The sequence below is a fragment of the Rutidosis leptorrhynchoides genome, chromosome 9 (assembly GCF_046630445.1).
Source record: "Rutidosis leptorrhynchoides isolate AG116_Rl617_1_P2 chromosome 9, CSIRO_AGI_Rlap_v1, whole genome shotgun sequence".
NCBI classification, from domain to species: Eukaryota; Viridiplantae; Streptophyta; class Magnoliopsida; order Asterales; family Asteraceae; genus Rutidosis; species Rutidosis leptorrhynchoides.
In genome coordinates, this window is record NC_092341.1 from 203,923,384 (window position 1) to 203,995,472 (window position 72,089).

At 35.2% G+C, this 72,089-nt stretch overlaps 3 protein-coding genes across 7 annotated transcripts; 2 read left to right on the forward strand and 1 right to left on the reverse strand.

The window, feature by feature from the left end:
• Positions 1 to 13,753: 13,753 nt before the first annotated feature.
• On the reverse strand, positions 13,754 to 16,347 carry LOC139867526 (F-box/FBD/LRR-repeat protein At1g13570-like). 4 transcript variants are annotated; one of them, XR_011765868.1, is made up of 4 exons: positions 16,258 to 16,347; positions 14,591 to 15,407; positions 14,296 to 14,448; positions 13,754 to 14,162 (listed from the first exon to the last, which is right to left on the reverse strand). XR_011765868.1 is itself a non-coding variant. In XM_071855890.1 (4 exons), the coding sequence occupies exons 2-4, from the start codon at positions 15,266 to 15,268 to the stop codon at positions 13,869 to 13,871; spliced, it is 471 nt and encodes a 156-aa protein (XP_071711991.1). In that variant the 5' UTR covers positions 15,269 to 15,407; positions 16,258 to 16,347; the 3' UTR covers positions 13,754 to 13,868. The 4 variants fall into 4 exon arrangements, 2 of the variants coding, with proteins under 2 accessions (XP_071711991.1, XP_071711990.1); XR_011765867.1 differs by having other exon boundaries at positions 14,278 to 14,448; XM_071855890.1 differs by having other exon boundaries at positions 14,278 to 14,448; positions 15,263 to 15,407.
• Positions 16,348 to 17,328: 981 nt separating this feature from the next.
• On the forward strand, positions 17,329 to 32,350 carry LOC139866499 (actin-related protein 2/3 complex subunit 2A-like). 2 transcript variants are annotated; one of them, XM_071854754.1, is made up of 11 exons: positions 17,329 to 17,416; positions 17,604 to 17,711; positions 18,242 to 18,308; positions 18,510 to 18,717; positions 20,689 to 20,858; positions 22,064 to 22,141; positions 23,651 to 23,783; positions 23,865 to 23,956; positions 29,856 to 29,912; positions 31,923 to 31,991; positions 32,084 to 32,350. In XM_071854754.1, exons 2-11 carry the CDS (start codon positions 17,650 to 17,652, stop codon positions 32,108 to 32,110), a joined length of 963 nt encoding a protein of 320 aa, XP_071710855.1. In that variant the 5' UTR covers positions 17,329 to 17,416; positions 17,604 to 17,649; the 3' UTR covers positions 32,111 to 32,350. The 2 variants fall into 2 exon arrangements, with proteins under 2 accessions (XP_071710855.1, XP_071710854.1); XM_071854753.1 differs by having other exon boundaries at positions 31,923 to 32,350.
• A 1,918-nt stretch (positions 32,351 to 34,268) lies between these two features.
• LOC139867482 (ycf3-interacting protein 1, chloroplastic) lies at positions 34,269 to 36,725 on the forward strand. Its single transcript, XM_071855847.1, has 6 exons — positions 34,269 to 34,602; positions 34,682 to 34,726; positions 34,811 to 34,924; positions 35,743 to 35,823; positions 35,931 to 36,095; positions 36,501 to 36,725. The coding sequence occupies exons 1-6, from the start codon at positions 34,279 to 34,281 to the stop codon at positions 36,588 to 36,590; spliced, it is 819 nt and encodes a 272-aa protein (XP_071711948.1). The 5' UTR covers positions 34,269 to 34,278; the 3' UTR covers positions 36,591 to 36,725.
• The last annotated feature ends 35,364 nt before the right edge of the window (positions 36,726 to 72,089 follow it).

Here is a 72,089-nt window from a genome sequence, read left to right on the forward strand (position 1 = left end):
GTTCGCTTCTCACCAAAGTGAGAACAAGAACATCGGGCTACAACTATTAAACAAAACGTTTCCACAAGTGACGGAGTCGGTAATTGGGGTAAGAAATGAGGTTTTTAGATTGTTACGGGACTGTTGGACATTACGTAACCCTCGTCCCTTTGACGACGTTACAACATGCTGTCTTATCAACGGCCATAACGGTTATGTTCCACAAGACCAAGGATGGGAAGTAATCCTAGTAAAACCAGAATGCATGACTTTTTTCTGGACGTATGAATTACGTGTCTTTATTGCCTTTGTTGAACGACTTGTGTACTAGCTAGAATTATCTTCAAAACCAACTTGTATCAAATTTATTGTGTGCTATATTTCATGCTATATGTAAAATAAGCGGTATTGTAAGTTTGTAAAATATTGTGTAAAAGTTTGAACACGAAATATTATTATAATCAGTTTTTCATATAGAATTGTAGTAGTTGAATTGTATGTTAGCTACTAAGTATGAACTTAACGGGTAGGAACTACCCGAATTTAAACTTATAAAACGCTAATATGAAGAAAAAGCATTTATAAATGAATTCATATTATGCTACGAAATACTATTAACTACTCTTAATATTCTGTATGATTAACTTGTTCCATTTGACTATTTTGAAGGAAATGGCACCGACTACTCGACACACCGTGAATATGAATGAAGAGGAATTTCGTACTTTTCTAGCTTCAAACATAGCCGCAGTACAGGCTGCGCTACATACCAACAATAACCTTGGATCTAGTAGTACAGGAAATCGTGTAGGATGCACCTACAAAGAATTCACTGCCTGCAAACCTTTGGAATTTGATGGAACCGAAGGACCGATCGGATTGAAACGGTGGACCGAGAAGGTCGAATCGGTGTTTGCCATAAGTAAGTGTACTGAAGAGGACAAAGTGAAGTACGCTACACATACCTTCATAGGTTCTGCGTTAACATGGTGCAATACCTATCTAGAGCAAGTGGGACAAGACGATGCATACGCACTACCGTGGTCAGCATTCAAGCACTTGATGAACGAGAAGTACCGTCTCAGAACCGAGGTCAATAAGCTCAAGACAGAACTTAGAGGGTTACGAACCTAAGGATTTGATATTACCACGTACGAAAGACGATTCACATAATTGTGCCTATTGTGTCCGGGAGCATTCGAAGATGAGGAAGAGAAGATCGACGCGTTTGTGAAAGGATTACCGGAAAGAATCCAAGAAGATATAAGTTCACATGAGCCCGCCTCCATACAACAGGCATGTAGAATGGCTCACAAACTAGTGAACCAGATTGAAGAAAGAATTAAAGAACAGACTGCTGAAGAGGCCAATGTGAAGCAAGGCAAAAGAAAGTGGGAGGAAAACGGTGATAAGAATCACCAATACAACAACAACAGCAATTACAACAATAATCGCAATAATTATCCCAACAATCGCAACATCAATCGCAACTACAACAAACGGCCCAACAACAACAACAACAACAACAACAACAACAACAGCAACAGCAACTACAACAATCATCTCAACAACAATAATAACCGCAACAACAACAACAATCAGAAGCAGCTATGCCAAAGGTGTGAAAAGTATCACTCGGGGTTCTGCACCAAATTTTGCAACAAGTGTAAAAGAAATGGTCATAGCGCGGCGAAGTGTGAGGTCTACGGACCAGGGGTTAATAGAACGAAAGGAACAAATGGTGTCGGAACGAGTAATGGCGGAACAAGTAGTGTCGGAGCAAGCTATGCCAATGTAGTTTGTTATAAATGTGGAAAACCTGGCCACATTATTAGAAATTGCCCGAACCAGGAGAACACGAATGGACAAGGTCGTGGAAGAGTTTTCAATATTAATGCGGAAGAGGCACAGGAAGACCCGGAGCTTGTTACGGGTACGTTTCTTATTGACAATAAATCTGCTTACGTTTTATTTGATTCGGGTGCGGATAGAAGCTATATGAGTAGAGATTTTTTTGCTAAATTAAGTTGTCCATTGACGTCTTTGGATAGTAAATTTTTACTCGAATTAGCAAATGGTAAATTAATTTCAGCAGATAATATATGTCGGAATCGAGAAATTAAACTGGTTAGCGAAACATTTAAATTGATTTGATACCAGTAGAGTTAGGGAGTTTTGATGTGATAATCGGTATGGACTGGTTGAAAGAAGTGAAAGAAGAGATCGTTTGTTACAAAAATGCAATTCGCATTATACGAGAAAAAGGAAAACCCTTAATGGTGTACAGAGAAAAGGGCAACACGAAGCTACATCTTATTAGTAATTTGAAGGCACAAAAACTAATAAGAAAAGGTTGCTATGCTGTTCTAGCACACGTCGAGAAAGTACAAACTGAAGAAAAGAGCATCAATGATGTTCCCATTGCAAAAGAATTTCCCGATGTATTTCCGAAAGAATTACCGGGATTACCCCCACATCGATCCGTTGAATTTCAAATAGATCTTGTACCAGGAGCTGCACCAATAGCTCGTGCTCCTTACAGACTCGCACCCAGCGAGATGAAAGAACGGCAAAGCCAATTACAAGAACTTTTAGAGCGTGGTTTCATTCGACCAAGCACATCACCGTGGGGAGCTCCTGTTTTGTTTGTCAAGAAGAAAGATGGTACATTCAGGTTGTGTATCGACTACCGAGAGTTGAACAAACTTACCATCAAGAACCGCTACCCACTACCGAGAATCGACGACTTATTTGATCAACTACAAGGCTCGTCTGTTTATTCAAAGATTGACTTACGTTCCGGGTATCATCAAATGCGGGTGAAAGAAGATGATATTCCAAAGACTGCTTTCAGAACACGTTACGGTCATTACGAGTTTATGGTCATGCCGTTTGGTTTAACTAATGCACCAGCTGTGTTCATGGACCTTATGAACCGAGTGTGTGGACCATACCTTGACAAGTTTGTCATTGTTTTCATTGATGACATACTTATTTACTCAAAGAATGACCAAGAACACGGTGAACATTTGAGAAAGGTGTTAGAAGTATTGAGGAAGGAAGAATTGTACGCTAAGTTTTCAAAGTGTGCATTTTGGTTGGAAGAAGTTCAATTCCTCGGTCACATAGTGAACAAAGAAGGTATTAAGGTGGATCCAGCAAAGATAGAAACTGTTGAAAAGTGGGAAACCCCGAAAACTCCGAAACACATACGCCAGTTTTTAGGACTAGCTGGTTACTACAGAAGGTTCATCTAAGATTTCTCCAAAATAGCAAAACCCTTGACTGCATTAACGAATAAAGGGAAGAAATTTGAATGGAAGGATGAACAAGAGAAGGCATTTCAGTTATTGAAGAAAAAGCTAACTACGGCACCTATATTGTCATTGCCTGAAGGGAATGATGATTTTGTGATATATTGTGACGCCTCAAAGCAAGGTCTCGGTTGTGTATTAATGCAACGAACGAAGGTAATTGCTTATGCGTCTAGACAATTGAAGATTCATGAGCAAAATTATATGACGCATGATTTGGAATTAGGCGCGGTTGTTTTTGCATTAAAGACTTGGAGGCACTACTTATATGGGGTCAAAAGTATTATATATACCGACCACAAAAGTCTTCAACACATATTTAATCAGAAACAACTGAATATGAGGCAGCGTAGGTGGATTGAATTATTGAATGATTACGACTTTGAGATTCGTTACCACCCGGGGAAGGAAAATGTGGTAGCCGATGCCTTGAGCAGGAAGGACAGAGAACCCATTCGAGTAAAATCTATGAATATAATGATTCATAATAACCTTACTACTCAAATAAAGGAGGCGCAACAAGGAGTTTTAAAAGAGGGAAATTTAAAGGATGAAATACCCAAAGGATCGGAGAAGCATCTTAATATTCGGGAAGACGGAACCCGGTATAGGGCTGAAAGGATTTGGGTACCAAAATTTGGAGATATGAGAGAAATGGTACTTAGAGAAGCTCATAAAACCAGATACTCAATACATCCTGGAACGGGGAAGATGTACAAGGATCTCAAGAAACATTTTTGGTGGCCGGGTATGAAAGCTGATGTTGCTAAATACGTAGGAGAATGTTTGATGTGTTCTAAGGTCAAAGCTGAGCATCAGAAACTATCAGGTCTACTTCAACAACCCGAAATCCCGGAATGGAAATGGGAAAATATTACCATGGATTTCATCACTAAATTGCCATGGACTTCAAGTGGTTTTGATATTATTTGGGTAATAGTTGATCGTCTCACCAAATCAGCACACTTCCTGCCAATAAGAGAAGATGACAAGATGGAGAAGTTAGCACGACTGTATTTGAAAGAAGTCGTCTCCAGACATGGAATACCAATCTCTATTATCTCTGATAGGGATGGCAGATTTATTTCAAGATTCTGGCAGACATTACAGCAAGCATTAGGAACTCGTCTAGACATGAGTACTGCCTATCATCCACAAACTGATGGGCAGAGTGAAAGGACGATACAAACGCTTGAAGACATGCTACGAGCATGTGTTATTGATTTCGGAAACAGTTGGGATCGACATCTACCGTTAGCAGAATTTTCCTACAACAACAGCTACCATTCAAGCATTGAGATGGCGCCATTTGAAGCACTTTATGGTAGAAAGTACAGGTCTCCGATTTGTTGGAGTGAAGTGGGGGATAGACAGATTACTGGTCCGGAGATTATACAAGAAACTACCGAGAAGATCATCCAAATTCAACAACGGTTGAAAACCGCCCAAAGTCGACAAAAGAGCTACGCTGACATTAAAAGAAAAGATATAGAATTTGAAATTGGAGAGATGGTCATGCTTAAAGTTGCACCTTGGAAAGGCGTTGTTCGATTTGGTAAACGAGGGAAATTAAATCCAAGGTATATTGGACCATTCAAGATTATTGATTGTGTCGGACCAGTAGCTTACCGACTTGAGTTACCTCAACAACTCGCGGCTGTACATAACACTTTCCACGTCTCGAATTTGAAGAAATGTTTTGCTAAAGAAGATCTCACTATTCCGTTAGATGAAATCCAAATCAACGAAAAACTCCAATTCATCGAAGAACCCGTCAAAATAATGGATCGTGAGGTTAAAAGACTTAAGAAAAACAAGATACCAATTGTTAAGGTTCGATGGAATGCTCGTAGAGGACCCGAGTTCACCTGGGAGCGTGAAATTCAGATGAAGAAGAAATACCCGCATCTATTTCCAGAAGATTCGTCAACACCTTCAACAGCTTAAAATTTCGGGACGAAATTTATTTAACGGGTAGGAACTGTAGTGACCCGAACTTTTCCATGTTTATATATATTAATTGAGATTGATATTTACATGATTAAATGTTTCCAACATGTTAAGCAATCAAACTTGTTAAGACTTGATTAATTGAAATATGTTTCATATAGACAATTGACCACCCAAGTTGACCGGTGATTCACGAACGTTAAAACTTGTAAAAACTATATGATGACATATATATGGATATATATATATAGTTAACATGATACTATGATAAGTAAACATATCATTAAGTATATTAACAATGAACTACATATGTATAAACAAGACTACTAACTTAATGATTTTTAAACGAGACATATATGTAACGATTATCGTTGTAAAGACATTTAATGTATATATATCATATTAAGAGATATTCATACATGATAATATCATGATAATATAATAATTTAAAATCTCATTTGATATTATAAACATTGAGTTAACAACATTTAACAAGATCGTTAACCTAAAGGTTTCAAAACAACACTTACATGTAACGACTAACGATGACTTAACGACTCAGTTAAAATGTATATACATGTAGTGTTTTAATATGTATTTATACACTTTTGAAAGACTTCAATACACTTATCAAAATACTTCTACTTAACAAAAATGCTTACAATTACATCCTCGTTCAGTTTCATCAACAATTCTACTCGTATGCACCCGTATTCGTACTCGTACAATACACAGCTTTTAGATGTATGTACTATTGGTATATACACTCCAATGATCAGCTCTTAGCAGCCCATGTGAGTCACCTAACACATGTGGGAACCATCATTTGGCAACTAGCATGAAATATCTCATAAAATTACAAAAATATGAGTAATCATTCATGACTTATTTACATGAAAACAAAATTACATATCCTTTATATCTAATCCATACACCAACGACCAAAAACACCTACACACACTTTCATTCTTCAATTTTCTTCATCTAATTGATCTCTCTCAAGTTCTATCTTCAAGTTCTAAGTGTTCTTCATAAATTCCAAAAGTTCTAGTTTCATAAAATCAAGAATACTTTCAAGTTTGCTAGCTCACTTCCAATCTTGTAAGGTGTTCATCCAACCTCAAGAAATCTTTGTTTCTTACAGTAGGTTATCATTCTAATACAAGGTAATAATCATATTCAAACTTTGGTTCAATTTCTATAACTATAACAATCTTATTTCAAGTGATGATCTTACTTGAACTTGTTTTTGTGTCATGATCCTACTTCAAGAACTTTCAAGCCATCCAAGATCCTTTGAAGCTAGATCATTTCTTGTCACTTCCAGTAGGTTTACCTACTAAACTTGAGGTAGTAATGATGTTCATAACATCATTCGATTCATATATATAAAACTATCATATTCGAAGGTTTAAACTCGTAATCACTAGAACATAGTTTAGTTAATTCTAAACTTGTTCGCAAACAAAAGTTAATCCTTCTAACTTGACTTTTAAAATTAATTATACACATGTTCTATATCTATATGATATGCTAACTTAATGATTTAAAACCTGGAAACACGAAAAATACCGTAAAACCGGATTTACGCCGTCGTAGTAACACCGCGGGCTGTTTTGGGTTAGTTAATTAAAAACTATGATAAACTTTGATTTAAAAGTTGTTATTCTGAGAAAATGATTTTTATTATGAACATGAAACTATATCCAAAAATTATGGTTAAACTCAAAGTGGAAGTATGTTTTCTAAAATGGTCATCTAGACGTCGTTCTTTCGACTGAAATGACTACCTTTACAAAAACGACTTGTAACTTATTTTTCCGATTATAAACCTATACTTTTTCTGTTTAGATTCATAAAATAGAGTTCAATATGAAACCATAGCAATTTGATTCACTCAAAACGGATTTAAAATGAAGAAGTTATGGGTAAAACAAGATTGGATAATTTTTCTCATTTTAGCTACGTGAAAATTGGTAACAAATCTATTTCAACCATAACTTAATCAACTTGTATTGTATATTATGTAATCTTGAGATACCATAGACACGTATACAATGTTTCGACCTATCATGTCGACACATCTATATATATTTCGGAACAACCATAGACACTCTATATGTGAATGTTGGAGTTAGCTATACAGGGTTGAGGTTGATTCCAAAATATATATAGTTTGAGTTGTGATCAATACTGAGATACGTATACACTGGGTCGTGGATTGATTCAAGATAATATTTATCGATTTATTTCTGTACATCTAACTGTGGACAACTAGTTGTAGGTTACTAACGAGGACAGCTGACTTAATAAACTTAAAACATAAAAATATATTAAAAGTGTTGTAAATATATTTTGAACACACTTTGATATATATGTATATATTGTTATAGGTTTGTGAATCAACCAGTGGCCAAGTCTTACTTCCCGACGAAGTAAAAATCTGTGAAAGTGAGTTATAGTCCCACTTTTAAAATCTAATATTTTTGAGATGAGAATACATGCAGGTTTTATAAATGATTTACAAAATAGACACAAGTACGTGAAACTACATTCTATGGTTGAATTATTAGAAATCGAATATGCCCCTTTTTATTAAGTCTGGTAATCTAAGAATTAGGGAACAGACACCCTAATTGACGCGAATCCTAAAGATAGATCTATTGGGCCTAACAAACCCCATCCAAAGTACCGGATGCTTTAGTACTTCGAAATTTATATCATATCCGAAGGGTGTCCCGGAATGATGGGGATATTCTTATATATGCATCTTGTTAATGTCGGTTACCAGGTGTTCACCATATGAATGACTTTTATCTCTATGTATGAGATGTGTATTGAAATATGAAATCTTGTGGTCTATTATTATGATTTGATATATATAGGTTAAACCTATAACTCACCAACATTTTTGTTGACGTTTTAAGCATGTTTATTCTCAGGTGATTATTAAGAGCTTCCTCTGTCGCATACTTAAATAAGGACGAGATTTGGAGTCCATGCTTGTATGATATTGTGTAAAAACTGCATTCAAGAAACTTATTTTGTTGTAACATATTTGTATTGTAAACCATTATGTAATGGTCGTGTGTAAACAGGATATTTTAGATTATCATTATTTGATAATCTACGTAAAGCTTTTTAAACCTTTATTGATGAAATAAAGGTTATGGTTTGTTTTAAAATGAATGCAGTCTTTGAAAAACGTCTCATATAGAGGTCAAAACCTCGCAACGAAATCAATTAATATGGAACGTTTTTAATCAATAAGAACGGGACATTTCAACCGGAACCCCGTGATACAATTAGTTTAAAAGTATATCATGGTGCTAAGGTTTTAAAGAAAAAACATAACGCTGCAGCACCATATGAGGGCTCGCACCCACAGGTCGAAAGAGATCAGCAGCAAGGTAACGCGAGAGGGGGGGAATGAGATGACAGAAATGCAACTTTTTATGGCTCATCATGAGTATGAAATGGCTAGACAACGAGCATTTCAAGATTGGCAGTATCATCAAAACCAAATCATGAGTCATCGTGCACACATAAATGCAACTTACATTGCGACTCCAATGCCCGTATTTCCTCCTTGGACTATACAGACCCGACCACCGTACCCTACATATGACCCAGCTCAAGCATTCTACAGTACATACGGCTATGAATGGGATCCATACTGGCACCAACCTTATCAACCCTGATTTCTTTTATTTTTATTTTTATTTATTTGATAACTTGTAATTTTATACTTTTAATATTTCTTTTGATATTTTAATAGTTTTTATTTTCTAACTTTTATTATTAGATTTTTAATAATTTTTGAATGTAGGGTGATATACCCAACTTCAAAAATATGTATATATATGTTTGTAGTTTTTCTCATGTATAAAACAGAGTAAAATAGCGCATTTTCAAAGACTGGTATTAAGTTCAGCAAAAGCTAGTACTTTTGACGACAAAATGAAAAACAAATGTGATGTAACAACAAGACGGAATGAAAAAATGATGTGCACCATTTATCATTCAGCAAACAAACGCAAATATGTTTGGAAACTTTGGTAAAATTTAATCATTTTTCTACGCTAATCACCCTCAATAATTTAAATTGTTACTGATTTCTTGCAAATGAGGGCATTGCAAGATCTTAAGTGTGGGAAGGGGTTAAATTCTTTCGGATTTTTAAAATTTTTAGCTTAAACACTTGGTTACCATTAAAAATACTAGTAACGCAGTAGTTGTATTAGAATCTAGTGCTCTCTGATAATAAAGAACAGCCCTAGTCTTATATACTGACTACCCAATTCTAGTAAAAATTTTCAATTAAATGAACTCAAAATCATGTTTATACATATTCAATAACGATAAAACTAGGTGTTAATACCGAAATTATTGTTACCTCGAAAAGGACATAAATTGAGAAACAACCCAAAATGTTAGAATTCATTTAAAATGAAATAGAGGACAATAAAAAGGAAAATAAAAGCCAAGTGTGGGAAAAATTACCAAGTTATTTTGAACATATGTCACATATTTTTGTAACAAATGATTGAAAATACTTTTGCTTTAGACTAATCTAAACAGTTTTACCCAATTTACTGTAATTTATTTGAAAGAAAGATGGATCTACACGATGAATCAATTCCATCATTAAAAGAAAGTAAAGTCTTCCGAAAAAAGAAACGCGCTTCTTGACTTAGGTCAGGAAGTTGTCGTCCAGACCAGCTGTAGGTTGACGAAAAATCTAGAAAAGTCATCTCTAAAATCAGCAGGAAATCCACGGACCTCAGCATCAAACAGGGTCGCCAAGTGGTCAGACTTATCCTAACCATGAGAGGATCTGTCTTGTAAAATGGGGAGGACGCCGTGCAAATTAGCTGGATAAGACTAATGAATCAGATCTCCAAAAAGGATAATCTCCTTAAAAGATAAAAAATCAGCTTTTAAGACTGATATTACTCAGTCCTTGAGATTGACCTTAAAGATTGAGAATTACAAACTCATGGAATTCAATGATATCTAAACTCGAGCTTGAACGAGAAAATATTTTGATCAAAATTACAAACCGATTTGTTTTCTGAAAACCCTATTTTTAATGCGTTCATTACCATTGAACGTAAAATCCTAGGAATTCACCTGGAATTCATTAGGTCACCTGAACCAAATCAGGTGTCAACCGTAAGAACGGTGGTTGCATAGCATGGTCAAAGACAGGACCTTGTGCCAGACCGAAGAAAAATTATAAGGGTGAGCTTTACTATTGCTCCTACCAAGGATAGTAATTGCATCCGACACGTTATAGACCATAATTAAAAGCATGTCAGGGGACATTGCCTTAACAGTTGCTTGTTCAACGCTTTCCTTTACAACCGGACGGTAGTTTACCGAAAGGTAATGTACGGAGCAAGTATACTGTACGTGTTGCTTTCCCAATACAAGGTTAGCAAGTGGGTGACACAAAACCACAAGTTTTGAGCTAAAATTTTCAAATCTGAAACCCACCAAACCCACAAAAACAATTTGCAAACACCAGTAAAGGGTTATTCTGGAAAACTTATCTAGGGTAAAAGCTAGATTTAATTTTCAAAAGATTAAATGTTTTCATAAAGATCCAATTTCCTTAATGGATCTAAATTTTCATAGTCATGTGAGACTGTAAACCACAATGTTACTACCATTGTTTATACCGCCGTATAGAAATCACTGATGTACAAAGTGTGAAGAATAAAGAAGTGATTCTAGTATTTTTATTTCAAGACTATATTGCTTGAGGACAAGCAACGCTCAAGTGTGAGAATATTTGATAATGCTAAAAACGAACATATATTTCATAGCATTATCCCTCAAGAAAGACAAGCTTTTAGTTGCAATTGTTCTATTTACAAGTGATATTCGTTTAAATAATAAAAGGTGAAGACAAAAGACAGATTCGACGAATTGAAGACGCAAACGACCAAAAAGCTCAAAAGTACAAAATACAATCAAAGTGGTTCAAATTATTGATGAGAAACGTCTCAAAATTACAAGAGTACAAGACACAAAACGCAAAGTACACGATATTAAATCGTACGAAAGGACGTTCGAAAATCCGGAACCTGAGTCAACTTTCAACGCTCGACGCAACAGATAAAAAATTACAAGGCAACGAATTCTGCACCAAAAACATATCTTTTTCCTTCATCTATCTCAACGTATTTATATATATATTTATATTTTAATTTTAATTTTAATTTTAAATTCTAATAATAAGGGTATGTTAGCGATTGTTGTAAGGGTGTAAGTCGAAATTATGTCCGTGTAACGCTACGCTATTTTTAATCACTGTAAGTTATGGTTAATGTTATTTTTAAATTAATGTCTCATAGCTAAGTTATTATTATGCTTATTTAAAACGAAGTAATCATGATGTTGGGCTAAAATACTAAAATTGAGTAATTGGGCTTTGTACCATAATTGGGGTTTGGACAAAAGAACGACACTTGTGGAAATTAGACTATGGGCTATTAATGGGCTTTATATTTGTTTAACTAAATGATAGTTTTTTAATTTAATGTAAAGATTTACAATTGGACGTACCTAGAAATAACTATATACACTCGATCGGACACGATGGGCGGGATATTTATATGTACGAATAATCGTTCATTTAACCGGACACGGGAATGGATTAATAGTCTATGGAATTATTAAAATAAGGGTGAAATTATGTACAAGGACACTTGGCATAATTGATAAACAAAGTATTAAAACATTGGGTTACACGCAGTGGTGTAATTATTAAACAAAGTATTAAGACCTTGTTACAGTTTAAGTCCCCAATTAGTTGGAATATTTGACTTCGAATATAAGGATAATTTGACGAGGACACTCGCACTTTATATTTATGACTGATGGACTGTTATGAACAAAAACCAGACGGGCATATTAAATAATCCAGGACAAAGGACAATTAACCCATGGGAATAAAATCAACACGTCAAACATCATGATTACGGAAGTTTAAATAAGCATAATTCCTTTATTTTCATATTTAATTGCACTTCTAATTATCGCACTTTTATTTATTGTCATTGTATTTAATTGCACTTTTAATTATGGTACTCTTTAATTATCGCAATTTTATTTTATCGCACTTTCATTTTATCGCACTTTCGTTATCGTTATTTACTTTACGTTTTAAATTAAGTCTTTTATATAATTAATATTTTACATTAGGTTTTAACTGCGACTAAAGTTTTAAAATCGACAAACCGGTCATTAAACGGTAAAAATCCCATTTTATAATAATAATATTACTTATATATATATTTGTATTTTTATAAGTTAAAACTAATATAGCATTAAGCTTGTTTAAAAGATTCCCTGTGGAACGAACCGGACTTACTAAAAACTACACTACTGTACGATTAGGTACACTGCCTATAAGTGTTGTAGCAAGGTTTAGGTATATACACTCTATAAATAAATAAATAACTTGTGTAAAATTGTATCGTATTTAATAGTATTTTGTTGTAAAAATATAGCTATTTCGTATACACCTCTACGCACATCAACTTCGTATTTAATACAAAAACTATTACATAAAATTTACCAAAATTTAACGGGATTTATCTTTTCTTCGCTCCGAATTACGTTTCCCCGTCATCACCGTTAAACTCAAAATAATTTTATGAACGAAACGCGACGAATTACATTCAAAACGGAGCTTCCAAACATTACAAACTAACCTTTGTTTTTGAGCAATAAACATGAGAGATTTAAATTTAAGGTTTAGGTCCCTAGACTATTTTTTACATACAAATATAATTATCATAACGTTAAATGTACATGATCATCCCCCGAAGTACCATTATCTTGCTGAAATAAGTATAAAACACGGTTTAGTAATTTTTCGCGTAATCGAATTAACAAAGCGATGCACGGCGCAATGCGCACCTGGTGAACTTTTTGCATATGTATACAGAGTTAATGCAACGTACCTTCATTAGAATCATAACAAAAAAACAAACGCAACGCGTGGCCCGATACATCTCTAATTGATAACCAAAAATAACAAAATAAAAATAACTCTTTCAAGCATGTTGCACCATTTTGCTAGTGATCGGGTGCCTTAAAGGTTACATACCTCTGTGTTTGAAGATTTATTCAAAGACCATCACTTCCATGGATTATGTTCCTACAGATCCAAGATTACAGATCCAAGATTTGCTTCCATTGCTATTTTATATTATAGATGTGGTGTGTATATTTTAATCAAACAAATCAACATATCAACCATTTATTTCAAACGTTCTTGTTGCTTAACTATCATGTACGGAGCGTTTGATCTCATTTTGTATTTAACCAACCTGACTAGCTAGCCGTTCTAACACTTGAACAGAAATCAGTCAGTCTACTGGTTTCACAAGTACGACCCAACAAGTTACTGAACCAAAATCTCATTCCTTGCCAATACTCGATTCTATCAAGCAATATATAAAGAGGACTAGAAAATCGAAAACGAAAGACGATCATCTATTTTTATGTATTAATTGTACATCATACAAAACAAGGAAAATGATAACTAGTACGCATATAATTAGGAAACAAATTAAATGCAATGTAACTAAAGTTATTATTGGATTATGGTTACGGATCCAAGTAGTGAAGCTCTGCTTTCGAGGAAGCTCGTGGGAACAGCATAACATCCTTAGCGAAGTTGTATTTTTCATTAGCATCAGCAGTTAGACTCGGTGTAATTGATATCTTTTCAAGAGTGGGAGATCGATCAAGTAAAAGCTTTATAAAAAGTAACAACGGTCTTGATATTTCTACACGGAAGATATTAATAGTTTTTAATCGATCCAATGTCTGGTCCAAACAGTTAGTAGCTTCCAAATAACTTAATGTGGGTTGCACATCCAAATGCATGTTCTCAAGAGCCTAAAAATACATCAAAAGTGAGAGTCCATTAAATTAAAAAAATACCTACCTTAAATTACTATATAAGCACAAACAATTGAGAAACGCACAAAAACAAAAGTTTAGCACACTTTACCGGGTTCATATTAATCACCTCTAGTTGTTCTAAGTTAGGTGAATTCTGAAGTATATATAAAGCACCTTGAAGTTGATCCAGATTAGCAAATTGCAAGTTCATCAAACATAGAATCCTTGAACTATTAGCTTGGTGTGGAAGCCACTTGGGAATCATTTCCGCAATAGAAAACTGTGAGGATGAAAATAACATTTTACGATGTGAGAACTAACTCTACATTGACAGGTAAAGTTTTCTTGCTCAAACGAAATAAGATGAAGAACAAACATTAAAAATTAGAATTTAAAATTCAAATGATACGTCGAGAAAATACCCGTCAATAATTAAAGTTATAAGACGAGGCATATTACTTAACAAGTTGACCAAATTGATTCTTTCAGCTCCTTGAATGGGTTGGCATAAAGTTATAGTAAGCATAGTAACATATTTATTGTGCAATAACCAGAGCAAAGTTGCATCAGGGCAATTTAAGACCATTAAACCCCACAACTTTGCAGACTTGATATTGAAATTGAGAACATTGGTGCATTCACAAAATTGCAACATCTGAAGTTGTGGTAGGTCGATGACAGTTCCATGTAAGTTAGCCCTAAATTCAATATTCTTGAGAATGAGAGTTTCGAGATGCAAAAATCCTTGAAACTCAAGTGGTGGCTTAAAGATACAATTTTCAAGGTTTAGAGTTCTCAGTTCTAGACAATGAAAAAAATAAAATGGAAGTTGATAAGGTTGGTTTGAATTAGTAAGGAAGAGTTCTTTGACACCGTCTCTTGACAAAGATAAAATCCACTGATCGACTTCTTGAAAGCTATCAAGAGCCATGTTTGGTATGTGGAGATGTAACTTTAAGAGAGGATCCTTGAGAAAGTTAAAGATTTGGTTTGTGATTCTAATAAATCCATTACGACCAAAAGCTCCATTTTTGGAAAACTTTTCCGAGAAACGTTTATCAAGAACAAGGGACCTCATTAAAGTCCATTTGTACCTCCATTTTTTTGATAAAACGTGTGTTCTCACAGCATCTTGAATAGGGAGCCGCTCTAAAATCGAATATAGCAGATTTTCTGGCAAGTTAGTAACTCTATCCACTTCAAGAGTAGTTACAAACCTCCTCTTGTTGTTATTATTATCTGCCATTGAATTCAAGAAAAACAAGACTGCGTTATTTAATAGAAAAACAAAATCATCAACATACATACATACATAGAAGAAGTTAACATTGCTAATAAAATGCACATGCCTATATCTAGAAACATTTACCATCAATCATCATCAAGAAATCAACATTCTCCTTACAACAAAAAAAATGGGAGAGGGGGTCTCATGCATATACTAGAAAACTTATTTCTAGGGAAAAGTAGACATGCTAAGTTGAAGAACTTAGTACTTAACATTGCTAATGCTCTTGATTTGTGTTTTTATTATAAAGGGACTTGTCACTAACATGACATGTGATAAAATGAATAATTTTTCTGCATCACTTATTTATAGATGGTGGAAATCATTTTTCTTAACTTTCTTAAACATTGCAACATCTTAAGTTGTGGTAGGTCGAGGACAGTTCCACATGAGTTAGCCCCAAAATTCAATATTCTTGAGCAAGAGTGTTTCGAGATGCATAAACCCATGAAACAAGTGTACTTAATACAGTGATGCAACAGATCCATATTGGAATGATGCCGAATGACATACTAAGTGCTTCTTACTTGCCGCTTTATTTTTAGGGCTTTTAACAAATATCTAGGTTAAATTAGGGTCACTTGAATATGTTTGAAATAAACAGCTAACTGACTTATAACAATGATAATCAATCGAACTGTTAAAGCAGAATCTACGAGCTCAACTGGTAAAAAGAATGTAGGTATTTTATTTTATAGAATTAGATTAGAGAAGGTAGAAAAGTCGAAAAAAAATTACAAATTTTTTTTCTACATTTATATGAATGAATCGAACCAAATAATGAGGTAGAAATTAACTTACCGATTACAGACGAATCCATCGGACTATCGGAGTACAGGTTAGAGTTTAGCGCTCAAATTGCAGTCCCCTTTTCGTCGCAAGTTTTCCAGAGTTTATCAAGTTTTTTAAGGGTTTATTTAGGTTACTGTATTTAATAAGTCAAAATAATTATCCCTCAAATTTTATTCATTTAAAATTACTCTTTACTTCAATTTTATTTGATTAGTTTTTTTTATCAGAAAACTTTTATAATAAACTACTCCTAGAAAGAAAGTATAGGAGAAATACAAAGACTTAAAGGGCTTTTGGAGTCTATCATTTCAATAATATTGTTTGATTCTTTACTACATTGAGAGATATTGTAGAAACCCTTTCTATTGATGAGATAATAGATGATTTCGTTACCAAAAAAATGTAGACGTGTTCGACTTCAAATGCTAAAGGTACAATGTTAAATAACTAACTTTTTGGTATATGTTTTATACACATTTAACTTATACAATTATTATAACTATTTTATAAGTTATTCAATGAGATAACGGATGACGCATGGTCGGTAGATACTAATATATTTTTTTGATGATTTCTTTTGAAAAACTTGTTCTTTTATTTTAAAATGGTTGTTGTTTTCATTCGTTCGTAATGATACATTGTCATTGTATCTGAATGGATTTGTTATCATTGATCGTTAATTACGTACATAGAATGTTTATTATTGATTAAGTGATTATGTTGAAAAAAAATTTATTGCGTAAGCATCTCCTATCCTGAAATTCTGGCTTCGCCTCTGCGCACCATGCGTGTTTATGGTTGGTTAGTGCATGATGTGTTACTAATAGCTTGTCTTGCTTTAGTACTCGGTGACCACGCATTACACACCAATGTATATGCATCATGTGTAGTGCGCGGTGCGTGATGCATGATAAGGAGGCATAAATACAATTTTAATTTTTTTTTGGGAAAATAAAGGTTATTTTGATTTTGATTAATTTTTCAAAAAAAAAAATCAGTAGTTTACATGAAAGCGACTTAACCACCCGGATTTGGGATTTGGAAGCAAATTTTTTTTGGAAGCCATACAATTTCATTCTCCATTTTCTTTTCATTTCAATTCCAAATTCCAAATTCCATTTCCAATTCCAATTCCAATTCCAATTTGATCGCCCCCAAAAGATTTTCGGTATTTTTTGATTCTCCATCTCCGCCTAAAGTCAAAACGAAAACGAAACAAACATCTTATCTTATATCTTATATTTCATAAATATTACATACATTCGTACATTACATATATATATATATATATATATATATATATATATATATATATATATATATATATATATATATATATATATATATAGATATAGATGTTGCGGAGATGTGCCTAAGTGCTCAAAGCTATACAGTTAGACGATGATATTACTTCAGTCTCAGTCAAGATACCTCTTACAGATCTTAACAAACCGCGTTCAAAAGTAAGTTACAATCCAAAATTATCAAAATTATGTGATATCTGAATCTGAATGTAATATATGTATAATTAGGTTAATGTTTAGTTCTCAACACTCTTTCATATCGATTTCTCAATTGATTTAATAATTTATGCACACTGCACGGTTTGAAACCCTAGCTTGAATATTGATTTGGATTTATTTTAAGCTTGCATGTGTTGAGATGAATTCTAATGAAAGCTCAAAAGTAAATTGAAATCTCCAACTTAACATCAAAACATACAATTGAACAGAAAAGAGACAAATATGACATTACCAGCTTTACAGTCCGTGGTTGAATAGTATTAATCTTTCCAGATATGATATTTATGGCTTCTTAGTTCAGTTTCAATTATACACTCTTAAGTTCATTAGTCTTGGTGTTGCCTATACATGCATATGAGTATATCATATCATACCATATCATAGTATTGTTTTTTCAGTGACATAATGTTCTTACTTCTTACGAATACTAATTTCAGTAATTGGTAATCTTCATTGTCTTGGTCCTTCAGTATTGCTAAAGGAGTCGAGTTGGATTGCCATTGGGTTGAATTTGATGATGTTCGTTACCATATTCAGGTTAGCTATGTTTATTCAACACACTTGTATGCTTTGCTGGTATAATAATGTAAAGCAAGCAGGGCCGTATTAGAGATATAGTTGGTATTTAATTTTTGATGATAAATTATAATTATATGATGATTATTAGAACATTTTCTTTTCCCAGTATGGATATTAAGAACGAATTATGTCTATCACTGACTATAGTAATCTATGCAGGCATCAATAAAGAACCCACATCTCCTACACCTATCAGTATCACTCCCAACTCCACCTCCAGAGACGGTTTTCTCAAATGGCCTTCCGATTGGAGCCATTGAGGCTATTAAAGCGACATTTGGCACGGTTGTTCAGATTCTTGACCCTCCAAGAGATGGGTTTAATCTCACAGTTAAACTTAACTTGTCCAAACTTCCTCCAAACGAAGGTTTGACGACTTCCTGTTTTTAACTTCTGATGAAGTTTGCATCAACACAAAAGCATTTTTTACCAATTACCTGGAATGTGTATGTTATGTTTCAGCATTTTTAATGGCTTAGATCAGCTTATTCTTTCTTTCTTTCTTCTAAAAACTCACTGTTTTAGACTTTTAGCTACGCTTCATTGTTACGTTTTGGGTAGGATTCTCTGAGTAATCATGTTAGCAGGTTAGCAGCATTAGAGATGCCTTATATATACATAAATGTTAAAGTTAAAGGACTTGTGAGATTAACATCACAGAAACAAGGACTACATATTTGCTTTTGCAAACAAGTCAATGATAGATTCTTAGCCAGGAGATGCGATAGCTAATTTAGTTGACTACTTGGGTAGGACTAATTTGATTGATGATATATCATTGGGCCGTATACAAAGACACATGTTAAAAGGGTTTGACAACAAAGGGCTCTAAAGCATAGACTAATCTAGTGTTACCAGTCCAATTACTAGTAATATCTAAGAATGGAAATTTGCGTTTTGCTCATGTAATGTGGCCCTTGGCCTTCATTGTGCATGTACTGATGTTAACTTCTCTTTTTTAATAAAAGAACAATATGGAGCTGATCATGTGTGTGACTTAAGAGGTCCCATCACTTTTGATAATTTACAAGTAGGTAGCCCACTTTACCATTTAGCACGAAGTCTTTCTGTTCTGTACTGAGCACTTTGAGGATGATTTCCATTTGGTGTTGTACGGTGATATGTGGATTTTGTTCACATAAGATCCAGTACTAGCTTACTAACATATTGATGAGAAGTTTCAGTAGGTCCGTGATGACTCTGTACGTTTTAAGTTTGGCACGTGTGTTATCTTACTCTAACTTGTTGACTAGACACATATTCATTGGCTTCTTAGCATCACCCTTTTACAAATTTACAAAACAAATGAATTCAAGATAATTACATTATAGATCCATGATTTATTTACACTCATGTCTTGATCAATTGAAGCATGTACATTTGTCATCTTGTAAAACTAATTGTGTAAGATTTTTTTGTACCTCAAGTGTACTAAAGATCCTCTAGTATTATGATTTCTAGTAGGACACATACCTATTTGAATGGTGTATTCACGTTGTATAACGTAAACATATACATATGAATTGAAGAAAATGTGTGCCAATTAAAGGTTTGTTTTATTAGATTAAGTGTTCTATTTATTGATGCTTTAATTCCGGGATGATGCAAAAGATGAGTAATGGACGGGACACCTGTTATGTTTTTTAAACCACTAATGTCATTTTATTTGGCACATTAATAGATTGTGATAAGATAATATATTGTTGTGTTATGTCACATGTGTCAAATTATAGGAATATGCTGTACTGCACATATATGCAAGGTTGTAAAACTCGCGACTCGGGGAGAACTCGTCAGGAGGTTTTTGAGGAGTTCTAGGCGACTCGGGGAGAACTCGGGGAGAACTCGGATGTTGACTTTCGTTGACTTTTTTTTTTTTGGGTATATTTTATAAATTTTTAAGTTTATAATATTATTTATTAACTTATACAGCTCATATATATTATTCTCATCCCATTTATTTATATTTTTAACTCTTTCTTCCTTAACTCAAATTCTAACAAATAACTTCAAATTATGAAAAAGGTGAGGAAAAAAAAAATTGAAAATGTTGCAGGTTTGACCGGCGTTGACCGAGTTTTGACCGAGTTTGTGGCCGATTTCTCGTTTCCTCCGATCTGCCGATTTCTCCCCGAGTACTCGGCCGAGTCGGCCGAGTTTTGCAACACTGATATATGTATTATCACGAATCAGTATGATCGTTATTGGATAGTAATGCTCATATTGTGTATTCCATATAATATTATCACATATATGTATTATCACGAATCAGTATGATCGTTTTCGTTGATTACATCTGCTAGTTGTAATATGACATTGTTACTTGTTGATGGTGCAGAAAATAAACAAGCTGTCTTGGTAAAGATTGCATGTATTAGAGAGGTAGTAATGGGTGCCCCTTTACGAGTAATTTTGAAGCGCCTTGCGTCCAGGTCTACGCTTTCCAATGCTGGAATGATTGTTCCTCTTGTACATCGACCATATGAATCATTCTTTCTTGTTCCTCAGGTGCATATCTCTTTCTCAATATTCAATATTTAATATATTGATTAAACAAACATACTTAGTCTGTTGTTCATGTGCATGATAACAACTTGTTTCTAGATAGTTTGTATGATTATTATGCCACTCCAAGGGCGTGTTTGGTTCGGGGGTATAGGAATGAGTGTCATAGGTAGTCAGGTAGTGCCTGGGTATCGAACCTCTACAAATAGAGGCTGTTAAACCCAACAAATATGGTGAGTTTTGAGTTGAATTTTCATTCCCGTTAGGTTAATCTATCAATCCTCTACCCATTGTAAAACCCAAATACAAACCAAGAACCATCTAAATATTGTCGTGTGTAAGTAGATGCAATTTTAAGTCACTAAAGTGGAGAGAATTTTGGTGCCACAAGGTGGATTTCAATCATTATCATGTTGTAAGTATCAAGTTGAAATGCTCTCTAGGAATTTCAAGCAAAAATAAAAATCCTGATTGTTAAATTTGGAAGATCGTAAAGCCAACCATTTGTAATGCATGCTAAGATATCACAATTAGAAACAGGAAATAAACTTCCTGGTAATGTATAATCTGATGTAAGGCTTGAATGAACATGCAACTGCTGTATTTTAGTATTTATAGGCAATGCCTTCTGGATAGGTGACTTATGAAGTCCCAAATTTATTTTGGTTCCACCTTCGTATGTCTAATGAAGGTTATTTATAGGAGGGTCATGACAATTAAATATACCAATGATTTTTTGATGGTTCCTCTTATATTTTTTCGTGAACGTTTACTGTTTCTCCTGAATTTTTGCTACTAAAATGGTTATTTCCTGAAAGTTAAGGAGCATGGTTACAAATGTAAATCAATCAATATCATCTAATATCTGAAAATTTCATTTCTATTGATGGAATTCCCATTGTGGGAGTCAGATAACTTACATGAAGATGAAGATGTGCACGTCTATTGATATTTTTTGCACTTGTGTAGTTGTTAGGTTTTGAATATGTTTTATTAAGGGAAAGCGTGATGTATAGAAGTATTATAAAATGTTGTATCATGTTTCCACTTTTGTTCCCAAGACTTTGGTATCTAAAAGTAAAAACTAGAAGAACCAGGTTTTGCTAATACGTGTTTTTGATCTTGAAATCTAGTTTTCTGGATTTTATTTGTAATATACTGTACATAAAATTCAACTGACTACTTATGCTTGTTAATTATTGTGGCAGGTAGAAAAGGTGACTGTGGTATTTCCTATGAGATTTAATGATTCTATCGACACTGTTCTTGCAGCATCATTTTTACAGGTAATACTAATACAGTGCTCTAATTTTCCACTGCTACTTAGAAGAAACTAAATGGGTAATATAATGTTTCTGTGTATAGAGGAGTTCAGGAGGATGATATGCAACATCTAAATCACACGATTGGGGCAATTTTCTGGGAATATTACTTGAATAAAACTAAGATTACAATAGGAATTGAAAGCAACTAACTTGTTATTTATAACAGAAAAAAATTAACTTCGTTGCATACTCAAACATGAAAACAGAAAAGTTACTAAACTCGGTCAACATACGACAAAGTCAGTATTACTCCAATACTATGATCGCTTGAACTTGGGCCTTCCTAATCGGTTAACCCAACAATCACCCCCTTGATCGTTTTGTCCTCTGACTTCTTGGTTTCTTTTATGCGCTCTTGGTATGACTTCAATCTACCAACAGCCAAACGATTTGTTAAATGGACATAGGGCATCGAATCAAGTAACCTTTTCACCAAATTAACTTCTTTAACCTTATATCTAGGGCTTGTTGCCCTTGAGGCTAAACCGGTCGTTTTTGTTGCAAAGTCATCAACTGTTTCGCCCTCTTTCATGCGCAAACCCTCGAGTTCACTCGTTAAGGTTGCAAGCTGAGTCAATCTTACCCGATCGACTCTCAAATATCGTGTTTTGAGACCTTCATACATTTAATATGGGTCAATGTAATTCACTATTTGTAGTACAATGTCTTCGGGCATCACTTGAAACAAAACACCAAGAGCTTGTTATGAGTTCCTTGGATCCGATTCTGCACCTGACGCTCTAGGTTTGACTGTCTCTCATATAAAACTACGTATGATCAAAACACACACAGAGAATGCAAGATAGAACTCACACAATTTGGGCAATTTTTCTGGTATATTACTTGAAAAAATTGAGATTACAGTTGGAATCGAAAGCAACTAGTTTGCTATTTATAAGCAGACAAAATATATTACTAACATACTAAACTTAAAAACTGAATAGTTACTCTAAACTTAAAAACTGAATAGTTACTAACTTAATCCACGTGCTCCTGATTTTTGGTAACCATTTACCCATTTTCTTCACTAAACTCGGTCAACATTAGACCAAGTCATTATTACTCCAATACTACACGTGAACTTGTCACTATTGAACCCATTAACCCAACATCCATAACTCCTAGAGTGGTCAGAGTGTCCTGTACAATTAGTAATGAGAAATAAGGAAATCACAAAAACGTGAACTCTAGTAATAACGAAATTTCGTTTCGTTTCCAAATATTTCTGTTTCTTATCGTAAATCCACATATAATCTCTTCTGGTGTCTTATTTCCTTCTGATTCAACTCAAGGCCCTCCTTTAACCCTTCTTTTATGAAAGTAATAATATTAATATTATTTCTCATATAAAAACATAAATGACTACTAGTCTTTATTATCTTATTTCTTCTCCAACCATATGGACGATGGTAGTTGTTCTTGGGCCAGTATAGTTGTTGATACTAATTTAACAAGTGTACGTGTTTGCAGGAGTTTGTGGAAGCAAGACGTACAGCTGGACTTAATAATGCTCCATCATGTTTGTGGTCTTCTTTACCTCCTAATGAACTCAAGGAAGCTCCTGAACACGCTTTGTCAGCTAATGCTGGTTTTGTTTCATTTGGTAATCAAGGAAGCTTTGAGTGATTTTTTTTCCATCAGCTGTGTATAAAACTTTTTGTAACTGATGTTTCAACAAATGCAGTTATCTACCCACGCCATGTAGACGGAAAGAAACTTGACAAAACTGTTTGGAGTTTATCAACATTCCATGCATATGTGAACTATCATGTGAAGGTCAGACCTCCATTTTCTTTGTTTTTTTTTTTTTATATAAAAAAAAACTTTATAAAATCTTCATATCTATATATTCCTTAAACAAAAATAAATCATTAGAGTGATAGCTTATAGTATTAAACATTATATCTTCTGATAGCTCATTTATTATTGAAGCTAAGCTAGAAAACATTATATAAAATTGTGTTAAGAAAAAAGAATTCTTTCTACTATTAGGTTCATTGATGAGGGTGACCCAAAATACTTTTTTCAGTTCCTACTAATTGTTGGGTTTTATATGGGTTTCCAAATATGAGGAATGCTAGCCCAAGCCCAAAGCCCAACAAATTAGGCCCATATGCTTGTTGACTTGGTCAAGCATTTTAGGGCATTAAAACCTTCAAGTGTGCAGCCATTTTTGATCTATCAAGAGAGTTGAGAGATTAAGAAAAAGAGAGAAACCCCAATTCCCGTTTTTGAAGACTGCAGCTCACAAATCGGACGATCCCCGGAGATCCGACCGTTGAATATTCACCATTTTTGGACAGCGTGTTCCTTACATCTGGGCCAAGGTAGTGGTCTCTAACTCGAGTTACAGCCGGTCAAACAGTAGCAGTTTTTGGGTGACGAATTTCCTCTTTTGTCTATAGATTTTTTCATATACTTGTTGATTGTTGTAGTTCAAGAGTATGATGATGTTGTATGCCTCTAGTTGATCTAGAGAAGACCTATTGTATTGCTCTCCTTGTTGGTGATAGTGGAATTTAAGTGGCCTACGGGTCCCGTGGTTTTTTACTCTCGATTTTGAGAGGTTTTTCCACGTAAAAAGCTCGTGTCTTTGTGTTTGCTCAATTATCCTTTAATTTGTTGATTTGGGGCTGGTTTGAATTGCATTTGGTATAATTTATTTGTTAGCATCCTCACGGTTTCATACGGGTCGGGAAAGTATTTGTCAAACGGATGTTTGTTTCCGTTTTGTAGATTGCCCGTTGTGATTATTTTCCCTTCAAATTGGTATCAAGAGCCAGGTTATTTGATTTGACTTGTGTGAAAGATGGAAGCTAATACAAGTAAAATGATTAGTTTAAATGGTTTAAATTATCATGTTTGGAAAGGTAAAATGGAGGATCTTCTTTATGTGAAAGATTATTATTTACCTGTTTTTACTGAGGGTATGCCTGATGGTAAGTCTGAAGCTCAATGGAAAATTTTGCATAGACAGGTATGTGGGTATATTCGGCAGTGGGTTGATGATAATGTTGTGAACCATATTAGCGGGGAGAATGATGCTAAAGCCTTATGGAAAAAGCTTGAGCAGTTATATGAACGAAAGACTGGGAATAACAAGTTTCCCTTAATTAAGCAGATGATGGCTTTGAAGTATCATGATGGGACTCCTATTACAGATCACCTAAATGCATATCAGGGTATTATAAATCAGCTTGCAGGTATGGGTATCAAGTTTGAGGATGAGATTCAGGGTCTCTGGTTACTTGGTACATTACCGGACTCTTGGGAGACTTTTAGGACATCTTTGTCCAACTCTGCACCGAATGATACTATCACCATGGAATTGGCTAAGGGTAGTATTTTGAATGAAGAGATGAGAAGAAAGTCACAAGGTTCCTCTTCACAGTCAGATATCTTGGTCACAGAAATGCGGGGGAGAAGTCATAGTAGAGGTCAGGGTAAAAGAGGCAATCATCGTAGCAGCTCACGCAAAGGCAAATTTGCTAATGTTGAGTGTTATAATTGTCATGAAAAGGGGCACACAAAGTGGTATTGTCCAAAGTTGAAGAATAAGAAGAAAAGGGCATATGACAAGAATAAACAAAAGAAAAGTGATGGTGGTGATGATGATAAGGTTGAAGTTAACGCTATCACAGATGAGTTCTTTGTTTGTATTGATTATGATATGATCAATCTTACTCATGATGACACGAGTTGGATTGTTGATAGTTGTGCTACATGTCATGTTGCAATTTGTAGAGATCACTTCTCATCTTACACTCCAGGTGACTATGGATTTGCTAGGATGGGTAATGCCGGGTTATCAAAGATCGTTGGTATTGGAGATGTTTGTTTGAAATTTGACACGGGAATGAAGTTAGTTTTGCATAATGTAAAACATGTTCTGGATATGAGACTTAATGTTATTTCAACAGGCATTCTTGATGATGATGGTTATTATAACGGTTTTGGTAATGGTATTTGGAAACTAACTCTTGGTTCTATGATAGTGGGAAGAGGCAAGAAAGACTCAAGATTATACATCACGCGTCCGAAGATCATCCAGAACATTGTTAACGCAGTGGACAATGTTGATTCTACTGAGTTGTGGCATAAAAGACTTGGCCACATGAGTGAAAAGGGGATGTCTATCTTGTTCAAGAAGAATGTGTTGTCGGGTGTTAGTGGTATTGATTTGAGTAAGTGTTCTCACTGTTTGGCAGGGAAACAGACCAGAGTTGCGTTTAAGAGTCATTCTCCTTTTCGAATGGAGAACATACTTGATCTAGTTCATTCGGATGTTTGTGGGCCTATGAAGACTAGGACACTTGGTGGATGTTCCTACTTTGTTACATTCATCGATGATCATTCCAGGAAGGTGTGTGTTTATACCTTAAAGTCAAAGGATCAAGTATTTGAAAAGTTTAAGGAATTTCATACACTAGTTGAAAGGCAAACGGGGAAGAAACTCAAGTGTATTCGGACTGATAATGGCGGTGAATACATTGGCAGATTTGATGCTTATTGTAAGGAGAATGGTATTCGGCATCAAAAGACTCCACCAAAGACACCTCGGTTGAATGGCTTAGCAGAGAGGATGAACGGAACTTTGGTTGAGAGAGTTAGATGTTTGCTTTCACATGCAGGGTTGTCCGATTCCTTTTGGGGTGAGGCTTTAAATACGGCAGTTCATATTATTAATCTAACCCCTTGTGTTCCTTTGCATTTTGATGTTCCTAACAGGGTTTGGAGCGGCAAAGATGTTTCTTACCGTCATTTACGAGTTTTTGGATGTAAAGCTTTTGTTCATGTTCCCAAAGATGAGAGGTCAAAGCTTGATATGAAGACTAAGCCATGTGTATTCCTCGGCTATGGTGAAGATGATTTTGGGTACAGGTTATATGATCCAGTTCAGAAGAATCTTGTACGAAGCCGAGATGTTGTTTTTACAGAAGATCAGATGTTAAAAGATGTTGAGAAGACAGATTCAGTTCCTCAACCTAGTACTGATCTTGTTGATTTGGATCCAGTTACTACACAACATGTTGGAGATGATGTTCAGAATGATGAACATGGTACTGATGTTGGTGATGCTCCGGAGCATGTAGAGATTCCAGTACCAGATGTGCCCCCATTTGTCCCACTTAGGCGGTCTACCCGAGATCGTCATCCTTCTGTTAAATATTCTGCTGATGAGTATGTATTAGTTACTGATGGGGGAGAGCCAGAATGTTATTCAGAAGCAATGAAAGATGAGCATAAGAAAGAGTGGGGTGAAGCTATGCAAGATGAGATGAATTCTTTGTATGAGAACAATACTTATGACCTGGTGAAGTTACCTAAAGGCAAAAGAGCTTTGAGAAACAAATGGGTATTCAAAGTGAAGACAGATAAGCTTACTTCACAACCAAGGTACAAAGTTAGGTTAGTCGTTAAAGGATTCAGCCAGAAAAAGGGTATTGATTTTGATGGGATTCTCTCTCCGGTCGTGAAGATGGGATCTATTCGAGTGGTTCTTGGGTTAGCTGCTAGTCTTGATCTTGAGGTTGAACAGATGGATGTCAAGACTGCTTTTCTTCACGGTGATTTGGATAAGGAAATCTACATGATGCAACCTGAAGGTTTTCGGGTTAAGGGTAAAGAAAATTATGTTTGTAGACTTCAGAAAAGTCTATATGGGTTGAAGCAAGTACCGAGACAGTGGTATAAGAAGTTTGAGTCGGTTATAGGAAAGCAAGGCTACCGAAAGACAACTTCAGATCATTGTGTTTTCTTTCAGAGGTTTGGTGATGATGATTTCATCATATTGTTGTTATACGTTGATGATATGTTGATTGTTGGTAAAAATATTAAAAGAATTGCGCAGTTGAAGCGAGAATTGAGCAAGTCTTTTGCTATGAAAGACTTGGGACCAGCAAAACATATTCTTGGCATTCGGATTTCTAGAAATAGAGATGCTAAGACGTTACATATATCATAAGAGCAATACATTGAAAAGGTGCTTAGTAGGTTCAACATGAAGAATGCTAAAGTGGTTAGTTCCCCTCTTACTACCAACTTTAAGCTAACAGATAGAGATTGCCCTACTTCAAAGGAGGATGTTGAGGAGATGGACAAAGTTCCATATGCTTCAGCGGTTGGTAGCTTGATTTATGCTATGGTGTGTACTAGGCCTGATATAGCTCATGCGGTAGGTGTTAGTCGGTTTATGTCAAATCCGGGTAAGAAGCATTGGGAAGCTGTTAAATGGATTTTGAGATACTTAAGAGGTACTTCTAATTTGGGTATCACGTTTGGAAAAGGAGAGCCGATGCTCGTTGGTTATACAGACTCGGATATGGCAGGAAACAAAGATAACATGAGGTCCACTTCTGGATATTTGATGACCTTCGCAGGGGGAGCGGTTTCATGGCAATCAAGGTTGCAAAAGTGTGTTGCATTGTCTACAACCGAGGCTGAGTATATGGCAGCAACAGAAGCGTGCAAAGAACTTTTGTGGATGAAAAGATTTCTACAAGACCTTGGGTTTAAGCAATCAAAATATGTGGTTCTTTGTGATAATGAGAGTGCGATTCATTTGGCTAGAAATTCTATGTATCATAAGCGGACAAAACATATTGATGTGCGGTATCATTGGATTAGAGAACGTCTTGAAGATGGTTTGTTTGAACTTGATAAAGTTCATACCGATGATAATGGTTCCGACATGTTTACGAAGGCTTTATCAAGTGAGAAGCTCAAGGTATGTTGCTCGATCGCCGGGATGGCGATCCCTTCCTCATAATTGGAAAGGGGGAGATTTGTTGGGTTTTATATGGGTTTCCAAATATGAGGAATGCTAGCTCAAGCCCAAAGCCCAACAAATTAGGCCCATATGCTTGTTGACTTGGTCAAGCATTTTAGGGCATTAAAACCTCCAAGTGTGCAGCCATTTTTGATCTATCAGGAGAGTTGAGAGATTAAGAAAAAGAGAGAAACCCCAATTCCCGTTTTTGAAGACTGCAGCTCACAAATCGGACGATCTCCGGAGATCCGACCGTTGAATATTCACCATTTTTGGACAGCGTGTTCCTTACATCTGGGCCAAGGTTTTCAACCGTTGAATTCGTCTCAAGTGGTCTCTAACTCGAGTTACAGCCGGTCAAACAGTAGCAGTTTTTGGATGACGAATTTCCTCTTTTGTCTTTAGATTTTTTCATATACTTGTTGATTGTTGTAGTTCAAGAGTATGATGATGTTGTATGCCTCTAGTTGATCTAGAGAAGACCTATTGTATTGCTCTCCTTGTTGGTGATAGTGGAATTTAAGTGGCCTACGGGTCCCGTGATTTTTTACTCTTGAGAGGTTTTCCCACGTAAAAAGCTCGTGTCTTTGTGTTTGCTCAATTATCCTTTAATTTGTTGATTTGGGGCTGGTTTGAATTGCATTTGGTATAATTTATTTGTTAGCATCCTCACGGTTTCATACGGGTCGGGAAAGTATTTGTCAAACGGATGTTTGTTTCCGTTTTGTAGATTGCCCGTTGTGATTATTTTCCCTTCACTAATTTCTATTGATTGCCACAATTCTTATAGTGAATTTGTTATCTAGCTAAAATAAATCACGTGGTGTAAGAAATGAGATATTTTAATATACATGAGCACACCCTCTTATCAACAATTCATATTCTTCTTGCTGCATTTGGTAACAGTGTTCCGAAGGTTTCATGCATACTCGAATGAGACGGCGAGTGGAATCACTAATCCAGGTCAACACTTATCTTCATCACTACTAATTCTTATGTTCACTCTTTTCAGTTCACGTTGTTAAACACATTATCATGTCTACTTTTAAAATCACTGCAAGTATGTCCAGATAACAGCAGGTTGCCCATAAACTAACCCAGCATACCCTAAATTTGTCAGTTAACTAGTCATCTACCAGAACCATCATGACAATCACCACCTACAGACAGCTGTACCATCTGTCACTGTCAAAACGATGAAGAACTAAAAGGAATGAAAAAATAACATTCAGTTTTTTAATTAACCACATAAAGTCAACTAAATATTCGAGAATCTAAACGGATTTTTTGTTTTACTTTTATATACAAAACGAAAAAAATTCATGTATGCCACTGCTGGCATAAATTGGACAATGGAGATGATGGTGCCGCTGCCATTTACAGAAATCCAGAATTAATCGGTATTTTTTAGAGGTAAATAATATGGTGGTTTTTTGCTTCACGGCGTGGAAAATGGTTTCAAGTTTTTTTTTTTCTTTTCCGTTAAATTTGTTTGGGGTTAAGTTACAAGTAGGCCATATACTTTCCTTTTTGTCTCATTGTAGGCTTTATACCCCAAAAACTCTCAGTGTCGGCTATATGCTTTTAAAAAGTGTACCAATGTAAACCACTATACTTTTTTTACCTGCAACCAAAACAATTGATGACGTAGCATATGAGTTGGCACTGAGTTGTCATGACACGTCGGATTGGTGGAATTTTATTTAATTTTTTAATGATGATATTAATTTCCATATCATTTTTTTTATTCTTTATTCCATGTCATTTTTTTAAAAGTTATTTTTTGTATTATTTTGTAAACATCATCTTACAAAAAGGAAGAAACTAATTGTAAAAGAATTAAAAGGAATTACTACTAAAAAAAGGAAACAATTCAGATCTGTAAACATCATCATCTTCGGTTTTCAAGATCTACTACAAATGTGTTTTGCATCTTGTTCATAGATTGTTCATATCATCATCGTATCAACAGTTTTGTGGGTCAAGCATTTGGTTCATCATCATCATCATCGATTCCTCTCTGGTTCATCATCATCATCGATCCATTTCTAATCTTTGGTTCATCTAATCGATTCTTCATCATCATCATCAGATCTGATTTTTTTTAGTGTTTTTGTGTTTAGGGAAGAACAAGTTGCAATTGTTATCTATTAATCTGTCATCTTCGATTGTTCATATCTTCATCATCGTATCATTCTGATTCATCATCTCCACCGCCTAATTTTCCGGTCAAAATGGCCTTCGATTTTCCGACGAAACAAGCCCTCGATTTTCGATTTTTGATTTTTCGACGAAACAAGTTGTTGCAGAAAGACCCTCACGGGTTCCGGCTAGTGTCAATGTGTATTGTCTATATCATATTCGATTTTCGATTTTCTGTTTCAAGAACCTTCCACTTTCATTTTAATTCATTGGTGTTGTCTTGAACTGTTAATGTATATATTGTGCAAGTGATTGATAAACAAAAAAGAAAAAGCCACGTAAATTCCATGTCATATTTAAAAGAAAAACAAAAAATTCCACTTAATCATTTTAACCGGTTTAGCCGGTAACAAGTCGTTTTTGTTAACATGAGTACGCTTTTTGAAAGTATATAGCCTGCCGACACTGAGAGTTTTTTTTTTTTGTGGGTATATAGCCTACAATGGGACAAAAAGGAAAGTATATGGCCTATTTATATAGCTAATTTTAACCTGTTTTAGGTATTTTTAATTTCAATTTAAAAACTATTATAATGTAATGGTACTCTAAAAGTTAGCTGTTGAAATTATATCCGCTATCATTAATTATTAATCAATTTAAAAGGAAAGATATTGCCTAACCCAGACTAACCAGTTTGACCATTATCTGAAATAACCCATTTCGACATGTTACCCCAACCCAAACCTACTCTTGATGTCGTGGGTTGCCATGATCACATAACTTTGTAAATTTGTCTACTGAAACTTGTGAACATCCCTTGTTCCTCCTCAGGCTCTGGATCGTGCGAAGCCAGATGAGAATGCAAATATGGTAGCCGAGAGCAAATCGTTCAAGAGACTGGTCTGTGATCTCCTTATCTCCCATAATACTGTCATTGCCTTTTATTCTACATATTTGCTTATTTGAAGTTTGTTTGATCTAATTTATTACAGAGCATTGAAGACAATTCGCATTCATAATGCGGGGTCCATAAGGGTAGATGCTAAATACTGCTTCTTCTGTGATGCACTTTGTATCTGCAGTTGTGATCATCCAAGAATATCTCTGCAGACACTTGTGCCGAATTAAACATGCTTTTTGTTTATCACCGGAGTGTATTCTTTGCTTGAGGTTGAAAGTGACGCAAACTTTGGTCTAAAATGCTCCGACCTTTTCTTTTACTAATTCTTCAATATTGCTTCTAGGAAATAGTAACAGTTACCAACAATACTTCAAATATTCAAACAAACTTTAAACAAACCGTATTTCAGATCAAATTTTTGTGTAGATATAGTCGAGAATCCTCTAAACCCTATGTGATCTGAAGCAAGACGATGAATCTTAATTTTTGATGATGATGTATGCACACATGCAATAGTTGATGATTGGATATGGAAGTTTCCTAATGCGATAATTGGTTGAATTTCAGAAGCATAGATTCACTATATGGTCTGCAGACATGGGCATCAATAGTGTTAGTTGCCACTGAAAGGATTACCTATTCCATATTATCCATGCACACCTTTGCTAACATTTTTCTGTATTTGCTATTGTTATTCTTTTCCCATGAAAGGAGCTTTTAATTATATGTGTTCCATCTTCAAATCACCATTTATGTTTGCAGCATGTAAACAAAACATGTTTGTTATATGATTATTATTTATCTATTTGATGTATTTTTTGAGGGATATCAACCAAAATTTTTTTTTTTTCAAATGAATTATAACAATTTTCCCAATTTTTATTTATTTATTTTTATAAAATGTCTTCCCAAATTGCAAATTTTTTTCCGGATTGCGAATGGGCTTTCTTAACTTCTTCCAGTACTATTTTTAGGCCAATTGGAAGTCTCAATGGTGGAATGTAATCCATTTTAATTACATCATCCTTCGACTTTTTTAACAGATCAGCAAAAGGCACACTAGCATTTTGCCAAACTTTCACCCCATGATTCTTATTTAGATCCAGCATAACTGTTCCCAACATGATGTATCCCAGAATTATCAATAGCTATATTGGGTTGAAAATTCCCATTGAGACCACTAACATTTTTATTTTTTCCGGTAGGATCTTGTACAAACTTCACATGCTTGCTTAAATCTTGTTCATCTTTAGCAGGTTCTTTCAACATCTCAGAATCATTACAACTCAATTCAACTTGAACATTTTCAAAACTACCGTCATTTTGTACATAAATGCCCATATTCTTTAAAATATTATCACATACTGAAACCACATTCGGTATCACATGCCCAACAATTGGCTTGCGACCAGTTAAACTTGAATTAAATGTAACTGGAACGTGTATTTCCTCACTATTTTTCTCATCAACATCCATATTAGTATGTCTCGGTTCAATACCGATCTTGCCATCATCAACAATTTGAGGATTACAAACAGGAATTTCCACACCATTAATATCGATCATTTGTTTTTTTTCTCATTAGCAGCCTGCTCAATCAAATATATGCTTCATACGTAGCATTTACTTTGCTGGGTTTATGTATGATTACTAGAATTAGGGTTTGCCTATAAAAATAAATCCTAGGCCTTCATGAACCACACAACTTCATACGTAGCATTGACCCTGCTGAGTTTATGTACGATTACTACCATTCTTTCTTTAAGGTTATTAGGTCAGTCATCTTCTTGGCGGTAAACTACAAACCTTCTCATGATCCATCGACCGACGAATGTTGTCGATGGTAGACTTAACATTTAACCACCCAATCAATATTCTCATATCAATCTGCGTTATCCATAATTTACAAATCGGAGAGTTAAATCAGAAGATCCTTAAACCCGGCTTATTCGCAATCAAGGGTAAATTTTTCCTTGGAAACTACGTGCTTGATCGTTTTTTTTTTTTTTTTTTTTTTTTTTTTGTCCGTAGACTATTAAATTAAATTAAGTAAAAGGGGAGTACATTGTTTGGATTGTCGTGTAGGTTAAGGGGTTGTCTTTGCAGTTCTTTCAAACTACAGGGTGTGAATGAAGTTTCCTCCATTTTGGAAGATCAAAGTACAACCAACCAATTTCAATAGATTACAATAGACAACCCCATCAACGAAAAAAATTAAGCAACCAAGTATGCCATAAATCTTATGCAATTTCAGTATCCGTAATAGTAATAGTAATAGAATTATAAATGTCTTTGTTAAAACTTTCAACCCAATTATCGCTACCCCTTAACACCTTGTTATCTTCTTCATCTTCTCAATCCACCCACAACTTTTCAGTATCTTTTCCTAAACATTACTTGCACCACAGAATTATTATAAAAAGAACCAAACTTGTCAGTGTGGTTGTTTCTGCTAGCAATGAAGATACCAAAACTGAATTAAGTGTTGCAGCAGACCCAAATACCATAATTCAAGAAAAAGAAGAAGAAGATGATGATGATGATGTCGATGATGAATTTGAAGATGACCCAGATCCTCAAGACCTTGAATATGTCTCCCAAATCAAAAAAGTATGAATTTTTCACTCAAAATTCATTAAATCCATTTTAAGTTTACTATGGTTTTATGGATAATGCTTTGGTTATGTAGGTTTTGGAGCTTTTGAAGAAAAATAGGGACATGCTTTTTAGTGAGGTAAACCTCTTATATAATTAGTAATGGTGCTAAGCACTTTACATCTTTATTTGAATGATTTCATGATGGGAATTGAATATGTAGGTGAAATTGACTGTGATGATTGAGGATCCTAGAGAAGTAGAGAGAAAAAGACTAATTGGGATTGATGATGCTGATACTCCAACAAGAGAAGAATTGGCTGATATTTTACAAGAAGTTAGTCCCTTTTCTCAAACTCAAACTTAAACTTATGTGTGCCTTAGTCTTTGATAGTAACCAGATATGCATAGGATTCCTATTAATCCATATATGAATTGATTTCATATTTGTATAAAATAGAATAGATATTGTATAATAGGTAAAATAGATAGATATGTTATTGTATAAATATCGGTTATGAATATATGGAATGTCACGGATTAATTTCTATAACTACCATATGAATTCTATGCATGTATGTATTAATACATAATCCTATGCATATCCAGTTACTATCAGTCTTAAAAAAAGAACTACATTTTCCAAGACACCCTGAGCTGGTATGAAGTGTATCGGTTGGGGTTTACAGAATGTGAATTATATCTCAGAATTTAACTTTCATACATGTTAATAACTCTCTTTTGGCCAAAGTTATCTCGTTATCCGTAAACGAGCTTTATAAATTTCAGTGGCATGATCACACCTTCCTTTCCTTTGCAATTAGAGGTATCAAAAATGTTTTAAACAGATATTTTCATATTCCAACAGGTCAAAGTGTGTCACTAGTTAATTACTTTTGTTATTATGATTCCTGGGTTTATTGCGTGCACTAATTCAGAATAAAAATTCAAGTTTATATCTTTGTCGTTCAAAAAAAAATTTTTGGCCTCTTCTAGTTAAAAACTTTTTTGGCCTCTTCTAGTTTCTTGCTAGAGAGGTTCTCTTAACATATATATATATATCTTTGCCGGTTCAAAAATTATATAAAAAAAAAGTATAATCGACCTCATATATATGTTGGTATTAATGTTCATTCTGATTTTCCGTTTGTATAGGTATATGATGGAAAAATCCCGCGAGACCGTGCTGCTCTTCAGATGCTAGCTGAGGAAATGGTCCAATGGCCAAATTTAGAGGTACATTAATAATCTTCTGTGATTACTGTAAAAACTTGCAGTTCATCCAGATAACCACTTATATTGATTTATTTTTATTTTTATTGGTTATCCGTTGTGAAAAAAAGGTTGAAGCAACAAAAAAAGGCCCAAAGAAGTCGTTATACGCTAAGGCTACAGATACCGGAATTGATCCCCAAGTAGCGGCAAAAAGGCTTAACATTGACTGGGATTCGGCTGCAGAGATTGAGGAAGAGGATCGTAGTGATGAGACTGAAGTCCCTTCACTTGTGGTACTAATTCATCTCGATTTCATTACTTTTGTCAAAATGGGCGGGTCGGACATGCCGGGTAAGGGGTAGAAAATGAATGGTTTTGTATGGGTCCAAGAGTCTCTTTTAGGAAATAATTGTTAAATTAACCTTTATGATAATAAAATAATGTTTCCGACCCATTTTACCCCCTTTTTACCTGATATTATGTAACCCATTTCGTTTATTGGTATTACTCCAACTGATACTACTAACAAGTATTAAGGATAGAAACCTAATCTTAACGGGTCAAAATTCCTACTTATTCTGAAACTGTTACATTAGGATGGTGATCATCTATTCATTATTAATGTGAATTTTGTAAAATGAAAATGTATATGTATACAGTATTCGTAGGAGCACAAATAATCTGTTTGTTTGTTTCAGGGATATGGAGCACTGTACTTGGTGACTGCGTTTCCAGTTATCATTGGTATATCAGTTGTGTTGATTCTTTTCTATAATTCGCTTCAGTAAGAACATGACATTATTAGGTTAGTTAATGCATGCTTATCAATGATATTTGATGTGTATAGTTAAGTTGGAGAGATGGGGTTACGGTGCGTTGTTACAGTTTTACATTGATAGAGAATAAGAAGTCCGAGTCTTATAGACTATTACTCTGTCCATCCAAAGTAAATGGTTCATAATAAATTTTAACAATAGTTAATATTTTTTTTTTTTTTTTTTTGAAAAGCAAGATAATTTTATTGATAAGGAAATGATACAAAGAGGATTACAACATGAGTAACACTAATTTGAGCGAAACTCGAGAACCTATACTAGATATAAAGTAAGAAACTAACAAGATGTAGAATACCCTAATTTCGGAGCAGTATTATCAAACTTAACATCAATCACCATTACCCTTATCATCTGCTAATACATAAAAAGGATTGTTTGTTTCAATTCTATCTTTGGAATATGTCTTATTATTACCTTCACCATCAATGACCTTCCCTTTATCTCTTTTCCTTAAAACATTATGATTTCGACTTTTCTGGGACTCCACATTCCAATCTGTTTCCTCCACAGCAATATTGTCTTTAATACCATAATTATTCTTAACTGCATTTTGCTTGATACATTTTGCTTCTGTTGACTGCCATTGACTTTTATTATTATCAAAATTCAACTTATGAAATACCCTTCCTTTCTTACCAACAACTTTAGAGCCGTCCTCAACACTCTGGTTATTTAAATCAACTGTTTCACCATCATTGTTGACTTTCAAAGCGTCTTTTAACACTTGTGCAGATACTTCATCTTCTGTTTTAGGCCTAATTTTACAAGTATTAAAAGAGTGCCCAAACACTTTGCAATGAGTGCATAAAGGCGGTTTCCATTGATAAGTCACCTCAAGTTTACCCACTTTGGCTGGAAAAGAACCAATCACGGGATAGGAAAATTCGACAAAGCTAGGAAGGTCATCAGCTGCATTGACTTCAGTCAAAACTCTAGCAAAACCTAGTCTTCCACTTTTACTCAAACATCTCTCTGAAGTAACTTTGTCCATCAACATAGACCTACCAATACCACTAACAAGTTTACCTATACTTCTGCCACTCCATAGTTCAATGGGTATATTGTGAATGCAAATCCAAATTGGAACTTTTTCAGGTTCAATTTTTTCAAGCCAAACCCCAGATTCCCACTGATTCACGAAAAAAGGAACATTATTAACTAACCATGGACCACTCTCAAGAACCTCCTTCATACCCTTTTCATTTTTAAATTTGCATAAATAAAATCCTGCAGCTGTTTTGACGATTTCTTTAAGGTCATACATCCGCCACATTCTCCTTAGATGGGCATTAACAACCCTATAATCCATAGAAGTTCCAATAAAATACCCATATAATTGAAGAGAAAAGGCACTACCGCCCTTCTTAACCTCCTCAGCGGAGAAAACTACTCTCTTTTGACCATTAGACATTAAACTGATATAACTGATATATGTTTGATATATATCAGTTTTACCCTTATAGTCAACATAAGTTTGACTAATTCTGATCAAGAAGTCTAGGGTGTAGCATGGCTCGTTAAGGGCATTGGGTCTGTGCACAAAAACAAATGGCCTGGATCCTAATTTCGTTCCCAAACTTTTTCGTCTTGCGGCCAGATTTCGATTCTCTCATTTGTTGGGTATGAGACTATCTAACATAGGCCAGCCAAGGTTTCTTGAAACGACCACAACTCAAAATGTGAAAAACGACAAACTTTTTTCTTGGTACATTATTTACCCGGTGTGTAGATCTTTTTAACCAACATTCTGCTCAAAACTTTACCTCGGCAGGTACACATCTTACCCAGCGGGTATACTATTTTTGAATTCATTCTATACAAATCGACACCTGCTATGTGCCCCAAAATATAATTCACTCCTTTAAAATCCAAACCAACATTTACAATAAGTGTTCATATTCTTAAACAACCTTAAGTACATAACGACCCATTACAAAATAAAAGGTAATTTCGACCAATATACTCTGACTTAAAGACCGACATGTATCAAGACCATGACTTCACGGAATTAACTATCCCACCCCGAAAGCATCTACTAAAAGCACAACAATCTCGGATACATCAAGTCAAGCATATCCGCATCTCAAAGCATACAATCGCATCATCTAGGTAGTAGTGTAGCTTATCCACTCCCTTATCCACAAGCAATCCTATAAAAATATTAAATAACAACATTATAAGCAACGCTTAGTGAGAACAATAAATATATACATGTGTGCATAGCGTCAGTCACAATCAATCCATCATGAACATCATCGTACATCAACCAAGGACAAGCCGTGTCATCCCGAGACTTGGCCATATCATCATGATACAAACTCCCTTAGCATCCTGTATGCCGTATAACCAACATTGCTCCATAAGTGTCCCATACCGAACACTAATATAGAGACTTCCAACAACTGCATCCCAAATCCATGACCTCAAACATAACGGTTAACGTTAAGTAGGCAACCATTGTCCAGAGGACCATTTCCACAATCAACAAACCACGCGGGGCGTTAGAGGACCCCCCGCCTTCCCCATGCACATACAAATATATATCCATTGTACTCACCTTGGTTGAGGGATTATCCACAACAATTCACAATATGCAAAAACGTCCAAGCAATGTGCACACACGCACGCATGCACGCACGCACCCACACACATGATCTTTCAAGACCACTCAATCACATCTCTAAATATATTTTGACTAGTTTCAAGACTTATAACCATAAGTCTTCACAATTCACAAAATTCAATTTAACTAGTCTAGCTACTAAAACTCACTTGACCCACAAAACCCATTTTGACACTAAAACACAAGACTTATAATTTATAAGTTTTCTTAACTCATTATCAAATTCATCACATCTTTAACCTATATTTAAGATTTCTTAGTCAAACATAGTCAAAATAAGATTTTAAACTTTACCATACAAGTTGCTAACTAAAATCATCACTTTTACAAGTTCATCAACTTATCAACTTTCAATCCATATGAACCCTAACGACCTAAGGCTTAAATTCGAATTAGGGTTTAGATGTAATTAAAACTCCATTTTTAACACTAATAAAACCCTAAAAACACATAAAATCGGAATTAAAAGTAATAGAGCACATACCTAAATCTTGGGTTACCAAAAACCCCAAAACCCTCAATTTAGAGATGAATAAGGAAGACTCTTGTTCTTGTTCGCTAGTGTTAGGAAGTGTTAAAGAGGTTAATTATACTCAAAATTTGACTTGCATGAAAGAATTTTGGAGATATCTTTTTGATTCCCCAAAACCGCCACTTACCTCTCACCCTCACTCTTTCTTTTTAATTTCAACTCCAAGAAGCAGAATTAGACTAAGGGTGTGTTTGGTAGAGTAGCTTATGAGAGTTTATGAGAGCTTATAGGAGTTTGAGCTTATGATTTTAATAAGCTCCAAGTAATAAGCTTCGTTTGAGAGACATAAAAAGTAGAGCTTATGAAAAACATAAGCTCTAGAAAAATAAGCTACTTCTAGTAGCTTATGAAAAAAAGTAGAGCTTATGAACTAGAAAATAAGCTCCAGCTAGTTTACCAAACACTTATAAAAAATAATAAGCTCCAGCTACCAACTTTAAAAATAAGCTTCAGCTCCAGCTCTAGTCCATAAGCTCCAGCTCCAGCTCCCGCCAGTTTCATCCAAACACACCCTAAAAGACTGATTTTTGGAATACTTATAAACCCGTATTTTCACTTTGTACCCTTTCTAGCCTAAACCTTGCACCCAAGGTCCTTTTACAACATTTGACATGTTATTTAACACCAACCAATAATAAAATATATCTTATAAAAATGAAATGTTATAACTCTTCCTCACTTAAACTGGATCACGTCCACGTGATTCACGCCACCTTCCATAAGGAAGTTACATCAACACTAACTCTTTAAGCCCACACGCAACTCAAAACCGTCTTCATTGATTCTACTAAACTCTACAACATTTCAAAGCCATATTCTAACATGTTTATCTCACCCTTCAATCATAACAGTCGATCCTTACCGAACTTGAATTTACTAATTTTCTCTACCACATCTAACGGTACCTCATAGTCTTATCAACGAGGCATTATCAAAGACAGGAAACATGAAAGGCATCATGGGTGGATATTTAACACCCCGTCAAAAATCCCTTTAACGGAATGTTAACTCTGGTCCCAGTGCTTGGCTTGACTTCTACGTAACAGCAATATTCTACAGCGGAAGCAATTAATACCTGAGAATAAAACACGTAAAACGGATCAACAACAATGTTGAGTGAATCTACAGGTTTTAGGTAAACAATACAGTATGTTTAAGAAATACATTTCGAAAACGGTTATTAGTGGAAGACCACCAAGGTTCAATGTTAAAAGTTAGACAACTCCGTGTCCCATTTCAAAAGTTTGTTGACACTACCATGTCAAGTTTCAATCATTTGTAGACAATACCATGTCAAGTTTCAAATATTCGTAGACAATACCATGTCAAGTTTTATCTCATTTGTTCGTAAACCACAGTTTTAAATAACGTTGTATAGTATCTGAAAAACAGTTATCAGAAATATTGTTTAGTTTCCTTGACCACGAGATTTTACAAGTACAACTCCAAGTTGCGAAACGTTTGCATAATCTATGAGCACCTGAATACTAGCAATGACCCAAGTATAGAATCCACTATACCTGCCTTTACCTCATAAAAATGTTATACACTTGTACGAATGTATTATGTTCAAAGTAAATGCACCACAGTTAATATTGTAGGGTGAGGTTGTCAACCTAACGGATCCGTCCATCTAAATTGTGCCTACACCGATGGTATTTAAAGTATTCAAGCTAGAGGCTTTGTGTACAAACTCAATATGCATAAATATAGTACTCGTGCCAATAAAAAAGCATTTAAAAATGTAAATATAACAGCGTGTATTCTCATCCCTGAAAATATGTAAAAAGCGGGACTGTAGACTCACCTTTGAATAAAGCTCGGATTGAAAAGTGGACAATTTACTTGTACGGTTTATAGCCGAGTAATGCAACCTAAGTGTAGCGACCCCGACAAATCGTCAAGTGACGGCGTCGGCTACGTGGGTCCCATTACCTGATTATAAGTCTTTAAGATAACGTTTGACCAAAATATGTCGCCTTCATTTCAAAATAAAGATTGTTTCAAAGTTTACAAGAATTGTTCAACCAAAAGTTAAGTTACAAGGTTATAAGTACAAATGAAATCTAGGCGACACGGTTTAAAGTAAAGTCAAAAGACGCTCCCTGAAAAGCATGTATACTCGACATTCAATGCAAGTATCAAATAATGAGCGGAAGCATGTATCACATATCGTGCAAGACCTGAGAAAAACATAGAAATCTGTCAACGAAAACGTTGGTGAAATCATAGGTTTAGCAAGTAAATTGTATTGAACCACAAGGTTCTTTAAGAATTGTTCAACCAGAATCGTTCACATTCCAAAATAGTATTTGTATCACGAGCACCCAATTATCAAGGCTTAACCGAATCTTCCCTCTGAATTTTGAATTTAGTGTTAGAACTTACACTATACATTGTTGAAATTATATTTCATTCACTAACGGTAGCGAACCGTCTGAATGAGGGTTTGTTAAACCCGTATGGCCACACAACATAATTACACGCTTACACTTACACCCTGCAAGTGGAACTAATGATAATTGGATTGAGGACTTTTGTTCAAACTCGTATGCATCTTTGTATTCGTATTTGTTCACAATGTAAAAGCATGAAAAGTAAATAAGTATGAAATGTATGTGTTTCTCAGCCCACGATGTAAAGAATAAAAGTGATTGAAAAAGTGGGACTATGATCTCACCTTGAGTGCAAGAGTTAATAAAGTACTTCGACAAGTAAACGCGTGCAAAGACAAAGCTAGTCTTGACCTAAACATATAGGTTATATCAATAACGGTAAACACAAAACGGTCAAAGATGTTCAATTAGTCCTATGGCTCGTTAAGACTCGATCATAATAGCATGTGAATCAAATTGTCATGTTTCATGCAAGGTACAAGTATAAAAACATGTTAGAACGATTACACAATTATTTGGTTAAGTTTGATTAAAAGTCAACTTGGTCGGGTCAAAGTCAACAGAAAAGTCAACGGGGTCGGGTTGGGTATCCGACAATTTTTCTAAGTTATATAATCATATATGAGCATGTTGGCCAAGTTTCATGTTAATCGGAGGTCCGTAGCATAGCAAACATTTTTATGTCAAATGACCAAAGTAAACAGCCCGTTTTAGTACAATGGGACGGCGTCCCAATTGGCTAGACGGCGTCCCGGTTTTAAGATTGGGACGGCGTCCCGAGAAGCTAGACGGCGTCCCAGTTTTAAGTTTGGGACGGCGTCCCGAGAAGCTAGACGGCGTCCAGATCGTTTTCCAGGCCCTGTTTGCTGTATTTCCTAAGTGCACGAACCAAAACACAAACCAACACATTTCATGACCCGTAAACAATCAAGATATGTATCTTATATCATCGGAAAGCTCTTTCGACAAGGAACGCAACTAAGCACTTTTCATCAAGCAAAAACATCATATACTATAACCGAAATCCCGACAAGTGATCAATAGAGGTTTATTTTCAAGTTTCAAGTTTATCAATTGCAATTTAAGTTTCGGGAATCCAATTTATACATATGATATGCCGTTTTGAAGGTAATGAAACATGTAATACAACTAAACACTTATCAATAACATTAACAAGCATTCAACGCATCAAAAGTTCGTTTTAAGAGTTATCAACCCTAACCAAAAGTTCACAAAATCAATAATCGCGTTTATGAAGCTTCTTTAATCAATCTATACATCAAAATGAAGCTAATGATACTAGTAACACTTTTAAAACATGCACATTAACAATCTAATAACATTTGATCATCCAAAATCAAGGATTTAGCAAGTAATTTTCATAATGAACTAGTTACACCAAAAACAACAAATCGAGCATACAAATTACATACACGACATCACAATGAGCCATAGACACTAATTAACATACTTTTAAGTCAAGAACACAAATTCAAAGAAAACTAGTGTTTTAGAAATGTTACCCAAACGAGATGAGGTTGGTACCAAAATGAAGAGGATGAAGAGAGGATCACGAATATGTAATTTGTTTTGTTGTAAGCCTCCTAGATCGAATTTAGATGATGAATGATTGATAATTGGGTGTTTGTGTGTGTGTTCTTGCTAGAGAGAAAGAGAGAGAGAGGGAGATGGTTGAATGGTGGTGATTGGGGTGGACTAGGTGACCTAGTCAACTAGTTTGCCCCGTGTCAATTTTAGTCCCTCGAGTTTGTAGTCGGGTGCGGAAAATACCTAAACGGAATATTTTAAAACGCGTATTAAAATCCGATAACGAGAATATTTAGAATGTTAGCTAACGGAGGTTACGAATCTAGATACGAGGAATATTATCTAAAAAGAAAAAAAGACGGCGTTAAAAATAATTTAACGGAAAAAAATGCGGGATGTTACATTATCCACACCTCAAAAGAAATTTCGTCCCGAAATTTAGTTGGAAGTAGTAGTCGATATCTCTTACTCGAGACTTAGAGTAGTAACTCTACGAATGAGTGAAGGTACTTTCTTGGACATTCCACGAATCCGGATAGTCGGGGTGTTACGTTGTATTGGAGTTCGATTTCACGATCCATGATTTCAACCAGTTTTTCCATGAAGAGGAGTTTGTCATCAATAGTTGGTGCATCTAAAAGGATTGCACATTCCTGTTCCGCATGACACGTTTCTAAGTTTGTTACACGAAATGTAGGGTAAACGGAAACTTAATTGAGTCGGAAGTTCTAAACGGTAGGAAGCGGTTCCAATACGCCCCAAGGTTTCAAAAGGTTCGATATTGCGGATATAGCCTTTCTCGATTTCCCAAAATGGATTACACCTTTCCAAGGTGTGGTTTCTCAATATTATGCGGTTACACACTGGGATTTGTGAGGTTTTCATCTAAGTTTGGTATAACTCTTCTGGCGACTACGGGTCATCTCGAGCCCTTCTCGGACTTGAACGATCTCAATTGTTGTTTCCTGATGTAGTTCAGATTTCGGTGTTTGTTTGCCACATGCGTTGGTCCAACGAATAGGGGTATGACATTTGCGGTCATATAGGGTTTCGGAAGTGCGGCGTTAGTACAAGAACGGTAACTATCGTAGTATGAGGGATCAACTAAAAGCGACCATGCAAGTTTGAAACATGTCTTTCGAAGACGTAAATCGTTCGTTTGTTCGGTTCGTCTGTTTGTGGGAGATACACGGTACATGTGTCTAAGCGGGTTCCCAAGGTCTCTTGTAACGCTAGAAGTGAAACGAGTATTTCGATACAGGATAAATGACGAAGATACACCGTGTTGGAATAGAATCTCTTAAGATATGTTTGAACAAGTCAGTTAGGGTTCGAAAAATGTTCGTTAGGACTATCCACCCTCGTGGCGAATACTAATGTAATATGAGGAGTTTATCTATCCATGGAGAAATGTTACAAGGAGTTTCCTTAAACGGAAATGCGAGCGATGAGGATAGGAGTGAAATGAGGACTTTGAATAGGATGAGCTTACATCTCGAGGTTGCCATAACGTGCCTCTAGTTGTCAAAAGTTGAAGTCTGAAAGTGAAACGAGGTAGTACACGTAGTTGTATAGTTCGGGGTTGAATAATAGTTGACCGATTATCAGAAACACAAGGGCGTTAAGTCAAAGAAGAGTGAAGTATCGTTGGATTGTGTGTTATCTTAAATTCCAGTAATATCAGACGGTAATGGTGAAATATCAGAGGTATGTAGTGTGGTACGTGATGACGAGAAAATTGATCGGATCCACAATTTAGTATTCGACTTCTTCGTGCAAAATAACGAATTTAACTAGAAATGTTGGTGTGAAGAATCACGCTCAAGATTCGGGCACGTAGAGGTTTATAGTTTTTCCTTAGTGAGTTAACGAGTTTAAAAGTCGTGTAACACGAGAAAAGTCAGAAATGAATCTTCGGTAATAACAGACGAGATTTAAGATTTTACGAATACAAGTCTGAGTGGGGAGAGTTTCCTGATTACATGTGGCTTGATTTCGAGATTGATTGTAATGCCTTGACCATTAACATTATGGTCTAGAAAATTGGACTTCGTTCAACAGAAATTCTCACTCGGAGAATTTGGTATAAAGTTGCTCTTTTCTCAAAAGTTCGAGCGTAAGATGGTGATGTTGTTCGTTTTCCTTCTTTACTTAAATAAGTTAAGACGTCATCTATAAATACGATAACAGATTTGTCTAGATAAGTTGCATACGTGATTTAGGAGGTTCATGAATACGGACGTAGTCCTAAATAAATCAAACGGTACTAAGAGAGATTTACAACTAACGTTGCGAGTTCGGAAATGGCTTAGGAGACATCGTCTCACTTAACCCCCAATTGATGATAACCGGAACGGAGGTCGTTTTGGAATACACACGGGATTCATGCAAGAAATCATGAGGTCATGGATGCGAGGGAGAGGGTATCGGTTTTTCAACCGAAAATTACTCAGTTCACAATAATCTATACAAGATGATGGGGAAACAATTTTTTTTTTTTTTTTTTTTTTTTTTTTTTTTTTTTTAACGAATAGGTTTCGAGCTCCCTAGTTCTATAGGTGTCAAGTCAAAAGTCTTAACGTATATCCTCCAATAAAATTTATAGGCACACAATATTTTCCGTTGGTCACTTAAATCGTCTAAGTAGTATCTAGGGGAAAAAGTGGAATGTAAAGAGCACGAGTCAAAGACTTGTTTATAAAATGTCTAACGGTAACCGAATCGAATAAACATGAAACGTGAGAATTTCGAGAAGAAACATACCCGTGACTAGTCCATCGTCGTCTCGGGCATCCTAGGCGTTGATGTTGAAAGTTTAACGGCGTGCGTTGGGGTTGATTTTCTTATTTGGGCACGCACTCCTAAAATGACCCGGTTGGCCACATTCAAAACAAACACCCGTCTTGGGTGCATTGTGCTCCTTTTGGGCGACGGGAGCGGTATTCCTACAATCGTGGGCTACATGGCCACTTCTTTGACACTTCAAGCAAAATGGTTTGCCACATTCGCCTAAATGATGTTTGTAGCACTCGTTACAATACGGTAGGTGTCCGGTATAACCTTTCTTGCCGTTGGGGATGAAGGGCTTCTTGGCGAGGTTGTTGTAATTGCTTGATTGGGGGGCTTCCCATTTTCTTTTGCTGTCACCCGACTTATCCTCGGCTTTAGGTGCCGGCACTTCAATCTCGTCCACTGTTTCAATCAACTGACGGGCCATATTCAAAGCCTCTTGGTGGTTAGCGGGTTTGGATGACATTACTCCCTGTTTGATGCTCTTGGGGAGACCATCCATGTAAAGTTCAACCCTTAAAGATTCGGGGTTCACAAGATTTGGGCACATCAAAGCAAGTTCGGAGAATCGTTGATTATAGGCCTTAAGGTCGTTCCCGACCGCTTTCAGAGCTCTTAGTTCTTGTTCGAGCCTTCGGGTTTCTTCGCGAGGAAAATATTCGGTGATCATCTTTCCTCTTAAGTCGGCCCAAGAGAGAGCGTGGGCTTCGTGGATACCCACCGATTGTACATACGAATTCCACCATGTGAGAGCGATACCGGCGAAGGTGTGAGTGGAATATCTAACCTTGTCTTGGTCTCGACAACTGCTTATGCTAAAGACGGCTTCCGTTTGCTCAAACCATCGGGTGAGCACAACCGGTCCCCCGGTTCCATCGAAAGTGTGAGGTTTGCACCCCATGAAATTCTTATAGGAGCATCCTTCGTTGGAATTTCTGGCTCCATTGTTGTTGTTGTGATGATTGTTGTTATTGTTGTTGTTGGAGGAGTGACCGGCCATGGCCGCATCCACGGCAGTGGCTATCATACGTTGGAGGGCTTGTTCGGGAGTTCGGGAGGAGCGCGTCGACGAGCCATTGTTCCTTCATGACACAAGAATATCGTTGGTTAGTATTCTAAATAATACTAACCGCGATATGGAATAAAGATAAAGAGAAAATTATCCTTGACTCGCCTTAAATTCTTTATGTCATAATGTCGGAACGTCCATGTGAATCACCGTAATATAATCCCGGAAATTATATTACCCTGATTCTCATGTGCATTTAACATTACTTCATAAAGTCAAGGTGGCGCGTCAACAAAATTTATTAACGTAAGATCAAGATCGAATACGAGTTAGATATGATAGAAGAGTTCGAGTATAAATGCACAAATAGTCAAGTAATTCCTACTTCAGTCTATATGCCGGTTGTAGTCTAGATTCACCTATGTACCCTATGACTCGGGGTGGACACAAATGAACTCTAAATCCCTACAACCAAGGCTCTGATACCACTTGTAGCGACCCAGACAAATCGTCAAGTGACGGCGTCGGCTACGTGGGTCCCATTACCTGATTATAAGTCTTTAAGATAACGTTTGACCAAAATATGTCGCCTTCATTTCAAAATAAAGATTGTTTCAAAGTTTACAAGAATTGTTCAACCAAAAGTTAAGTTACAAGGTTATAAGTACAAATGAAATCTAGGCGACACGGTTTAAAGTAAAGTCAAAAGACGCTCCCTGAAAAGCATGTATACTCGACATCCAATGCAAGTATCAAATAATGAGCGGAAGCATGTATCACATATCGTGCAAGACCTGAGAAAAACATAGAAATCTGTCAACGAAAACGTTGGTGAAATCATAGGTTTAGCAAGTAAATTGTATTGAACCACAAGGTTCTTTAAGAATTGTTCAACCAGAATCGTTCACATTCCAAAATAGTATTTGTATCACGAGCACCCAATTATCAAGGCTTAACCGAATCTTCCCTCTGAATTTTGAATTTAGTGTTAGAACTTACACTATACATTGTTGAAATTATATTTCATTCACTAACGGTAGCGAACCGTCTGAATGAGGGTTTGTTAAACCCGTATGGCCACACAACATAATTACACGCTTACACTTACACCCTGCAAGTGGAACTAATGATAATTGGATTGAGGACTTTTGTTCAAACTCGTATGCATCTTTGTATTCGTATTTGTTCACAATGTAAAAGCATGAAAAGTAAATAAGTATGAAATGTATGTGTTTCTCAGCCCACGATGTAAAGAATAAAAGTGATTGAAAAAGTGGGACTATGATCTCACCTTGAGTGCAAGAGTTAATAAAGTACTTCGACAAGTAAACGCGTGCAAAGACAAAGCTAGTCTTGACCTAAACATATAGGTTATATCAATAACGGTAAACACAAAACGGTCAAAGATGTTCAATTAGTCCTATGGCTCGTTAAGACTCGATCATAATAGCATGTGAATCAAATTGTCATGTTTCATGCAAGGTACAAGTATAAAAACATGTTAGAACGATTACACAATTATTTGGTTAAGTTTGATTAAAAGTCAACTTGGTCGGGTCAAAGTCAACAGAAAAGTCAACGGGGTCGGGTTGGGTATCCGACAATTTTTCTAAGTTATATAATCATATATGAGCATGTTGGCCAAGTTTCATGTTAATCGGAGGTCCGTAGCATAGCAAACATTTTTATGTCAAATGACCAAAGTAAACAGCCCGTTTTAGTACAATGGGACGGCGTCCCAATTGGCTAGACGGCGTCCCGGTTTTAAGATTGGGACGGCGTCCCGAGAAGCTAGACGGCGTCCCAGTTTTAAGTTTGGGACGGCGTCCCGAGAAGCTAGACGGCGTCCAGATCGTTTTCCAGGCCCTGTTTGCTGTATTTCCTAAGTGCACGAACCAAAACACAAACCAACACATTTCATGACCCGTAAACAATCAAGATATGTATCTTATATCATCGGAAAGCTCTTTCGACAAGGAACGCAACTAAGCACTTTTCATCAAGCAAAAACATCATATACTATAACCGAAATCCCGACAAGTGATCAATAGAGGTTTATTTTCAAGTTTCAAGTTTATCAATTGCAATTTAAGTTTCGGGAATCCAATTTATACATATGATATGCCGTTTTGAAGGTAATGAAACATGTAATACAACTAAACACTTATCAATAACATTAACAAGCATTCAACGCATCAAAAGTTTGTTTTAAGAGTTGTCAACCCTAACCAAAAGTTCACAAAATCAATAATCGCGTTTATGAAGCTTCTTTAATCAATCTATACATCAAAATGAAGCTAATGATACTAGTAACACTGTTAAAACATGCACATTAACAATCTAATAACATTTGATCATCCAAAATCAAGGATTTAGCAAGTAATTTTCATAATGAACTAGTTACACCAAAAACAACAAATCGAGCATACAAATTACATACACGACATCACAATGAGCCATAGACACTAATTAACATACTTTTAAGTCAAGAACACAAATTCAAAGAAAACTAGTGTTTTAGAAATGTTACCCAAACGAGATGAGGTTGGTACCAAAATGAAGAGGATGAAGAGAGGATCACGAATATGTAATTTGTTTTGTTGTAAGCCTCCTAGATCGAATTTAGATGATGAATGATTGATAATTGGGTGTTTGTGTGTGTGTTCTTGCTAGAGAGAAAGAGAGAGAGAGGGAGATGGTTGAATGGTGGTGATTGGGGTGGACTAGGTGACCTAGTCAACTAGTTTGCCCCGTGTCAATTTTAGTCCCTCGAGTTTGTAGTCGGGTGCGGAAAATACCTAAACGGAATATTTTAAAACGCGTATTAAAATCCGATAACGAGAATATTTAGAATGTTAGCTAACGGAGGTTACGAATCTAGATACGAGGAATATTATCTAAAAAGAAAAAAAGACGGCGTTAAAAATAATTTAACGGAAAAAAATGCGGGATGTTACACTAAGTATATGTATTTAGGTTGGTCAATAAATATGTCTTAAACAAGTGTGATTTCATAGTATAAGTTGTCTTATTGCTCGAATCGACGCGTTTCAAAGTAGAAGTCAACATACAGTCAACTAATTCATGCAAGTCAAACAAAGTCAACCGAAGTCAAACCGAAAGTCAAACTTGATCAAAGTAGTCAACTAAAGTCAAAATCAGTAGGTTCATGTCAAATGTTGGTCAACATATCAAACCTAAGTCAAACAACACGTTTTAGATCATAATTGGTCAATTTCACAATTTCAGTTTATCGTTGTGCACAAAGTTCATGTACATGTAGCAAACTTAGCATATTATCTCATAGTACAAAATTCAAGTAAACATGGAAAACTCCAGATCATAAGTATACTCAAAATTGATTCCAAAAAGTCCGGTCAGGGTCTCATACGATAATTAAAAGTCAGGAATCAGAAGGGGTACATTTGGGGTTCACCAAGTCAGTTTCTGACCGCACACTGATTTGGTTTTAGCTATAACCGGAGTTAGGAACATGCAATCGATACAAGACCAGTGGCCATAGTTCAAAAACAAGCTAAACTAACACATATATAAAATCGAGCAATTTCGGTTTAGCCAATTTGTACAGTTTATTCATGCAAATTGAACATTCAGTTTTTCAGCTCAAATCAGAATTTACATAAAGTATGGCCCTATTGTGCCCAATGCATAAGGTTTCAGAGATTGACATAAACTAACAATAAGTCACATATCATGTTAAAATTCATATTCCAGAAGCTTACATGCTCATTCAATAAACACAATCCACAGAGTATAAAACAGAGAGCAATTTACAGATTCGATTCTAGTTTCGCTAGTCACATTCGCACGCGATTAGCCGAAGATCTAGATACAATTAGCCTATGATATCTACATGAAAGATGAATTACTTTTTGTGTAGATTTCAAATATACAAAGCGTTAATCACAGAAGCTAACACATTTTATCATACAAGGTCGTTTTCATGCAAGTGCTGTATAAAACTACTTTTACACTAATTCAAGCATATCTCGGGTTTTACATAAGCAAACGACATGATATCCTAGTGTAAACTGAGTGTTTTTAAATTACCTATCCAATGGTATAAATTTCACAATCCAATTCGTGTTCTATCAAACCCAGATTTCTGATCAATCACAAAAACACAACGTTAATTTCAATTGACCATAACTTGATCATCCGGAAATGAAATCAAACGAATCCAAAGCCTAAAATCAATAATTTTTTGCAAGGAATCTAATTATAATATAATATCATACAATTGAAAAATTAAAATTACTGTACACATCAAATACAAATTCGGTTTTCGCATAAAACAATCAAGACGAGCAATTTATCGCATCTAGTATTCATCAAACATCAAGACTTGAGCAATAGACAACCTAATCCATGAAACCTTAATAAAAATCTGATTTTAAAGATTAGAGTTTATGTGTTTATACCTTTGATCACAAAATCGTTTATACAAACGCGTAGAGAACGATGCAAGTAACAATATTGACCAAAGAAGCAAAAACAAGAGATCAAAACTTGATGGAGAATTGTAGGGATGAAGGTATGGGATTATTTGGTGTGTATGGGGCTGCAATCATGGAGCAAGAATGATAGGAAAAAGAATGGGACATGTTCTCTTGTTACTTAGAAATTAAGAGAATATAGTTAGTGTCCTAAACAACCAAAAGTCAACAAACATGGGCCTAAACTAATAGTCAACATGCATTGGCTACTCATGGGACCAAGGATGATGAGGTTTGAGGTCATGGCCATGTGGCCTCGGGCTCGGGTCTCGGGCTCGTTTTGTGTAAAAGCTCGTTCGCGCGTGGTTCGTTTCGAGTGCCATTAACCGTACCGAATCTCCGGAACGTTAACTAGTCGTTGAAACAAAATCACCGTGTTTAATTCATTAAGTAAATAATAAATTAAATTTCTTTCATAAGTTCAATAATTATTAAGAATAATTATTCTATCGTTTTTCTGAGTTCCGTTAACTGAAAAGTTTTCTAGGTGATTAACTTTAATCGTATCGTTTCTAGTTTAATTCGTCAACCGAATTAAGTTCACTAATTAATATAACATATTAATTCAAGTAATCCACTAAGGATCAAGTACGCATTTAATTACTTTAAATACGAAAAAGTTTAACATAGCCACTGTTAACTATTCTGGAAAAAAAAATTGGCGTATGAAATTGTATGATTTAACTAACGATCGTCAAGTATTTAACGGAAGTTTTAACGGAAAAACTCGGGTTGTTACATTACCCACCTGTTATTGAAAATTTCATCCCGAAATTTGGATGATGGCAGTTATTGATGAAAATAAAATATTTTCGTATCATTAGAAATTCACGTTTCAACGTGAGCTTGAATTCTATAACTAAGTTTGCAAATAAAGTTTATACTTGGCTTGAATAGTTTGTCTTTCCAGACGTAAGCCTTCATACATTCTTTTAAAAAAAGAATTTGGTCATATACGAGTGTTTCGTCAAATAATATGATAAGATTAAATAATCTTTCGAGATCTCTATACGGATGGACTTCTAAGGTACGTTCGGTTTCGTAATGAATACGAGTTAAGTGTATAGAATTTCTTATCATCAAGAATATGAATGAAATGATTCGGTTACGTGTAAAAATACGACTGAATATGTCACTAACGGATGTATTGAAGTAATAGTTGTCCGCCTTGACTTTTCGATGTGATCACTATTGAATCTCCTAAATTTAAGGGATTTGAATATAATCGTTTGAAATCTGTGAGATTTGGATCCGGTAATTAAGGAAATTAGAATCCTTTTCTTTTTGATTTAATACGATTATCTTAATCGGCTGACGCGTTGCTATGGTAAAATTTTTTGATATAAATTAATCATCTCTGCGTCCTTATTTTCTCAACCTCAATCTTCTTACTTTCAAAATTCTATTTTTGAAAATTTTGTGAAGATGCTTCATCCGCTCTTGATTTTCGTTACTATTTTGACTGTGTATACAGTCATTCTTCTTTTTAGTCTACCACCAGAAGAATCTCTGTTCTTCTATAATGCTCTAGGGGTGACAGTATTTTTAATTCTACCACTCCTCTGTTTTTCAATATTTATTGATATAAATGGTTTATGATCTTCCATGTTTGTTGTCTTTTATATTCTGACCTATTTTTCGAAGACTCATGCTTTTTATCCAAGAAGATCTTCAACTTGTTCTTCTATACATGGTCAAATAATACGGATCAGTGGCTGGTGATAATGCAGAAACATTCGCTGTTCATCGTCATAGTATCCGTTTTCACCTTGTTTTCTCTTCTCGACTTTAAATCAAGCAAGTAATGGTCCAGAATTCGTAGGTATGGAGTTTCGAATGATCATAATATACAAAGTAGAAAGGAAAGGTAATAGCACAATTTGATTTGTCAAATTACCAGAATATCCGAAAAAGACCGAATCATCAAGAAATATATTTCCTTGATATGTTTAGAAGTTAAATAGAATGAAAGAGTTATGTAACATGGTTCATGATGATTGTAAGGTCTGTGAATCATCATCTTCCATTAGAAATTCAGCATGACTTCGGAGCAAGATATTCTCTAAAGATGTCATCGGATCCAGAATTACCTGGATTCTTTGAATATAGGGTTTGGTCCTTGTATTTGTCCTTGGTCTCCTTCATGGTTAGCTCAATCCGTTTTTCAGTTCCAAATCTGAGCCTTTTTCAATACGTTATTCTTTATCATCAAACTTTTGGCCATTAAGACCATCTATAGCTTTTGCTGCTTCGTCAGCATTCTCAAGGTTAACGAATCTGAATCGTTGGTTATCAATCCGAGATGGTTTCAAGAGATTTTATTTTTAGATGATTAAACGTTGATTGTAATCGTTAACGGATCTAATGGTTGACGAATAGGCGTTGTTGATTTCAAAAGTAATGAATGATAATTTCGATGGTTTGATGTGATAATTCATCATAGAATACAAATGAATATAATTCATGAATGTAGTGATCTTTAGGAAGATAACACTTGCTAAAGCTTTACTTAGATTCTGATACGTCAAAATCAGAATATGTAGTAGTTGTTCTTTAGTGAACGGATACACAAATCTTGTGAGTGTAATTAGTATAGTTACTGATTATTGAATCAGAATTTGAAGAATGTATAATGTAACATATTAATGTGAGATATAAATATTTCTCGGGTTTTACCTACCCGTTAAATATTTTTACAATTTACAGTCTGTACAGAAGAGTTTTTAATTACAATCTTTATGAAGATATATATTCGTATATATTCTTCAGATGTAATCATGGATTTAATGAGTTAATATAATATTAAACTCATGTGATTTACGGTTGAAGATAATCTCCAAAACCTTAGAGATTTCATAATTGTAGCGAAATATTTCGCTAATGAAGTTATGAATCAATACTTCATCGTTCATTGTTTATTGATATACCTCGGTATATGATATTGATGCTCGTGAAGTTCTTGTGAAATTTACAAGGCACGAATAATGTTTTCTAGAAAGTTTCGAGTACATCGAAAATAGAAGTGAAAAATCAAACATGTATTTGAATAATACACTTAGTTTATTATGAAATGGAGTTTATTGTGCTGAAGCAGTGATTAATGATTGTTAAGTCATTAACGAAGGATGTACATCATAGCATATTAGTGATATGATTTAACCAAGTAGTACATACTAGTTAAGATTCACACGTAATAGTTTAGTACGAAAAGATTTATTATTGTTCCAAACCATATATATATAAAGTATACATATATAAATTTTTTTTCCAGGAAGAATGAGTCAATACATCTTAACTCACAATTACTAATATTCCTTGGTATCTATGGGGTGTATGATGTTGATATCCGAAGTATCGAGTGTGATGTTGAGGTGTGGGATGCGGATGTTGTTGTTAGTGAAGCTGATGCTATTGGTGGTGATGTTGATGGTACTGGTGGTGCTGGCTATGCTGCTGATGCTCTTAGATTTCGCACCATATTCTCCAGAGCCACTACTCGAGCGCGAATCTCATTGACTTCTTCTACTATTCCGGGATGATTGGCGGTTCGGACAAGTGGATGAATAAGATCTAGAATTCTTGATATTAGATATTCGTGGCGGGATATCCTGGAAATGAGGGTGAAAATGGTGTTCCGAATTGGTTCGCCGGTAAGTGCTTCAGGTTCTTCACCAAGAGGTGAATTCGGTTGGTGGAAGGGATCGCCTTCTTCTCGCCTCCATTGATTAAGTCGACTACGAACCCACCCCCAATTCATCCAGAAAAGATGATGGCTAATAGGTTTGTTCGTTCCGGTTACGCTGTCCATGGAGCTCGAGGAATCAGATGAGAAATCCATATTATGTGTTTGGAATAGGGTTTGATATGAATTGAGTGTTAGATGCTATGTTTGTCTCCTTGAATACGTGTATATAGCAAAACGATTTCCGTAATTTACGGAGGAAATTTGGGAAATATATCAGACAAAATCTAATATAATAAGTATGATAGCGACAGGATTAGCCTATATGTAATTGGTACAATAATTGCAGTAAGATGTCGGTGGATCAAAAATGATAAGCAGCGATAAGTAGTGATCGGTCGCGACTAGTGGTGAGAGGCGGCGTTGAGTAGTAGTAACCAACGATAAATAGCAAGGGGTAGTGGTATAAGATGATGAGTATGTCCAGGCAGTATCTTCGTAGTGCCAAGTAGAAATCAGGGGTGACGGACTGTCACACCCCCAGTTAGGGCCTGGGTGAAATGTGACTTAATATCAAATCAACCAACATATTATAATATACGAGAACAATACTAAATGATAAAACAAACTTTATTGAGCACGCAGCGGAAAATGAAACGTAGTTACAATGATAGGAATAACAATAATGGAAATGTTCACATGCAGAAGTAATAAATGCGATATCTCTTGATCCTATGTCCAAGTAGCATCACATAAGCAGTAAGTATAAGAGCTTGAATCAAACAGCACCTGAGACAAAACATGCTAAAGTGTCAACCAAAAGGTTGAGTGAAGTTCATAGGTTTAACAAATAAGTTTGACCGTTTGTTTTAGACCACAAGATTTAATTTGTAAGGTTGATCTCCCGCAGGATCAAAAAGTTATGCCAGTGCGTGATATTTAGACTAAACGTTCAAGTTTGCCCCATGACAAGTTGTGTCTGTCCTTGTCGGTTTAATTTCATTATCAAGTAATACAAAGACTTAGTCAAATGTATCGGGGACGTTACTCCCGATAGGCCTACCCCCAATAAATAAGCATGCCGCAGCACTTAAAAATATCACTGTAGGGACTTAGTCGGACATAGCCGGGTATAGCATAGTTTTAGCAGTTGGTACTTGTGTCTAAATTGTAAATAGTAAAAGCAGCATGTGTCTCACCCCAAATAAGTTAAATAAGTTTGCTAGCAATAAAGAGTGGGGCTATGAATTCACCTTAGTAAGTAGAGAGAGAGTTATTCCTCGGAATAAAGAGTTGAACGAGTGAGCAGGAAAGTCAACCTATTGACATTTAAGAGTAGTTAAGTGTTTTGCCCATGTTTAAGTTTAAGTATGTGTTTAAGTATAGTTTGTTTTACTAAGTTTCTATTCCTAGTAAGTTACTATTTTTATAATGTTTCCATTTTTAGAAAGTTTCTTATTTTACTAAGTTTCTATGACTATAGAGTTTCTACTTTTATGAGTGTTTTTTCATTTTAGGATACTTGCCGTATTAGATAAGCTTCCAATCACCCCTTTCCCTTCGAATGGCTAATTTAGATCTAGGGGCTTGAGCCATAGGACCCTTTAAATCGGAAGTCCAAACCCTCTGCCTAGAATCTCGTAGAAACCATTCGTCAAGAAAGTTCGAAGATCTATACATCTCTAATACATATCCCAAAATATTTTTGTGCTACAATATAAGTAGTAGGTTATAGGTGCTAGTAATAGTAATAGTGTATACATGTTAAGTACTAGTATAAGTAGTATTAGGGTTTAAGGTTTTAATATGTATATGTATATATAATTCGTATATATACATAAAAATATTTTTTTTTTTTTTTTTTACATGTATATATGTATATATAAATCTAGGAGTGTTTATGTATATACTTATGAATAACAAGTTTATAATATGAATATGAATTAACAAAGATTAAAGTTTATGTAAATAGTTTAGGGTTTATGTTATACCTTTGAAGATTCAAGATAATTAACAAAGAAAAGATGAACACGATGAAGATGGAAGATCAAAGCCTTAAAAATCTTGAAGAACTCCTTGAAGATTCTTGAAGAACACGAAGAACAAGCTTGAAGATCCGAATACCACAAGAGAGGGAGAGGGAGAGATTGTTTTTGAGAGAGGATTTTGGTGTGATTTGTGAATGAGAAACTAGGAGTTTATATAGTGCAAGTATTAGAGTGTTAGTCAACATAAGGATGTTCTAATTAATGATTTTATTTTATTTTATAATTTTTAGTCAACAATAGGTGGTACTAGTTTATATATATATTATTTTAATTTTTAGTCAACATAAGGATGTAATTGTTTAAGATTCTTTAGTCTCATTATTATTACTATTATTACTATTATTATTTTTTACATTTACTACATGATAAGTATTATTTTCTTTTTACTAATTCATGACTTGTATATATTTTGTTCTCAATTGTTTTATTATTTATATAAATGTCAATTTTTATTTATTACTTATAGGTTATCAGTTATAATATTACATAAATGCATAAATTTTAATTAGCAGTGAGTGTCGACTAACAGTTTATTATTTTCATCTTTTATTAACTTGTCAATTATTGCACAAAGTTAATTAATATGTTTTCTAACTCTTAATACTTAACAATTGTTGATTAAAGTTTAATCATTAAGTTTTGATTATATTGTTTGGGCATTTAATATTGGAAAAATATATAATGGAAAAATGAGGGTCGTTATACGGACAGTGTCGGGTAGTAACGAATTGTGACGTGATTACACGCTCCTTATAGGTTATAATAACAATTAAATCGTACGGTATAAATTTCTACTCATATTTGAAATTAAACGGTTTATGTTCTAAACGGTATTTATCCAAGTAACCTACTTGACTCGCTCCCAATTCCTTATTTTGCGATGTCGGAACTTCTATATGAGTTACCGTAATGTAATCCCGGTCATTACATTACGCTATCTCACATTTCCATTCGACATAACTCCATAAGTTCAAGATGGCGTAATCAACTTAATTTAGTTAAATCTCGCGTCGCGTGTACGTATGTGATTCGTAGTATAACGTTTAGTTCAAGTCTATATCATATGGGTATAGGGTTTATATGTACGTGATGTAATGTGTAACCCTACATGTCGTATTATGAAGCAAATAGTGCATGTATGGTGTATAAAAGTCACCCAAGATATACGACTATAGACTAGACTTCACTAATGCGCCCTACGGTTAGACACACTAATGTATCCTAGTTCTCTATAGCCAAAGCTCTGATACCATCTTTAACACCCCGTCAAAAATCCCTTTAACGGAATGTTAACTCTGGTCCCAGTGCTTGGCTTGACTTCTACGTAACAGCAATATTCTACAGCGGAAGCAATTAATACCTGAGAATAAAACACGTAAAACGGATAAACAACAATGTTGAGTGAATCTACAGGTTTTAGGTAAACAATACAGTATGTTTAAGAAATACATTTCGAAAACGGTTATTAGTGGAAGACCACCAAGGTTCAATGTTAAAAGTTAGACAACTATGTGTCCCATTTCAAAAGTTTGTTGACACTACCATGTCAAGTTTCAATCATTTGTAGACAATACCATGTCAAGTTTCAAATATTCGTAGACAATACCTTGTCAAGTTTTATCTCATTTGTTCGTAAACCACAGTTTTAAATAACGTTGTATAGTATCTGAAAAACAGTTATCAGAAATATTGTTTAGTTTCCTTGACCACGAGATTTTACAAGTACAACTCCAAGTTGCGAAACGTTTGCATAATCTATGAGCACCTGAATACTAGCAATGACCCAAGTATAGAATCCACTATACCTGCCTGTACCTCATAAAAATGTTATACACTTGTACGAATGTATTATGTTCAAAGTAAATGCACCACAGTTAATATTGTAGGGTGAGGTTGTCAACCTAACGGATCCGTCCATCTAAATTGTGCCTACACCGATGGTATTTAAAGTATTCAAGCTAGAGGCTTTGTGTACAAACTCAATATGCATAAATATAGTACTCGTGTCAATACAAAAGCATTTAAAAATGTAAATATAACAGCGTGTATTCTCATCCCTGAAAATATGTAAAAAGCGGGACTGTAGACTCACCTTTGAATAAAGCTCGGATTGAAAAGTGGACAATTTACTTGTACGGTTTATAGCCGAGTAATGCAACCTAAGTATATGTATTTAGGTTGGTCAATAAATATGTCTTAAACAAGTGTGATTTCATAGTATAAGTTGTCTTATTGCTCGAATCGACGCGTTTCAAAGTAGAAGTAAACATACAGTCAACTAATTCATGCAAGTCAAACAAAGTCAACCGAAGTCAAACCGAAAGTCAAACTTGGTCAAAGTAGTCAACTAAAGTCAAAATCAGTAGGTTCATGTCAAATGTTGGTCAACATATCAAACCTAAGTCAAACAACACGTTTTAGATCATAATTGGTCAATTTCACAATTTCAGTTTATCGTTGTGCACAAAGTTCATGTACATGTAGCAAACTTAGCATATTATCTCATAGTACAAAATTCAAGTAAACATGGAAAACTCCAGATCATAAGTATACTCAAAATTGATTCCAAAAAGTCCGGCCAGGGTCTCATACGATAATTAAAAGTCAGGAATCAGAAGGGGTACATTTGGGGTTCACCAAGTCAGTTTCTGACCGCGCACTGCTTTGGTTTTAGCTATAACCGGAGTTAGGAACATGCAATCGATACAAGACCAGTGGCCATAGTTCAAAAACAAGTTAAACTAACACATATATAAAATCGAGCAATTTCGGTTTAGCCAATTTGTACAGTTTATTCATGCAAATTGAACATTCAGTTTTTCAGCTCAAATCAGAATTTACATAAAGTATGGCCCTATTGTGCCCAATGCATAAGGTTTCAGAGATTGACATAAACTAACAATAAGTCACATATAATGTTAAAATTCATATTCCAGAAGCTTACATGCTCATTCAATAAACACAATCCACAGAGTATAAAACACAGAGCAATTTACAGATTCGATTCTAGTTTCGCTAGTCACATTCACACGAGATTAGCCGAAGATCTAGATACAATTAGCCTATGATATCTACATGAAAGATGAATTAATTTTTGTGTAGATTTCAAATATGCAAAGATTTAATCACAGAAGCTAACACATTTTATCATACAAGGTCGTATGCATGCAAGTGTTGTATAAAACTACTTTTACACTAATTCAAGCATATCTCGGGTTTTACATAAGAAAAAGACATGATATCCTAGTGTAAACTGAGTGTTTTTAAATTACCTATCCAATGTTATGAATTTCACAATCCAATTCATGGTCTATCAAACCCAGATTTCTGATCAATCACAAAAACACAACGTTAATTTCAATTGACCATAACTTGATCATCCGGAAATGAAATCAAGCGAATCCAAAGCCTAAAATCAATAGTTTTTCGCAAGGAATCTAATTATAATATAATATCATACAATTGAAAAATTAAAATTACTGTACACATCAAATACAAATTCGGTTTTCGCATAAAACAATCAAGCCGAGCAATTTATCGCATCTAGTATTCATCAAACATCAAGACTTGAGCAATAGACAACCTAATCCATGAAACCTTAATAAAAATCTGATTTTAGAGATTAGAGTTTATGTGATTATACCTTTGATCAACAAATCGTTTATACAAACGCGTAGAGAACGATGCAAGCAACAATATTGATCAAAGAAGCAAAAGCAAGAGATCAAAACTTGATGGAGAATTGTAGGGATGAAGGTATGGGATTATTTGGTGTGTATGGGGCTGCAATCATGAAGCAAGAATGATAGGAAAAAGAATGGGACATGTTCTGCAATCATGGAGCAAGAATGATAGGAAAAAGAATGGGACATGTTCTCTTGTTACTTAGAAATTAAGAGAATATAGTTAGTGTCCTAAACAACCAAAAGTCAACAAACATGGGCCTAAACTAATAGTCAACATGCATTGGCTACTCATGGGACCAAGGACGATGAGGTATGAGGTCATGGCCATGTGGCCTCGGGCTCGGGTCTCGGGCTCGTTTTGTGTAAAAGCTCGTTCGCGCGTGGTTCGTTTCGAGTGCCATTAACCGTACCGAATCTCCGGAACGTTAACTAGTCGTTGAAACAAAATCACCGTGTTTAATTCATTAAGTAAATAATAAATTAAATTTCTTTCATAAGTTCAATAATTATTAAGAATAATTATTCTATCGTTTTTCTGAGTTCTGTTAACTGAAAAGTTTTCTAGGCGATTAACTTTAATCGTATCGTTTCTAGTTTAATTCGTCAACCGAATTAAGTTCACTAATTAATATAACATATTAATTCAAGTAATCGACTAAGGATCAAGTACGCATTTAATTGCTTTAAATACGAAAAAGTTTCACATAGCCACTGTTAACTATTCTGGAAAAAAAATTGGCGTATGAAAATTGTATGATTTAACTAACGATCGTCAAGTATTTAACGAAAGTTTTAACGGAAAAACTCGGGTTGTTACAGGATACCTCATGGCATGAATGAAATTGTGCTTTTAATATGTAGTCAAAGTCAACGGGGGTCGAACTCCTGACCTCTCCTAAAGGAGGCATGTCACCTACCGCTGGACCACATCACAACTTCATAATAGGTTATTTTTTAGGTAAAAAAGTTACATTTTTTTATAGAATTTGCCATTTCTCTTTCTACCTGCACAGTGGCGAATTTTCAGAGGGGCAGGGAGGGGCGTGCCCCCCCTCCCCCCAAATTTTTTCCTAAACAATCAGTGTATATTTTTACGTTTTAGAAGGAAAAAATTCAGATTTAATTTTAATGGAGATGTTCTACATGTTGTAATTGAGGTAGGGGATGAGGATGGGGATGGGGATGATGAAGAAAGATGTGGGTCACACATTCACAATACTTTTAATTTATTTTCCAACATTACTCTTTTTATTTTACATAGATGTTCTTTTTTAACCCTGCAATTTTAATATGTTGTTTTTCATCCTAAAATTATTTTATTATTATTATTATTACATCTTATAAATCGTGAAACTAAATCTGACGTGTCAATTCATAAACACTCCTTAATCCCATTTGCTTATGTGTTAATCCTAGAGTTAATCACAATTATTCCAATTAACACTAATTAACCTATCTAATATACACGCAGAAACCATAAACCCTATTCTGTCACACCCATCCTCTTCGATCCTTCACCTGTACAATTAGATGCGATTGATAAACGTTCATCATATATCTTTGATCCGAAAATCCCATCTACGAATTCTTCTAACCAGGTATGTAAGTAATCGTGCCTTTTAATATTCATTGCTTGAGATTACGATTTCAATTATGTTACGGTTACAGTTACGATTTCAATTTGTTTGAACAATCGGATGATGAATTCGCAATTAGTTAAAGGTATGACGATTACAACGTGTTGGAACCTTCAATCTTGATTCTGAAACGATTTCAACCTTCAATTATCAATTTTTCCGGTGTAAGTGTGCAATTTTTCCTCATTCAGTATGATAAAAAATATTTGATTCTTTTTATTTTGAAATCGATTCTAATATTAGCCATTAAGGTATCATCATGGACTGAAGCTCAAGAACCTCCTCAAGGCAGCTCCTGAGGTCTGTTATTATTTTTATTTTTAGACAAAAGTAATCGATCATAATTTGTAAGTATATTATTTAGTTATAAATTTAGTTGTACTCATGTTGTTTTGATATTTCGAACTAGAACTTCCTTCTGATGTGATGGAAGTTTCAAAGTTTGTTCCCTTGAATCCTGAAGATCCTACATTTGGTCCACCAGTAAGTTGTGGTTAGTTATTTACCAATAATTAATTAAAAATCAAAAATATTATTTGTTTGGTATTGATATTGTTTGATGCTTAAATTGGGTGAGAATGAAATGTAATCATGTGGTCCATGTATGTGTAGGCTTTGCTATTGATCGGGTTTTAAATCGACGAGGTTGTGAAGGTATCTTCTTTTACGATGTACCGTATGTACTTTCAAATCCTTATAATGCACAATTATGGTACATTTATAAAAAAACAATCGTGTAAATATCACTTTCCAATAGTGTGTATCTCAGTAGATAATGGGTGGGGCGTATTTGCGACAAATAGCCCAAATAACTACTCATATACTTGTAGCATGTATCTTTCGAGTTTCGGGGTAACGTTTTAGAGTTGTCACAAAAACTAAGTGGAGATGTTACCGGAAAGATGAAGGAAATGGGCCATAGATGAATTAACATGATTACACATTTGTTGTTGCAGATACAGAAGTTCTTGAAAGAGTTGGAAGGTGAATTCTTAGATGTATAGTGCCATGACAAAGTTTTGGTTCATTTGTAAGGTGTAGGCTAAAAATTAAACATGATGCAGGACCCAAAAAAAAAAAAAAAAACTGTTGCTATGAACATGGACAAATTAATATCAGTTATGAACTTAAAAGTCAGCAAATTCGACACTTAAAAGAATCAAATATTTTTTATAAAATGATTAAGGCATCGATTGATGCAGCTTCGAAAAGAAGTGGCAGTGGGAGATATGTTATTTACATCGACATGGGTGTTTACAGAGAAAAAGTAAAAGATCAAAAGTAGAAGAGTTTGTTGTAAAATATCAAAAGGCAGCGACTTTGGTTGCCTAAATTATAGGCACAAATACAGGTTCAAAATTACATTTATTTCTCCTTACATTCCTGATATTGCGTTCATCATCAATACTCTCCGATTTTCGGGTGTTTAACAGTATATGATGTTAAAAAGTGATTTTTTTGTATAGTATGCGCTATTTCAGAAAGGGTCGATGGGTTTTGAAAGCTACTGATAAAACCAAATTTGGTTCTCAATCCCCATCTTTTACAATTCCAAGGTACGTTCACACTAGACGCTATTTATTTGAAATCAGGTTTTGATTTGCACTACCAAATCGGATTTTGAACCATTTCACTTGAAGTAAATGATGTAATGCTTGAATGAGTAAAAAAAGCTTAAGGGTAACTTATCATCTTTAATACTCGATTGAGATTACATCAAATTAACTGCACTTATAAGTTTAATTGACAACACATGCACTTTTTCCTATTGTATATTTTTTTGCTATTAATTCGGTTCATATCAATAACCTTTAATCGTCCATGTACAATACTCTGTCATTTATTCACAATTATGTTTATTTGTGCGATTATTTCTAGAAAATGTATAAGGTCTACATACTTGGTTAGTAAGAGATTATTTTTTGGACAACTTACTAAACAGATTATGGGTTCTAACATTGTAACACCTGCAGACAGTAAACTGGAAAATGCATTTGAAGTTTCCTGAAGACTGTAGATGTAACTCTAGCATAACAAGCAAATCTAACCACAAGTACTGACATGTAATGTCAGCCACAGGGTAGCTTTTGAAGGTGCAGGTGAAACAAAGGTGTTGTATGGTGTGGTATGTAACGACCCGACAAAATCGTCATTGACGGCGTCGTTAACGTAGGTCCCGTTACGTAGTCATAGTCCCTATATGAGACGCGTTTGACCAAAATTATGTCGCATTCATTTGAAACGTACAAGACTTACAAAGTTTAGTTTACCAAACGGTTCGACAATAAGTTAAGTTTACAAAAGTAGTAAAGTATAAATGAACTAACTTGCGACATAATATAAGTTGAAAATCACAGTTGCTATAAATAGCGTAAGTATGTATGCTTTAAGTTTGAATCCAAAAGTGCTATCGCTAGCGTATGCATGTATGTTTGACTTCAAGCAAGTAATCAAAGTGTGCGGAAGCATGTATCAAGTAGCCAAGTATGAACCTGAGAAACATGTAGAAAATTGTCAACGAAAAACGTTGGTGAAATCATAGGTGTAGTAATAAACGTTGTTTTGAACCACAAGATTTTGTATTTCCGTAACGTTGATTATCCAAATCGTTTGCATTCCAAAAGTATGTTCGCGAGCACCCAATTATCAAGACTTAACTTTCCTTCCATAGAACCCCATCACAATAGTGTTAGAACATACACTGTTTCTCGAAAATATATTTCATCCGCACAACGGTAGCGAACCGTCCGAATGAGGGTTTGTCAAACCCGTATGGCCACACAATATAAGTTCTCGCTTACACCCTGCAAGCGTAACTAATGATAATCTAATTGAGGATTTTTGTTCTAACTCGCTGTGGAATGTTTGTTTCCGTACTTGTGTTCAAAGTATAAAAGTATGTAGTATAAAACTGTGTTTGTTTCTCATCCCATGATTTAAAAGTATAAAAGTTGTTGAAAAATGGGACTATCATCTCACCTCGAGTGCACGAGTATAAATGTACTTCAAAAAGTAAACGTGTGCATGAAAGTTGCTTAGCCTCGACCTAAACAAGTAAGTTGTATCAATTAACCGGTCACGACACAAGGTCGGGCGAAATGTGTTCGATTAGTCCTATGGCTCGTTACGACTCGAATATATATAGCATGTGAATCACGTTGTCAAGTTTCATGCAAGATATAAGTATAAGAGCATGTCAGAATGATCGCATAAGTATTTAGTTAAGTTTGACTAAAATTCAAACTTGGTCAAAGTCAACGAAAAAGTCAACACATTCGGGTCGGGTCCCGAACTATTTTTCTAATCTTAGAAGTCATATATGAGCATGTTTGCCAAGTTTCATGTCAATCGGAGGTGCATAGCATAGTTAGAATTAAACGAAAATCGATATTTTTGGGCAGTCAGCATCAGATGCGCCGTATTCCTCTCAGATGCGCCGCATCTGTGTCCGTTTCAGCAATTCTGGGCAGTTTGAACACTTAAACGAATCCAACTTCAAACAACCATAACTTATGAACCGTAAACATTCAAAACACGTATCTTATATCGTTGGAAAGGTAATTTGACGAGGAATACAACTAAATACATTTCATCAATCAAATCCATCATTAACAACAATTAAAACCTCAATAAATGATCATTATTTAAAGTTTCAAGCTCAATAATGCAAACGGTGATTCGGGAATCCAATTTACGCATACGATACGCCGTTTCGAAGGTAATTAAACATACATTTCAACTAAACACTTACTAACAACATGTCATAGCATTCAATGCATCAAAAATTCATTTTAAAGTTCATCAAACCCTAACCAAAAATCATGAATTCAACAATTATGCTAACGAAGTTTTTCTAAATCAACCTACATACCAAAACGAAGCTAATGATGCTAGTAACACATTTAATACATGAACTCTAACATTTAAACAATATTTAATCATCCAAAATCAAAGATTAGACACACCCATTTCAAGTGTTCATGCTAGTTACTCAAAACAACAAATCGAGCAAACCAAACACATATTCATGTTAGACTTGAGCCATAGACACTAATTAACACCATTTCAAGTCAAAAACACTAAGAACATGAAATCTAGAGTTTTAGAAATGTTACCCAAACGAGATGAAATTGGTACCAAAATGTAGAGGATGAAGAGAGGATCACGAATATGTAATTTGTTTTGTTGCAAGCTTCCTAGATCGAATTTAGATGATGAATGAATGATTTGGGTGTTTGAGAGTAAAAGTGGAAGTATGAAGGATGAGGAGGTGAATGAATGAATGGTGAGGAAGAGTGGTGACTAGTTCAACTAGTTGTCACTTTGGCCCAGTGGCGAATTTAGTCCCTCGAGTTTAAAAGCGGGTGCGTGAATTAACCAAACGAATTAATTTTAAATACGTGAGAATAAACGGAAGATATTATAATCGAATAACGGAAATATCAAGAACGTTAGTTAATGAAAGATACGAATTTAGAATACGAAAGATATTATCTAAAAAAAAAAGACGGGCGTTAAAATAATTTAACGAAAAAATGCGGGATGTTACATTACCTACACCTTAAAAGAAATTTCGTCCCGAAATTTAGTTGGAAGTAGTAGTTGTTGTTTCTTCTTCGAAACCTTTGCGTTGCAAATTCTATGAATAAGTGAAGGTACTCCCTTGGGTATTTCAACGAACTTTAACAGTCGGGGTTTTACGTTGTTTCAGAGTTTGGTTTCACGATTCATAGTTTCGACCAGTTCTCCTAGGAATTGAAGTTTGTCATCGATAGTAAGCTCATCGAAAGGAATGACAAGTCATGTTCGGCAAGACACTTCTTCAAGTTTGATACACGGAATGTAGGATGAACAGAATTCGATTGTGTTGGGGGTTCGAAATGGTAAGCAACTGGTCCAAAACGCCCCAAGATTTTTAAAAGGATCAAAATATCATGGATTTAGCTTTTTACGTTTCCCGAAACGGATTACATCTTTTCAAGGTGCGACTTTTAACGTTATGCGGCAACCCACTTGGAATTCAAGAGGTTTACGTCTAACATCGGCGTAGCTCTTTTGGCGACTACGGGCCGTCTTGAGTCCTTCTTGGAATTGAACGATCATAACGGTTATTTCATGAATGAGTTCGGGTCCGGTGGTTTGCTTGTCACCTACTTTGGTTCAACAATTAAGAAAATGACAATTGCGGCTATATGAGTTTTCGAAAAGTGTGGCGTTAATACTCGAATGAAAATTATTGTAGTACTAGAATTCGGCTAAAGGCAAATACTTTTCTCAAGTAAATTTGAAGTTGATAACACAAATTCGTATTACGGTTTCCAAGGTTTGATTCGTATGTTTGCTCGATCCGTCGGGTTGTGGTTGATGTGCGGTACTCATGTCTAAACGTGGTCCCGAGGCTTTTTGTAAGGCACTCTAAAAATCTAGAAGTGAAATGAGAATCTCGATCCGAAACGAGGTACAGTTCTTTATGATATATTCTAAACAAGTTTGTTAGGACTTGAAAACGTTTGTTAGGACAAGTTTCTTATCGATTTCTGAAAAACGTTCGTTAGGACTATTCCCCCTCGTGGCGAATTCTAGTATAATGTGAAGAGTCTCTCTCTCCATTGAGAATTTAGATAAAAGATTTCCTTAAAAGGAAGTACGAGTGTAATGCGAGAGAAGTTTCTGCCTCGATGTGAGCATACCAAACATTTTGTAGTTCTTCGATAAAACTGTGCGAAAACGAGATAGTATACACGTGTAACATATGTTTGAAGTTGAAAGAATTTGTCATTCATTCGGAAGCATAAATATGGTTCGACAATAATCGAAGGTGTGTCCTTGGTATAGTTGTTATCAATATTCTCGGAGTTTTCGGATATCCAACAAGAAAAAGAAAATGAAGTCATGTACATGGCACATGGTGGTGATTAGGTTGATCGAGTCCAATCACCATCACAAGTCATTAGAACTTTGGTATGACTTACTATAATATAACCACGTTGATCGAGTGTCGTTATATTATACTAACTCATACCTCCATTCCCACATCACCCCATAGATTCAAGTTTGTGTAATCGTGAAGATCTAAAATGAACAAAGTGTAACGACGTCTCAAACGTGACTCGTATTGGATAGAAATAATTTGTGCTACTCTGAAGATGCGTTTCTCGAAGGAAGTGTATAAATGATTGTTCACGTCAATGCGGTTCAAATCAAACAATAATGCATTTAGGTACGAAAAGAGTAATGCATCATGATAACGAATAGTACGCAACCGTAGTGATAAGTAGTGACGACGATACTCACCTAGAGTAGTGATGGTAGTAAAAAGAAGTGGTAGAAAGTAAGGTACACCGGTGTGACACCGATAGTAAATTGAGACGGTGGCGAATAACAATCTGGGAGGCAGAGTTCCCAAATAAGTGTGACTAATGAAGACGTTGTCATCCTTACGCGTATGAATCTTGAATTTACGTGTGTTACCAGAAAGTTGTAGAATACGAGTTCGTGTGATGAAAACTTGGTACCATTAAGAAGTTTGCCTAAGAATGATTCAAGTATAATGCACAAGTAGTCATGTAAGTGCTATCTATAGCAAATGTATGTCAGAATGCAATGGCTAACCATCCGGTTGTAGTCTAGATTCACTAATGCGTCCTAACGACTCTGTCAGACACACTAATGCATATCCTAGTTCCCTACAACCAATGCTCTGATACTATCTATAACGACCCGACAAAATCGTCATTGGCGTATCATTAACGTAGGTCCCGTTACGTAGTCATAGTCCCAATATGAGACGCGTTTGACCAAAATTATGTCGCACTCATTTGAAACGTATAAGACTTACAAAGTTTAGTTTACCAAACGGTTCGACAATAAGTTAAGTTTACAAAAGTAGTAAAGTATAAATGAAATAACTTGCGACATAATATAAGTTGAAAATCACAGTTGCTATAAATAGCGTAAGTATGTATGCTTTAAGTTTGAATCCAAAAGTGCTATCGCTAGCGTATGCATGTATGCTTGACTTTAAGCAAGTAATCAAAGTGTACGGAAGCATGTATCAAGTAGCCAAGTATGAACCTGAGAAACATATAGAAAATTGTCAACGAAAAACGTTGGTGAAATCATAGGTGTAGTAATAAACGTTATTTTTGAACCACAAGATTTTGTATTTCCATAACGTTGATTATCCAAATCATTTGCATTCCAAAAGTATGTTCGCGAGCACCCAATTATCAAGACTTAACTTTCCTTCCATAGAACCCCATCACAATAGTGTTAGAACATACACTGTTTCTCAAAAATATATTTAATCCGCACAACGGTAGCGAACCGTCCGAATGAGGGTTTGTCAAACCCGTATGGCCACACAATATAAGTTCTCGCTTACACCCTACAAGTGTAACTAATGATAATCGAATTGAGGATTTTTGTTCTAACTCGCTGTGGAATGTTGTTTCCGTACTTGTGTTCAAAGTATAAAGTATGTAGTGTAAAACTGTATATGTTTCTCATCCCATGATTTAAAAGTATAAAAGTTGTTGAAAAATGGGACTATGATCTCACCTCGAGTGCACGAGTATAAATGTACTTCACAAAGTAAATGTGTGCATGAAAGTTGCTTAGCCTCGACCTAAACAAGTAAGTTGTATCAATTAACCGGTCACGACACAAGGTCGGGCGAAATGTGTTCGATTAGTCCTATGGCTCGTTACGACTCGAATATATATAGCATGTGAATCACGTTGTCAAGTTTCATGCAAGATATAAGTATAAGAGCATGTCAGAATGATCGCATAAGTATTTGGTTAAGTTTGACTAAAAGTCAAACTTGGTCAAAGTTAACAAAAAAGTCAACACGTTCGGGTCGGGTCCCGAACTAATTTTCTAATCTTAGAAGTCATATATGAGCATGTTGGCCAAGTTTCATGTCAATCGGAGGTGCATAGCATAGTTAGAATTAAATGAAAATCGAGATTTTTTGGCAGTCAGCATCAGATGCGCCGCATCCCTCTCAGATGCGCCGCATCTGTGACCGTTTCAGCAATTCTGGGCAGTTTGAACACTTAAACGAATCCAACTTCAAACAACCATAACTTATGAACCGTAAACATTCAAAACACGTATCTTATATCGTTGGAAAGGTAATTTGACGAGGAATACAACTAAATACATTTCATCAATCAAATCCATCATTAACAACAATGAAAACCTCAATAAATGATCATTATTTAAAGTTTCAAGCTCAAAAATGCAAACGGTGATTCGGGAATCTAATTTACGCATACGATACGCCGTTTCGAAGGTAATTAAACATACATTGCAACTAAACACTTACTAACAACATGTCATAGCATTCAATGCATCAAAAATTCATTTTAAAGTTCATCAAACCCTAACCAAAAATCATGAATTCAACAATTATGCTAGCGATGTTTTTCTAAATCAACCTACATACCAAAACGAAGCTAATGATGCTAGTAACACATTTAATACATGAACTTTAACATTTAAACAATATTTAATCAACCAAAATCAAAGATTAGGCACACCCATTTCAAGTGTTCATGCTAGTTACTCAAAACAACAAATCGAGCAAACCAAACACATATTCATGTTAGACTTGAGCCATAGACACTAATTAACACCATTTCAAGTCAAAAACACTAAGAACATGAAATCTAGAGTTTTAGAAATGTTACCCAAACGAGATGAAATTGGTACCAAAATGTAGAGGACGAAGAGAGGATCACGAATATGTAATTTGTTTTGTTGCAAGCTTCCTAGATCAAATTTAGATGATGAATGAATGATTTGGGTGTTTGAGAGTAAAAGTGGAAGTATGAAGGATGAGGAGGTGAATGAATGAATGGTGAGGAAGAGTGGTGACTAGTTCAACTAGTTGCCACTTTGGCCTAATGGCGAATTTAGTCCCTTGAGTTTAAAAGCGGGTGCGTGAATTAACCAAACGAATTAATTTTAAATACGC

Excerpts from the sequence above, each read along its gene's own strand:
- LOC139867482 (XM_071855847.1), top strand. The coding sequence starts at position 34,279 with ATGTCTTTGTTAAAACTTTCAACCCAATTATCGCTACCCCTTAACACC. Across the intron at positions 34,925-35,742 it reads TGGCTGATATTTTACAAGAA|GTATATGATGGAAAAATCCC; the intron begins GTTAGTCCCTTT and ends CCGTTTGTATAG. Across the intron at positions 36,096-36,500 it reads CTGAAGTCCCTTCACTTGTG|GGATATGGAGCACTGTACTT; the intron begins GTACTAATTCAT and ends TGTTTGTTTCAG.
- LOC139866499 (XM_071854753.1), top strand. The coding sequence starts at position 17,650 with ATGATATTACTTCAGTCTCAGTCAAGATACCTCTTACAGATCTTAACA. Across the intron at positions 17,712-18,241 it reads TTAACAAACCGCGTTCAAAA|TATTGCTAAAGGAGTCGAGT; the intron begins GTAAGTTACAAT and ends TTGGTCCTTCAG. Across the intron at positions 29,913-31,922 it reads GAGTGGAATCACTAATCCAG|GCTCTGGATCGTGCGAAGCC; the intron begins GTCAACACTTAT and ends GTTCCTCCTCAG.